This window comes from Salvelinus namaycush, chromosome 7 (assembly GCF_016432855.1).
Source record: "Salvelinus namaycush isolate Seneca chromosome 7, SaNama_1.0, whole genome shotgun sequence".
Classification (NCBI taxonomy): domain Eukaryota; kingdom Metazoa; phylum Chordata; class Actinopteri; order Salmoniformes; family Salmonidae; genus Salvelinus; species Salvelinus namaycush.
Genome location: NC_052313.1, coordinates 904,886 through 976,974, shown reverse-complemented (window position 1 = coordinate 976,974; position 72,089 = coordinate 904,886). Strand labels below are relative to the sequence as shown.

The window sequence follows — 72,089 nt, the reverse complement described above, 5'->3', positions numbered from 1 at the left end:
AGAACTGCAGTACAGAACAGTGACCCTACAGAGTAATGGTTAATCTGGTGTCACAACAGACACACCTAACTTCACATTATTACTGTCGGGTTAATTCCTGCTGGGGGAGAGTTGTGTAGTTAGCCTCTGTAGCTACCACTTCTATGGTGTAGACTCTCTAGTCTCTGTAGCTACCACTTCTATGGTGTAGACGCTCTAGTCTCTGTAGCTACCACTCCTATGGTGTAGACTCTCTAGTCTCTGTAGCTACCACTTCTATGGTGTAGACTCTCTAGGCTCTGTAGCTACCACTCCTATGGTGTAGACTCTCTAGGCTCTGTAGCTACCACTTCTATGGTGTAGACTCTCTAGTCTCTGTAGCTACCACTCCTATGGTGTAGACTCTCTAGTCTCTGTAGCTACCACTTCTATGGTGTAGACTCTCTAGGCTCTGTAGCTACCACTCCTATGGTGTAGACTCTCTAGGCTCTGTAGCTACCACTCCTATGGTGTAGACTCTCTAGGCTCTGTAGCTACCACTTCTATGGTGTAGACTCTCTAGGCTCTGTAGCTACCACTCCTATGGTGTAGACTCTCTAGGCTCTGTAGCTACCACTCCTATGGTGTAGACTCTCTAGGTTCTGTAGCTACCACTTCTATGGTGTAGACTCTCTAGGCTCTGTAGCTACCACTTCTATGGTGTAGACTCTCTAGGCTCTGTAGCTACCACTCCTATGGTGTAGACTCTCTAGGCTCTGTAGCTACCACTCCTATGGTGTAGACTTTCTAGGCTCTGTAGCTACCACTTCTATGGTGTAGACTCTCTAGCCTCTGTAGCTACCACTCCTATGGTGTAGACTCTCTAGCCTCTGTAGCTACCACTCCTATGGTGTAGACTCTCTAGCCTCTGTAGCTACCACTCCTATGGTGTAGACTCTCTAGTCTCTGTAGCTACCACTCCTATGGTGTAGACTCTCTAGTCTCTGTAGCTACCACTCCTATGGTGTAGACTCTCTAGTCTCTGTAGCTACCACTCCTATGGTGTAGACTCTCTAGCCTCTGTAGCTACCACTCCTATGGTGTAGACTCTCTAGTCTCTGTAGCTACCACTCCTATGGTGTAGACTCTCTAGTCTCTGTAGCTACCACTCCTATGGTGTAGACTCTCTAGTCTCTGTAGCTACCACTCCTATGGTGTAGACACTCTAGTCTCTGTAGCTACCACTCCTATGGTGTAGACTCTCTAGTCTCTGTAGCTACCACTCCTATGGTGTAGACTCTCTAGCCTCTGTAGCTACCACTCCTATGGTGTAGACTCTCTAGGCTCTGTAGCTACCACTCCTATGGTGTAGACTCTCTAGCCTCTGTAGCTACCACTCCTATGGTGTAGACTCTCTAGGCTCTGTAGCTACCACTCCTATGGTGTAGACTCTCTAGTCTCTGTAGCTACCACTCCTATGGTGTAGACTCTCTAGGCTCTGTAGCTACCACTCCTATGGTGTAGACTCTCTAGTCTCTGTAGCTACCACTCCTATGGTGTAGACTCTCTAGGCTCTGTAGCTACCACTCCTATGGTGTAGACTCTCTAGGCTCTGTAGCTACCACTCCTATGGTGTAGACTCTCTAGCCTCTGTAGCTACCACTCCTATGGTGTAGACTCTCTAGTCTCTGTAGCTACCACTCCTATGGTGTAGACTCTCTAGCCTCTGTAGCTACCACTCCTATGGTGTAGACTCTCTAGTCTCTGTAGCTACCACTCCTATGGTGTAGACTCTCTAGGCTCTGTAGCTACCACTCCTATGGTGTAGACTCTCTAGTCTCTGTAGCTACCACTCCTATGGTGTAGACTCTCTAGGCTCTGTAGCTACCACTCCTATGGTGAGACTCTCTAGTCTCTGTAGCTACCACTCCTATGGTGTAGACTCTCTAGCCTCTGTAGCTACCACTCCTATGGTGTAGACTCTCTAGCCTCTGTAGCTACCACTCCTATGGTGTAGACTCTCTAGTCTCTGTAGCCCCCACTCCTATGGTGTAGACTCTCTAGTCTCTGTAGCTACCACTCCTATGGTGTAGACTCTCTAGTCTCTGTAGCTACCACTCCTATGGTGTAGACTCTCTAGTCTCTGTAGCTACCACTCCTATGGTGTAGACTCTCTAGCCTCTGTAGCTACCACTCCTATGGTGTAGACTCTCTAGCCTCTGTAGCTACCACTCCTATGGTGTAGACTCTCTAGTCTCTGTAGCCCCCACTCCTATGGTGAGACTCTCTAGTCTCTGTAGCTACCACTCCTATGGTGTAGACTCTCTAGTCTCTGTAGCTACCACTCCTATGGTGTAGACTCTCTAGCCTCTGTAGCTACCACTCCTATGGTGTAGACTCTCTAGCCTCTGTAGCTACCACTCCTATGGTGTAGACTCTCTAGTCTCTGTAGCTACCACTCCTATGGTGTAGACTCTCTAGTCTCTGTAGCTACCACTCCTATGGTGTAGACTCTCTAGCCTCTGTAGCTACCACTCCTATGGTGTAGAGTCTCTAGCCTCTGTAGCCCCCACTCCTATGGTGTAGACTCTCTAGCCTCTGTAGCTACCACTCCTATGGTGTAGACTCTCTAGCCTCTGTAGCCCCCACTCCTATGGTGTAGACTCTCTAGTCTCTGTAGCTACCACTCCTATGGTGTAGACTCTCTAGCCTCTGTAGCTACCACTCCTATGGTGTAGACTCTCTAGCCTCTGTAGCTACCACTCCTATGGTGTAGACTCTAGCCTCTGTAGCTACCACTCCTATGGTGTAGACTCTCTAGTCTCTGTAGCTACCACTCCTATGGTGTAGACTCTCTAGTCTCTGTAGCTACCACTCCTATGGTGTAGACTCTCTAGCCTATGTAGCTACCACTTCTATGGTGTAGAGTCTCTAGCCTCTGTAGCTACCACTCCTATGGTGTAGACTCTCTAGCCTCTGTAGCTACCACTCTTATGGTGTAGACTCTCTAGCCTCTGTAGCTACCACTCCTATAGTGTAGACTCTCTAGTCTCTGTAGCTACCACTCCTATGGTGTAGACTCTCTAGTCTCTGTAGCTACCACTCCTATGGTGTAGACTCTCTAGTCTCTGTAGCTACCACTCCTATGGTGTAGACTCTCTAGCCTCTAATATAATTATATATTAATAATCATAATCTGTGGTTATTAATGTTGGTTTTGAATGCTTCCCACAACCACGGACATGAAACATGCATCTTCCGATGTCCACATTCTCCTCAGTCTGCTCTCACCCTAGATGTCCACATTCTCCTCAGTCTGCTCTCACCCTAGATGTCCACATTCTCCTCGGTCTGCTCTCACCCTAGATGTCCACATTCTCCTCAGTCTGCTCTCACCCTAGATGTCCACATTCTCCTCAGTCTGCTCTCACCCTAGATGTCCACATTCTCCCCAGTCTGCTCTCACCCTAGATGTCCACATTCTCCTCGGTCTGCTCTCACCCTAGATGTCCACATTCTCCTGTCTGCTCTCACCCTAGATGTCCACATTCTCCTCGGTCTGCTCTCACCCTAGATGTCCACATTCTCCTCAGTCTGCTCTCACCCTAGATGTCCACATTCTCCTCAGTCTGCTCTCACCCTAGATGTCCACATTCTCCTCGGTCTGCTCTCACCCTAGATGTCCACATTCTCCTCAGTCTGCTCTCACCCTAGATGTCCACATTCTCCTCGGTCTGCTCTCACCCTAGATGTCCACATTCTCCTCAGTCTGCTCTCACCCTAGATGTCCACATTCTCCTCAGTCTGCTCTCACCCTAGATGTCCACATTCTCCTCAGTCTGCTCTCACCCTAGATGTCCACATTCTCCTCAGTCTGCTCTCACCCTAGATGTCCACATTCTCCCCAGTCTGCTCTCACCCTAGATGTCCACATTCTCCTGTCTGCTCTCACCCTAGATGTCCACATTCTCCTCGGTCTGCTCTCACCCTAGATGTCCACATTCTCCTCAGTCTGCTCTCACCCTAGATGTCCACATTCTCCTCAGTCTGCTCTCACCCTAGATGTCCACATTCTCCTCAGTCTGCTCTCACCCGATGTCCACATTCTCCCCAGTCTGCTCTCACCCTAGATGTCCACATTCTCCTCAGTCTGCTCTCACCCTAGATGTCCACATTCTCCTCAGTCTGCTCTCACCCTAGATGTCCACATTCTCCTCAGTCTGCTCTCACCCTAGATGTCCACATTCTCCTCAGTCTGCTCTCACCCTAGATGTCCACATTCTCCTCAGTCTGCTCTTACCCTAGATGTCCACATTCTCCTCAGTCTGCTCTCACCCTAGATGTCCACATTCTCCTCAGTCTGCTCTCACCCTAGATGTCCACATTCTCCTCAGTCTGCTCTCACCCTAGATGTCCACATTCTCCTCAGTCTGCTCTCACCCTAGATGTCCACATTCTCCTCGGTCTGCTCTCACCCTAGATGTCCACATTCTCCCCAGTCTGCTCTCACCCTAGATGTCCACATTCTCCTCGGTCTGCTCTCACCCTAGATGTCCACATTCTCCCCAGTCTGCTCTCACCCTAGATGTCCACATTCTCCTCGGTCTGCTCTCACCCTAGATGTCCACATTCTCCTCAGTCTGCTCTCACCATAGATGTCCACATTCTCCCCAGTCTGCTCACACCCTAGATGTCCACATTCTCCTCAGTCTGCTCTCACCCTAGATGTCCACATTCTCCTCAGTCTGCTCTCACCCTAGATGTCCACATTCTCCCCAGTCTGCTCTCACCCTAGATGTCCACATTCTCCTCGGTCTGCTCTCACCCTAGATGTCCACATTCGCCTGTCTGCTCTCACCCTAGATGTCCACATTCTCCTCTGTCTGCTCTCACCCTATATGTCCACATTCTCCTCGGTCTGCTCTCACCCTAGATGTCCACATTCTCCTCAGTCTGCTCTCACCCTAGATGTCCACATTCTCCTCGGTCTGCTCTCACCCTAGATGTCCACATTCTCCTGTCTGCTCTCACCCTAGATGTCCACATTCTCCTCGGTCTGCTCTCACCCTAGATGTCCACATTCTCCTCAGTCTGCTCTCACCCTAGATGTCCACATTCTCCTCAGTCTGCTCTCACCCTAGATGTCCACATTCTCCCCAGTCTGCTCTCACCCTAGATGTCCACATTCTCCTCGGTCTGCTCTCACCCTAGATGTCCACATTCTCCTGTCTGCTCTCACCCTAGATGTCCACATTCTCCTCGGTCTGCTCTCACCCTAGATGTCCACATTCTCCTCGGTCTGCTCTCACCCTAGATGTCCACATTCTCCTCAGTCTGCTCTCACCCTAGATGTCCACATTCTCCTCAGTCTGCTCTCACCCGATGTCCACATTCTCCCCAGTCTGCTCTCACCCTAGATGTCCACATTCTCCTCAGTCTGCTCTCACCCTAGATGTCCACATTCTCCTCAGTCTGCTCTCACCCGATGTCCACATTCTCCCCAGTCTGCTCTCACCCTAGATGTCCACATTCTCCTCAGTCTGCTCTCACCCTAGATGTTGACATACAGACACGTGGATTATAATCAAGACAACTGTTCATCATGTTTCAAGGTGTAATTCCATCACTCTCCTCTATGTGGTGTATGAACCTCGGGCAACCTAAATATACAGTTGAAGTCGGAAGTTTACATACAAGTTTACCTTAGCCAAATACATTTAAACTCAGTTTTTCACAATTCCTGACATTTAATCCTAGTAAAAATCCCTGTCTTAGGTCAGTTAGGATCACCACTTTATTTTAAGAATGTGAAATGTCAGAATAATAGTCGAGAGAATGATTTATTTCAGCTTTTATTTCTTTCATCACATTCCCAGTGGGTCAGAAGTTTACATACACTCAATTAATTTTTGGTAGCATTGCCTTTAAATTGTTTAACTTGGGTCAAATGTTTCGGGTAGCCTTCCACAAGCTTCCCACAATAAGTTGGGTGAATTCTGGCTCATTCCTCCTGACAGAGCTGGTTTAACTGAGTCAGGTTTGTAGGCCTCCTTGCTCGCACACGGTTTTTCCGTTCAACCCACAAATTTTCTATAGGGTTGAGGTCAGGGCTTTGTGATGGCCACTCCAATACCTTGACTTTGTTGTCCTTAAGCCATTTTGACACAACTTTGGAAGTATGCTTGGGGTCATTGTCCATTTGGAAGACCCATTTGCGACCAAGCTTTAACTTCCTGACTGATGTCTTGAGATGTTGCTTCAATATATCCACATAATTTTCCAGCCTCATGATGCCATCTATTTTGTAAAGTGCACCAGTCCCTCCTGCAGCAAAGCACCCCCACAACATGATGCTGCCTGGCTTGGCTAATTTTCTTAATCAAATGGAACCCTGTTTACAACTCTGTATAGAAAAGAAACGGACAGAAATACTCTATTGCAGGGGGACAGCTTCCACCCTGAGCCATTAAAAAGAGGACTTCCAAGAAGCCCATTTTTCAAACTGCGCCGTATCTGCCACTCCACAGAGGATTATCTCGAAAAAGCAGCAGAGATGCGCATTAGGTTTCTAGGAGGCTATTCGTCACAACGTGTGGATGAATCTCATAATTTGGCATTGGGAAAAACACGAGATGAACTGCTACAAAGAAGACCCGCTAAAGCTACAGAACACTCCGTAATGTTCACAACTACACAGTGGTGGGCCTTCTCTGCTGGCCGAAACATCATCAGAATATAATTTTTTTTTTTAAATATATTTTCCCACAAATATGTATTAAATTATTCCCCAGAGTAAGAGTTATACTCTTCATTTCATAGCTTTCCTCTTGGTTGCACTGCTTCCAGCCCCAGGTTGAGATTTGGAGGGCTGGTCTTTATGTTAGATCTTTTATCCAGTCATATTCAGCCATCATGTGTTGCCAGGGGTCTAAAATCTGCCCTCAGGCCTTCAGAATCAACAGTGCGGGCGCTTGTAGCTTATAGTGAATGGAAATGAAAATTTTGTGTCAACCAATCAGCTTTAGAGTTGGCTATTGTACGCCTGCTGGCTGGCTCCAGTGTTACACAGGATCCAGCTAGCAGGCGTAGTGCGTGCACGTCTTTTGATTGGATTACCAATATTGAGAGGCAGGTCCTATGGAGATCTAGGAAACTGAATTTGATAAACGAATTAATTCGCGTACTACTAAGCTGTTTTTTCAACCCACAATGGCGGAAGGAGGAGAAGATATCGATTTGGTCGAGGATATAATTATAACGCCATTCTCAAGACGAACTTTTCAAGAAAAGTTAGACATTGTGAGGAGAGGTCGCCCGACGCCACAAAGCCTGTCACAGGCGGGAAAGGGCTTCGTTCGCTCGCCACTTTCAAAGTTTCAACTACGAGCGCTGTCAATGGCTCCTTGGCTCCGAGAAGCACTGCAAACTGTACTGCTGGGAATGCCTATTATTTGCAAGTGATCGATTTGGTGTTTGGAGCCACACTGGCTTTGCAAACTTGAGTTGTCTAACCAAGGCAGCAACGAGACACCAAAGTACGGCTGGGCACTAACAAGCAATGGTGCTTTTGAAAACTTTTGGGGACACCGGAGTGGATCTACAGCTCAAAGAACAAGCGCGCAGGGCAACGGAGCTGCACAATGAAAAGGTGAAGGGAAATATTGAAAAGACTCATTGATTGTGTCATGTTTTTGGGTAAACACTGTTTACCCAAAAATGTCAATTTGTCAATTTCAAGGTGACGCAACGCCTGGTTATACTGCGTTTCTGTCTAAATGTATAGTTTCTAGAGCCATGGCATCATAATGATGGTAATAAGAGGTGGATTAATTCGGGTGGGACTGTGTAGGACCTCACTGAAGGCCCAGGCCCCAGGCCCAGCGTTTCTGTCTAAATGTATAGTGTCTAGAGCCATGGCATCATAATGATGGTAATAAGAGGTGGATTAATTCGGGTGGGACTGTGTAGGACCTCACTGAAGGCCCAGGCCCCAGGCCCCAGGCCCACGGCACGCCACTGCAACTACATATACTTTGAATTCGCGAAAAGTGGGAGGTGTGGTCAAGAAACACTGGCATATTTTATCATCGGACCCAACTTTGTCGGCTGAATTTAAATATCCACCACGTATTGTGTATAGGAGAGGTCGGAATTTACGCGATAAATTGGTTCATGCCAACTGCCAGCCACTTAAGAAAATTAGCCAAGCTCTTTTACGCCCTCTACCAAATGGTAGCTATAAATGCAGAGGATGCGCACAGTGCAACAATATGATGAAGTGTGAATATTTCTAGGAAAATATAATATAAATATAGAAAATATTTTTAGGAAAACGGTTCCAAATAAATTACATTATTACGTGTTCCACCACCCATGTTATTTACATTATTAAATGTCCATGTGGGCTCTGTTATGTCGGTAAAACCATCCGCTCTCTCAAACAGAGAATCAGGGAACATAAAAATCAGAAGAAACGACAGGGATTATCCAGTCGCTGTACATTTCAATGACCTGAAGACATTTCCACCTTTAGATTTTGTTTTTGTTTTTCCTTTGCCTCCAACCCCCTTCGATGTGTAGAACGGATGTGGGTGGGGCCAGGTCTACATAAGGGTGCACATTTTAAAAAATCCCAAAAGCTCTGACGAAGGCCGTGTGGCAGATACGTAAACTTATTAAATATCGGTGATACTATCAAGAGCAGTGTGCGGTTTCCTTTTTCCTTCATCTGGTTAAATAAAGGTGAAATAAATCAAATAAAAAATAATGTTTACATTCTCAACTTTATTTTTCATGTTCACAATGTATTTTATTTTGATTCAATGAATATGTTGTGAAATTGACACCATAATATAGCTATGATTTTCTGATTTCACAGACAGACCACTTAGAAGTTAAATCATGGGGAAACATTTGATTTAAATCATGGGGAAACATTTGATTTAAATCATGGGGAAACATTTGATTTAAATCATGGGGAAACATTTGATTTAAATCATGGGGAAACATTTGATTTAAATGATGGGGAAACATTTGATTTAAAACATGGGGAAACATTTGATTTAAATGATGGGGAAACATTTGATTTAAAACATGGGGAAACATTTGATTTAAATGATGGGGAAACATTTGATTTAAAACATGGGGAAACATTTGATTTGAACCACTGATAGAACATAGGCTTTCACCAAATTGACAGGAGTTTCATGTTTATTTCTGGTTTATTCTGGGGGTGAACTAGAAGTGCTCCTGAGTAGAACAGACCCCACCCCCCCCCCCCCCCCCCCTCTTTAAATTTATTTTAGTTTTGTTACTGTGACACAACGTACAGACAATTATGTACGTCGCAATAACTTATAGGAGTACACACATTTAGACCATTTAGGCTTGAAAAAGTAAAGCATATTATATCTTATAGAAATACTTGAATAATTTTTTGTATGATAACTAGTATATAATATATGGATAATTCTGCACATTTCCCATCACTTTTGCCCTAATTATTCATTTACAAAGCTTAGGGGATGGGACTCTTATTCTGAAAAGACTCCAAAAATCCATGACCCATAAGTACTGAGTTATGCTTGCATGCTTCACAGCGGTCCCCTACTCCTCCTCTCACCATAATACCCCTCCCCTTTCTTCTCCTCCCGTCTCTAGGCAGTGGTAGAGAACAGATGAATGCGTTTGACTGGGAACCCTCTGAAGTCTCCTCTGCATGCCTTGATGTCACGTTTGCCTTTAATAAAATGTAATGGCTCATTATAACCAGCAGAGGGCAATAAAGTCCATGTAAAGCTACTGGTTCGGTTTCTCTCAGTCCTTACTGAGGTTAGCTGAGAACAAGGAAACAATAGCATGAACAAAGGGATTTATTCTCCTGCAGTGATAATATGTTCTGCATCAAACAAATAGTGTTGATTCTCAAAACGACAAGCGTCTCCATTGAAAACAAAATGATAAATAACCTTTATTTAACTAGGCAAGTCAGTTAAGAACAAATTCTGATTTAATATGACAGCCTTCCTCGGCCAAACCCCAACCTGGACGACACTGGACCAATTGTGCACCGCCCTATGGGACTCCCAATCACAGCCGGTTGTGATACAGCCTGGAATCGAACCAGGGTCTGTAGTGATGCCTCTAGCACTGAGTACCTTAGACCGCTGCGCCACTCTGGAGCACAATAACATCGTCTACAGTAGACACATACTCTATCTTGGTCCCTGGTAGTGCCAGCTAGGGGGACCCTCAGACAATCCCAGCCTTACACACACACCCACACACACACACACTTCTCCTGTGGGAGGCTGGGAAGCTTCTTTGTATTGTTTTCACAATTGGAGACAGAGTGTAACAGTGCAAGGAAGACTGAAGAGGAGAAAGAAGAAGAGAGGAAAGAGAGAAGAGATTAATTGATTAGACGAGGATAAAGAAGAAGAGAGGAGAGAGAAGAGATTAGGAGATTAGAAGAGAGAAGAGGGGAGATTAGAAGAGAGGAGAAGAGATTAGAAGAGAGGAGAAGAGATTAGAAGAGAGGAGAAGAGATTAGAAGAGAGGAGTTTAGAAGAGAGGAGATTAGAAGAGAGGAGATTAGAAGGGAGGAGATTAGAAGAGAGGAGAAGGGAGGAGATTAGAAGAGAGGAGAAGAGAGGAGATTAGAAGAGAGGAGATTAGAAGGGAGGAGATTAGAAGAGAGGAGAAGGGAGGCGTTTAGAAGAGAGGAGAAGGGAGGAGATTAGAAGAGAGGAGAAGAGATTAGAAGAGAGAAGATTAGAAGAGATTAGAAGAGAGGAGAAGGGAGGAGATTAGAAGAGAGGAGAAGAGAGGAGAGGAGATAGGGAAGAGAAGGGAGGAGATTAGAAGAGAGGAGAAGGGAGGAGATTAGAAGAGAGGAGATTAGAAGAGAGGATATTAGAAAGGATATTAGAAGGGAGGAGATTAGAAGAGAGGAGAAGGGAGGAGATTAGAAGAGAGGAGATTAGAAGAGATTAGAAGGGAATATATTAGAAGAGAGAAGAAGAGAGGAGATTAGAAGAGATTAGATGAGAGGAGGAGAGGAGATTAGAAGAGAGATTAGAAAAGAGGAGAAGAGAGGAGATTAGAAGAGAGGACAGTAGAGGAGATTAGAAGAGAGGCGATCGACGATAGGAGGAGAAGGGAGGATTTTAGAAGGGAGGATATTAGAAGAGAGTAGAATAGAAGAGAGGAGATTAGAAGGGAGAAGGGAGGATATTAGACGAGAGGAGGAGAGGAGATTAGAAGGGAGAATATTAGAAGGGAGGAGAAGGGAGGATATTAGACGAGAGGAGATTAGACGAGAGGAAAGAGTGTGATGTGTGAGAGCAGAGTATACAGCCCTGGGTGATGTGAAGAAGTTCATAAAGAAACTACTGATATGGTTCTCAATCAGGGACAGGTGTTTTACGTTTCCTCTGATTGAGAACCATATTAAGGTAGGTTGTTCACACTGTTTGTTTGTGGGTGATTGTCTTCCGTGTCTGTGTATGTCGCACCACACGGGACTGTTTCGTCTTCGTTCGTGTATGTAGTCTGTACCTGTTCATGCGTTCTTCGTGTATTTGTAAGTTATCATGTTTTAGGTCAGTCTACGTCGTTTATTTGTTTTGTAGTTTGTTAAGGAGTTTTCGTGTTTCGTCTTTTACTTAATAAATATTCATCATGTCTGCATATAACGCTGCATTTTGGTCCGACCCTTACTCCTTCTCCTCCTCCGAGGAGGAGGAATTAGACGATCGTTACAGAATCACCCACCTCACAAGGATCAAGCAGCGTGAGAGGAACCAGCAACAGCGGCCAAAAAACCAGGACTCGTGGACTTGGGAGGAAATATTGAATGGAGAAGGACCCTGGGCTAAGGTGGGAGAGAATCGCCGCTCTCGGGAGGCGATGGAGTCAGCGAAAGCCCAGGATCGGTGGTATGAGGAGGCAGGTAGGAGACGTGGCTGGAAACCCGAAAGTAAACCCCAAAAATGTATTGGGGGGGGGGCTAAAAGGGAGAGTGGCGAAGTCAGGTAGGAGACCTGCGCCTACTCCCTGTACTTACCGTGGAGAGCGAGAGTACGGGCAGACACCGTGTTACGCAGTAGAGCGCATGGTGTCTCCTGTACGTGTGCATAGCCCGGTGCGGTACATACCAGCTCCTCGTATCGGCCGGGCCAGATTGAGCATTGAGCCAAGTGCCATGAAGCCGGCTCTACATATCTGGCCACCAGTGCGTCTCCTCGGGCCGGCTTACATGGCACCAGCCTTACGCATGGTGTCCCCGGTTCGCCTACATAGCCCGGTGCGGGTTATTCCACCTCCCCGCACTGGTCGGGCAACGGGGAGTATACAACCAGGTAAGGTTGGGCAGGCTCAGTGCTCAAGGGAGCCAGTACGCCTGCATGGTCCGGTATTTCCGGCGCCACCTCCCCGCTCCAGGCCAGTACCACCAGTGCCTACACCACGCACCAGGTTTCCAGTGCGTCTCCAGAGCCCTGTTCCTCCTCCACGCACTCTCCCTGTGGTGCGTGTCTCCAGCCCAGTGCCTCCAGTTCCGGCACCACACATCAAGCCCCCTGTGCGTCTCCAGAGCCCTGTACGCACTGTTCCTTCTCCCCGTACTCGCCCTGATGTGCGTGCCCTCAGCCCGGTACCACCAGTGCCGGTACCACGCACCAGGCCTATAGTACGCCTTGAGAGTCCAGTGTACCCTGTTGCTGCTCCCCGCACTAGCCTGAAGGTGCGTGTCTTTAGCCCGGTACCTCCAGTTCCGGTACCACGCACCAGGCCTACAGTGCGTCTCAGCCGGCCAGAGTCTGCCGTCTGCCCAGCGGCGCCTGAACTGCCCGTCTGCCCAACGGCGCCTGAACTGCCCGTCTGCCCAACGGCGCCTGAACTGCCCGTTTGCCCAACGCCGTCTGAACTGTCCGTCTGCCAAGCGCCGCATGAACTGCCCGTCTGTATTGAGCCTTCAAAGCCGCCCGTCTGTACTGAGCCTTCAAAGCCGCCCGTCTGTACTGAGCCTGCAAAGCCGCCCGTCTGCCATGAGCCTTCAGAGCCGTCCGCCAGACAGGAGCCGCTAGAGCCGTCCGCCAGACAGGAGCCGCTAGAGCCTTTCGCCAGACAGGAGCAGCTAGAGCCTTCCGCCAGACAGGAGCCGTTAGAGCCTTCCGCCAGACAGGAGCAGCCAGAGCCTTCCGCCAGACAGGATCAGCCAGAGCCTTCCGCCAGACAGGATCAGCCAGAGCCTTCCGCCAGACAGGATCAGCCAGAGCCGTCCGTCAGCCAGGATCAGTCAGAGCCGTCCGCCAGCCAGGATCAGCCAGAGCCGTCCGCCAGCCATGACCAGCCAGAGCCGTCCGCCAGCCATGACCAGCCAGAGCCGCCAACCAGCCAGGATCTTCCAGAGCCGCCAACCAGCCAGGATCTTCCAGAGCCGCCAACCAGCCATGACCAGCCAGAGCCGTCAGCCAGCCATGACCAGCCAGAGCCGTCAGCCAGCCATGACCAGCCAGAGCCGTCAGCCAGCCATGACCAGCCAGAGCCGTCAGCCAGCCATGACCAGCCAGAGCCGTCAGCCAGCCATGACCAGCCAGAGCCGTCAGCCAGCCAGGTGTTGCCCCTCAGTCCGGTGTTGCCCCTCAGTCCGGTGTTGCCCCTCAGTCCGGTGCTGCCCCCTCAGTCCGGTGCTGCCCCTTAGTCCAGTGGGGTTAATTTGGAGGGTGGTCATTGGGAGGAGGCTACAAAAGCGGGGATTGACTATGGTGGGATGGGGACCACGCCCAGAGCCTGAGCCGCCACCGTGGACAGTTGCCCACCCAGACCGTCCCCTAGACTTTTGGTGGTGCGTCCGGAGTTCGCACCTTGAGGGGGGGGTTATGTCACGTTCCTGACCTGTTTTCTCTTGTTTTTGTATGTGTTTAGTTGGTCAGGGCGTGAGTTGGGGTGGGCATTCTATGTTATGTGTTTCTATGTTTAGGTTCATTGTAATTAGCCTTATATGGTTCTCAATCAGGGACAGGTGTTTGACGTTTCCTCTGATTGAGAACCATATTAAGGTAGGTTGTTCACACTGTTTGTTTGTGGGTGATTGTCTTCCGTGTCTGTGTATGTCGCACCACACGGGACTGTTTCGTTTTCGTTCGTGTATGTAGTCTGTACCTGTTCATGCGTTCTTCGTGTATTTGTAAGTTATCATGTTTTAGGTCAGTCTACGTCGTTTATTTGTTTTGTAGTTTGTTAAGGAGTTTTCGTGTTTCGTCTTTTCCTTAATAAATATTCATCATGTCTGCATATAACGCTGCATTTTGGTCCGACCCTTACTCCTTCTCCTCCTCCGAGGAGGAGGAATTAGACGATCGTTACAGTGAAAGATGTCTTCAATGATCACACATGGTATAGAAATGATGGACATTTGATGTTCAGTCCATTTTAATGGGTAGTGCAAGTGTTTGGCCGTTGTAGGCCATCATTGTAAATAAGAATTTGTCCTGACTTGTCTAGTTAAAAAAATGTTTAATAAAAATACATTTTTAAAAGTGTATGGAATGTGAAAACAGTGTATTGTACTGGGATGTACAGTACTGCAGCTTAACCACATTCAAAAGGCCCTTTTGAAACAGTATCTTACATGTTTAGTTATTCATCTAGTTGTTAAAATAATTGAGAAGATATTATGTTGTATTTTGGGGATTAATGTAGTCATTATATTTCATTTACTGTGTATTTTGTATCAATGGTTGTGTGGTGAATGAAATGTTTTGAATGTAAGGCTGACTGCGTTACAAGTCTTACCAGTTTGGAGTTTTGTACTTACGAGTTTTGAAAAATTCCCCAATATAGTTGTGAAAATAATCAGTGAAACAAACTAATGCTTCTACTCACCTTCCTAGTCTGTCTGGTGTATTATCTAGCTTGATGTTAATACACACACGTGACAGATTGGCTGCTACCTTCTCGTTGCCCCCTCAAGTCTGTTTCACCAGAAGGCAGACGGGAGGGAAAATGAGTGATTCCACTGGCCGGAGCGGTGTGTTTGTGTGGGTGTGTCCGTGTCACACAGGCAGAAGGTCAGGCAGTCATGAGTGTGTCTGTGAGGGGTGTGTGTGACAGAACTGGCACTGTGTGAGTCAGCTGGCAGTGATGTATTCAGTGTGCGTGTCTGCCTGTGTATGTGAGTGTTAGGGCTGGGCAATATGGACAAAATATCATATGATATTTTTCACATTTTATGTTTTTGAATAATCAAAGTAGTAAATGTGCTTTCTGATTGGTTCATGACCTTAGGGTGGAAACACATACATTATAAGTGATTTCAATGAGACTTTCTCCATGTCTACTGTTCAATCCAACTTCAAAACCAAAATGATTTTCAGCATTTCCTCCACTTGTATGATTAATTCCACACTGTGCCACGCAGCATAATATATTTATTATATTTAACTATATGGGCAAACACATCTGGTCCTAGTTAACTGAACTGTTGGAATCAAGGAAATCTGATGACTATTCTCCTTCTACAGTGGGAATGTAGTGGGCAGCACTATATTACAAACTCTGCCTTCCCGGCGGGACCGGACAGCAAAGCAAGTTCCCTATAGGCCCTACCGCTGACTAATCTCATTCTATAGTGGGAATGTAGTGGGCAGCACCTTGAATACATTGCTGGTTGACATGACAACAAATGTATAAACCATTGGTGTGGTTAGAGACATGTCTCAACGGGAGAGAGATGAGACAAGGAGTTAGCTAGTTACTAATACTGCCTGCTAACCAGTAGGGTAACTGCTCTCTCCTTGGGTGACGGGGCAGGGATTGGTGTGGTTAAAGACATGTCTCAACGGGAGAGAGATGAGACAAGGAGTTAGCTAGTTACTAATACTGCCTGCTAACCAGTAGGGTAACTGCTCTCTCCTTGGGTGACGGGGCAGGGACTGGTGTGGTTAAAGACACGTCTCAACGGGAGAGAGATGAGACAAGGAGTTAGCTAGTTACTAATACTGCCTGCTAACCAGTAGGGTAACTGCTCTCTCCTTGGGTGACGGGGCAGGGACTGGTGTGGTTAAAGACATGTCTCAACGGGAGAGAGATGAGACAAGGAGTTAGCTAGTTACTATTACTGCCTGCTAACCAGTAGGGTAACTGCTCTCTCCTTGGGTGACGGGGCAGGGACTGGTGTGGTTAAAGACACGTCTCAACGGGAGAGAGATGAGACAAGAAGCAAACTATAAAAACGGACATTATACGCCAGAGTTGCATTTAACAAACCAAACATTGAAATACCTTTATAGAAGGTAAAGTAAAAACTCAAACCGGTCGTTGCATCAATACCGGTATAAGCTAAATATCGTATACTGCCCAGCCCAAATAGCTACATCCCAATGCAGTAACTACCAATGGAAGGTCATTCATACAATTCATATAAGAGACTACCAAACAAATATACCTCCGTTAGCTAGCTACAGTAACTGGTTTCTGAGCTAGACTCATCTTCACTATCAGGACCTGGTTTTCCCACTCTGTTGTCCTGTACAAACATTGTCTGTAACAATAAAAAATGAAAGATTAGAGACACAATTTTGTCCTTTTTAATTCACAAATCTCATGACAATTGTGGCTATGAGATATACTTTAGTACATTAGGGGGATTTATATATAGCAGAGCCTGCTAGCTACATTTCGTAATGACTTCACAGAAATCGCTAAACTCTATGAAAATAACTATTGAGGTAAGTCTGTCTTAGATTTTTCCCAGACCTCAAAAGTGGTCTTCTGATGTGGTTTAAGCATTACTGTGGTTTAGGCATTACTGTGGTTTAGGCATTACTGTGGTTTAAGCATTACTGTGGTTTAAGCATTACTGTGGTTTAGGCATTACTGTGGTTTAAGCATTACTGTGGTTTAAGCATTACTGTGGTTTAGGCATTACTGTGGTTTAAGCATTACTGTGGTTTAGGCATTACTGTGGTTTAAGCATTACTGTGGTTTAAGCATTACTGTGGTTTAAGCATTACTGTGGTTTAAGCATTACTGTGGTTTAGGCATTACTGTGGTTTAAGCATTACTGTGGTTTAAGCATTACTGTGGTTTAGGCATTACTGTGGTTTAAGCATTACTGTGGTTTAAGCATTACTGTGGTTTAGGCATTACTGTGGTTTAAGCATTACTGTGGTTTAAGCATTACTGTGGTTTAGGCATTACTGTGGTTTAAGCATTACTGTGGTTTAAGCATTACTGTGGTTTAAGCATTACTGTGGTTTAGGCATTACTGTGGTTTAAGCATTACTGTGGTTTAAGCATTACTGTGGTTTAAGCATTACTGTGGTTTAAGCATTACTGTGGTTTAAGCATTACTGTGGTTTAGGCATTACTGTGGTTTAAGCATTACTGTGGTTTAAGCATTACTGTGGTTTAGGCATTACTGTGGTTTAGCATTACTGTGGTTTAAGCATTACTGTGGTTTAAGCATTACTGTGGTTTAAGCATTACTGTGGTTTAAGCATTACTGTGGTTTAGGCATTACTGTGGTTTAAGCATTACTGTGGTTTAAGCATTACTGTGGTTTAAGCATTACTGTGGTTTAAGCATTACTGTGGTTTAGGCATTACTGTGGTTTAGGCATTACTGTGGTTTAGGCATTACTGTGGTTTAAGCATTACTGTGGTTAAAGCATTACTATGGTTTAGGCATTACTGTGGTTTAAGCATTACTGTGGTTTAAGCATTACTGTGGTTTAGGCATTACTGTGGTTTAGACATTACTGTGGTTTAAGCATTACTGTGGTTTAGGCATTACTGTGGTTTAAGCATTACTGTGGTTTAAGCATTACTGTGGTTTAGGCATTACTGTGGTTTAGGCATTACTGTGGTTTAGGCATTACTGTGGTTTAAGCATTACTGTGGTTTAGGCATTACTGTGGTTTAAGCATTACTGTGGTTTAAGCATTACTGTGGTTTAAGCATTACTGTGGTTTAGGCATTACTGTGGTTTAAGCATTACTGTGGTTTAAGCATTACTGTGGTTTAAGCATTACTGTGGTTTAGGCATTGATGTGGTTTAAGCATTACTGTGGTTTAAGCATTACTGTGGTTTAGGCATTACTGTGGTTTAAGCATTACTGTGGTTTGGGCATTACTGTGGTTTAGGCATTACTGTGGTTTAGGCATTACTGTGGTTTAAGCATTACTGTGGTTTAGGCATTACTGTGGTTTAGGCATTACTGTGGTTTAGGCATTACTGTGGTTTAGGCATTACTGTGGTTTAGGCATTACTGTGGTTTAAGCATTACTGTGGTTTAAGCATTACTGTGGTTTAAGCATTACTGTGGTTTAAGCATTACTGTGGTTTAAGCATTACTGTGGTTTAAGCCCTGCTATGTTTTCCTGATCAACTCAATCATTTCAGATTTGTTTAAAATGTTTTCCCCTCTCGACCCATTTGGCTATGTGGCCGTAAAGCTGGTGCCTGCCATCCTGCCTCCATCATCAATACCCCAGAATGACAAAGCAAAAACTGATTTTTAAAAATGTTTGCAAATGTATTACAAATAAAAACCGAAAATATAACATTTACATAAGTATTCAGACCCTTTACTCAGTACTTTGTTGAAGAACCTTTGGCAGCGATTACAGCCTCGAGTCTTCTTGGGTATGACACTACAAGCTTGGCACACCTGTATTTGGGGAGTTTCTCCCATTCTTCTCTGCAGATCCTCTCAAGCTCTGTCAGGTTGGATGGGGAGTGTCGCTGCACAGCTATTTTCAGGTCTCTCCAGAGATGTTCGATCGAATTCAAGTCTGGGATTGGCCGGCAGGGATGTTCTTGTCCCACTGCGCACTAGCGACTCCTGTGGCGGGCTGGGCGCAATGCACCCTGACACCATCGCCAGGTGTACGGTATTTCCTCTGACACATTGGTGCGGCTGGCATCCGGGTTAATCGAAGCATTGTGTCAAGAAGCAGTGCGGCTTGGCTGGGTTGTGTTTCGGAGGACGCACGGCTCTCGACCTTCACCTCTCCCGAGTCCGTACGGGAGTTGCAGCGATGGGACAAGACTATAACTAACAATTGGATACCACGAAAAAGGGGAAAAAATAAAATACTTTGATTGATGCCAAGTCTATGTTCTTTTTGACTCCTGGGAGTTGATGCTCCTTCAGAGTTTGGGCTTCTCAGAAAAGGAAAACTCTGTTGTTGTCGCTGCCATAGCAACAACATACGGTATTTAATTAGCTATAGATTGTTATTAAAGGTGTGAAAGTGTCATGTTAAACCTGGTCGTAGGATTGCCATGGACAGTGATGCATGGAAATTCTCATAGCAGGGGAGCGGTTGCCTAGCGACCTGATGTCACAGGAAGTCACAAGGCAGATGGGCAAAAGGATCAGAGTCTCGTGACAACATAGTGAACACTGTGTCTGGTGTTGGTGTGACAGGGTGGGAGGGGATACGTAGGAAAACATGAATACATTCATTTTTTAAATATTTAGAACAGTTAGTTATTTCAAATCTAATCTTATTGGTCACATGGTTAGCAGATGTTATTGGTCACATGGTTAACAGATGTTATTGGTCACATACACATGGTTAGCAGATGTTATTGGTCACATGGTTAGCAGATGTTATTGGTCACATACACATGGTTAGCAGATGTTATTGGTCACATACACACGGTTAGTAGATGTTATTGGTCACATACACATGGTTAGCAGATGTTATTGGTCACATGGTTAGCAGATGTTATTGGTCACATACACATGGTTAGCAGATGTTAATGGTCACATACACATGGTTAGCAGATGTTAATGGTCACATACACATGGTTAGCAGATGTTAATGGTCACATACACATGGTTAGCAGATGTTAATGGTCACATACACATGGTTAGCAGATGTTAATGGTCACATACACATGGTTAGCAGATGTTAATGCGAGTGTAGCGAAATGCTTGTGCTTCTAGTTCCAACCATGCAGTAATAACCAACGAGTAACCTAACAATTTCACAACAACTACCTTATACACACAAGTGTAAAGGGATGAATAAGAATATGTACATATAAATATATGGATGAGCGATGGCCGTGCGGCATAGGCAAGATGCAGTAGATGGTATAGAGTACAGTATATACATATGAGATGAGTAATGTAGGGTATGTAAACATTATATAAAGTGGCATTGTTTAAAGTGACTAGTGATACATTTATTACATCCAATTATTAATTATTAAAGTGGCTAGAGATTTGAGTCAGTATGTTGGCAGCAGCCACTCAATGTTAGTGGTGGCTGTTTAACAGTCTGATGGCCTTGAGATAGAAGCTGTTTTTCAGTCTCTCGGTCCCTGCTTTGATGCACCTGTACTGACCTCGCCTTCTGAATGATAGCGAGGTGAACAGGCAGTGGCTCGGGTGGTTGATGTCCTTGATGATCTTTTACAAAACTGCACATTTTAGAGTGGCCTTTTATTGTCCCCAGGACAAGGTGCACCTTTGTAATGATCATGCTGTTTAATCAGCTTCTTGATATACCACACCTGTCAGATGGATGGATTATCTTGGCAAAGGATAAATGCTCAATAACAGGGATGTAAACAAATTTGTGCACAACATTTGAGAGAAATACGTTTTCTTGTGCGTATGGAACATTTCTGGGATTTTTTATTTCAGCTCATGAAACATGGGACCAACACTTTACATGTTGCGTTTATATTTTTGTTAAGTATGTATTCCCTATGGACACTGTGAACACTTGGAATGAAGTCACTCTTACAGTGGTGTGCTGTTGGGGTACTGCTCTCTCTCTCTCTCTCTCTCTCTCTCTATTTGTCGTTCTCTCATTCTCTCTGTCTCTCCTAGATTAGATGAGTCAATGTGTAGGCTGGTGTGTGTGGCAGGGAAGGGGGGCTGTGTGTTGTTATGAATGGATCCTGTCAGGTCTCTTCACCCTTATCAGTCCAATTAGCCTGGGACTAATTGATGACGACAGAGCAGCACAGAACCGAGCAGAACCGAGCAGAACAAAGCAAAACAGAACCAGAACAAAGCAGAACAGGACCAGAACAGAGCAGAACAGAACCAAGCAGAACAGAACCAAGCAGAACAGAACCAAGCAGAACCGAACCAAGCAGAACAGAACCAAGCAGAACCAAACCAAGCAGAACAGAACCAAGCAGAACAGAACCAAGCAGAACAGAACCAAGCAGAACCGAACCAAGCAGAACAGAACCAAGCAGAACCGAACCAGAACAGAGCAGAACAGGACCAGTACAGAGCAGAACAGCAGAGCAGAACCAGAACAGAGCAGAGCAGAACCAGAACAGAGCAGAACAGAACCAAGCAGAACAGAACCAAGCAGAACCGAACCAAAACAGAGCAGAACAGGACCAGTACAGAGCAGAACAGCAGAGCAGAACCAAGCAGAACCGAACAGAACCGAACAGAGCAGAACCAAGCAGAACCAAACAGAGCAGAACCTGAGCAGAACCAAACAGAGCAGAACAGCGCCACCCCGGATGCTGGATGATGCATGTGTTAGGGGGTCTACACAGTCTATGCAAACAGAGCTGAACCTGAGCAGAACCAAACAGAGCAGAACCAAACAGAGCAGAACCAAACAGAGCAGAACCAAACAGAGCAGAACCAAACAGAGCAGAACCAAACAGAGCAGAACCAAACGGAGCAGAACAGCGCCACCCCGGATGCAAACAGAGCTGAAGGAGGTTTGTTTGCGTTGCGTTCCAACAACAGTACGTAGAACTACATAGAGAGGGCCGCAAACAGAACTACTTCTGCTCTGTTTACCTCAAATCAAATGTATATAGCCCTTCTTACATCAGCTGATATCTCAAAGTGCTGTACAGAAACCCAGCCTAAAACCCCAAAACAGCAAGCAATGCAGGTGTAGAAGCACGGTGGCTACGAAAAACTCCCTAGAAAGGCCAAAACCTAGGAAGAAACCTAGAGAGGAACCAGGCTATGAGGGGTGGCAAGTCCTCTTCTGGCTGTGCCGGGTGGAGATTATAACAGTACATGGCCATTAAGGCCAGATTGTTCTTCAAGATGTTCAAACGTTCATAGATGACCAGCAGGGTCAGATAATAATAATCACAGTGGTTGTAGAGGGTGCAGCAGGTCAGCACCTCAGGAGTAAATGTCAGTTGGCTTTTCATAGTTCGAGACAGTATGTGCAGTAGAGAGAGAGAGAGAGACAGAGAGAGAGAGAGAGACAGAGAGAGAGAGAGAGAGAGAGAGAGAGAGAGAGAGAGAGAGAGAGAGAGAGAGAGAGAGAGAGAGAGAGAGAGAGTCAAAAACAGCAGGTCTGCCAAAAGGTAGCACGTCTGGTGAACAGGTCAGGATTCCACAGCCACAGGCAGAACAAGAGAAACTGGACCAACAGCACAACAGACAAGACAGGAGAGATGCATCAGATAGGAAAGACCACAGGAGGTCAGGGCACCTTAATATGGGAGGGTGGATTCGTGGTAATGGACTGAATATGGGAGGGCGGGTTCATGGTAATGGACTGAATATGGGAGGGCGGGTTCATGGTAATGGACTGAATATGGGAGGGTGGGTTCATGGTAATGGACTCAATATGGGAGGGCGGGTTCATGGTAATGGACTGAATATGGGAGGGCGGGTTCATGGTAATGGACTGAATATGAGAGGGCGGGTTCATGGTAATGGACTGAATATGGGAGGGCGGGTTCATGGTAATGGACTGAATATGGGAGGGCGGGTTCATGGAAATGGACTGAATATGGGAGGGTGGGTTCATGGTAATGGACTCAATATGGGAGGGCGGGTTCATGGTAATGGACTGAATATGAGAGGGCGGGTTCATGGTAATGGACTGAATATGGGATGGCGGGTTCATGGTAATGGACTGAATATGGGAGGGCGGGTTCATGGTAATGGACTGAATATGGGAGGGTGGGTTCATGGTAATGGACTGAATATGGGAGGGCGGGTTCATGGTAATGGACTGAATATGGGAGGGGGGGTTCATGGTAATGGCCTGAATATGGGAGGGCGGGTTCATGGTAATGGACTGAATATGAGAGGGCGGGTTCATGGTAATGGACTGAATATGGGAGGGCGGGTTCATGGAAATGGACTGAATATGGGAGGGTGGGTTCATGGTAATGGACTCAATATGGGAGGGTGGGTTCATGGTAATGGACTGAATATGGGAGGGGGGGCCCACAGAGCCCCAGGACAGCAACACAAACAGACCCCACAGAGCCCCAGGACAGCAACACAAACAGACCCCACAGAGCCCCAGGACAGCAACACAAACAGACCCCACAGAGCCCCAGGACAGCAACACAAACAGACCCCACAGAGCCCCAGGACAGCAACACAAACAGACCCCACAGAGCCCCAGGACAGCAACACAAACAGACCCCACAGAGCCCCAGGACAGCAACACAAACAGACCCCACAGAGCCCCAGGACAGCAACACAAACAGACCCCACAGAGCCCCAGGACAGCAACACAAACAGACCCCACAGAGCCCCAGGACAGCAACACAAACAGACCCCACAGAGCCCCAGGACAGCAACACAAACAGACCCCACAGAGCCCCAGAACAGCAACACAAACAGACCCCACAGAGCCCCAGGACAGCAACACAAACAGACCCCACAAAGCCCCAGGACAGAAACACAAACAGACCCCACAGAGCCCCAGGACAGCAACACAAACAGACCCCACAGAGCCCCAGGACAGCAACACAAACAGACCCCACAGAGCCCCAGGACAGCAACACAAACAGACCCCACAGAGCCCCAGGACAGCAGCACAAACAGACCCCACAGAGCCCCAGGACAGAAACACAAACAGGCCCCACAGAGCCCCAGGACAGCAACACAAACAGACCCCAGAGAGCCCCAGGACAGCAGCACAAACAGACCCCACAGACCCCACAGAGCCCCAGGACAGCAGCACAAACAGACCCCACAGAGCCCCAGGACAGAAACACAAACACAAACATCTGGAGATGGGGGTGTGAGCAGGTGGGTCTGGACAGGGTGATGTAGTCGATGGAGATGGGGGTCTCTCCGTAGGGTCATCTCTCCGTAGGGTCATCTCTCTGCAGAATTGAACATCTCTTTTTAATGGGTTCTATAATTTATTTGTATTTTTAGCCAGATCCTAATTGGGATGTCGAGTTTTATGTTCCTTTTGATGGCATAGAAGGCCCTTCTTGCCTTGTCTCTTGGATCGTTCACAGCTTTGTGTTGATGTTTAAGTCGAGGTAGGTGTCGTTTTTGTGTGCTCTAGGGTAACGGTGTCTAGATTAAATTTGTATTTGTTGTCCAGGCAACTGGACCTTTTTTGGAACACCATTATTTTTGTCTTACTGAGATTCACTGTCAGGGCCCAAGTCTGACAGAATCTGTGCAGAAGATCTAGGTGCTGCTGTAGGCCCTCCTTGGTTGGGGACAGATCTAGGTGTTGCTGTAGACCCTCCTTGGTTGGGGACAGATCTAGGTGTTGCTGTAGGCCCTCCTTGGTTGGGGACAGATCTAGGTGCTGCTGTAGGCCCTCCTTGGTTGGGGACAGATCTAGGTGTTGCTGTAGACCCTCCTTGGTTGGGGACAGATCTAGGTGTTGCTGTAGGCCCTCCTTGGTTGGGGACAGATCTAGGTGTTGCTGTAGACCCTCCTTGGTTGGGGACAGATCTAGGTGTTGCTGTAGGCCCTCCTTGGTTGGGGACAGATCTAGGTGCTGCTGTAGGCCCTCCTTGGTTGTGACAGATCTAGGTGCTGCTGTAGGCCCTCCTCGGTTGGAGACAGATCTAGGTGCTGCTGTAGGCCCTCCTTGGTTGGGGACAGATCTAGGTGCTGCTGTAGGCCCTCCTTGGTTGGGGACAGATCTAGGTGCTGCTGTAGGCCCTCCTTGGTTGGGGACAGATCTAGGTGTTGCTTTAGGCCCTCCTTGGTTGGGGACAGATCTAGGTGCTGCTGTAGGCCCTCCTTGGTTGGGGACAGATCTAGGTGCTGCTGTAGGCCCTCCTTGGTTGGGGACAGATCTAGGTGCTGCTGTAGGCCCTCCTTGGTTGGGGACAGATCTAGGTGCTGCTGTAGGCCCTAGTCGGTTGGGGACAGATCTAGGTGCTGCTGTAGGCCCTCCTTGGTTGGGGACAGATCTAGGTGCTGCTGTAGGCCCTCCTCGGTTGGGGACAGATCTAGGTGCTGCTGTAGGCCCTAGTCGGTTGGGGACAGATCTAGGTGCTGCTGTAGGCCCTCCTTGGTTGGGGACAGATCTAGGTGCTGCTGTAGGCCCTCCTTGGTTGGGGACAGATCTAGGTGCTGCTGTAGGCCCTCCTTGGTTGGAGACAGATCTAGGTGCTGCTGTAGGCCCTCCTTGGTTGGGGACAGATCTAGGTGCTGCTGTAGGCCCTCCTCGGTTGGGGACAGATCTAGGTGCTGCTGTAGGCCCTCCTTGGTTGGGGACAGAAACACCAGATAATCTGCAAAGATTAGACAGTAGGATGACTCTCTCTCTTTCACCATTTCTCTGTCTGTCTGTCTGTCTGTCTGTCTGTCTGTCTGTCTGTCTGTCTGTCTGTCTGTCTGTCTGTCTGTCTGTCTGTCTGTCTGTCTGTCTGTCTGTCTGTCTGTCTGTCTGTCTCTCTCTCTCTCTCTCTGTCTGTCTGTCTGTCTGTCTGTCTGTCTGTCTGTCTGTCTGTCTGTCTGTCTGTCTGTCTGTCTGTCTGTCTGTCTGTCTGTCTCTCTCTCTCTCTCTCTCTCTCTCTCTCTCTCTCTCTCTCTCTCTCTCTCTCTCTCTCTCTGTCTGTCTGTCTCTCTTTCTCTTTCTTTCTCTCTCTCTCTCTCTCTCTCTCTCTCTCTCTCTCTCTCTCTCTCTCTCTCTCTCTCTCTCTCTCTCTCTCTCTCTCTCCCTCTCTTTCTCTCATCTCTCTTTCTCTGCACTATAATTAACTACAATTACAGCAATATTCCATGACTACATAGTCCACTCTCCTCTGCTAGTGTCTATTTCAAGGAAGAGCTGCCCTTTGGAAATTTGATTTCTGTGAAAATAGAAATGAGGAAGTGTTTGGTTTGAAGATAAACTTGGCTGTGTGTCAGAACCAGGCAGCGATAGTGTGACGCTGCTCCCCCGGGGTTTCCACCATAGTCTTTCTTTCCTGCTGCTCTGAACAGCCAGTTATTATGTCGCTCTTTATTATGGTTTACACCAACTAGATAAGGAACATATGAGGCATTGGCTTGAAGAGAGCCACTGTTCCAGGGACATAAAACGTGACAGGATCGTTTTGATCCAACAAATCATTGACTGTTCATTATCTAATGAACACTGAACTAATGTCTACACTTGATATGAATAGAATATACAGTACATATTATTATCATGACTATACAGGACCCTACTGTAACCTGAGAGAACATCATCATGACTATACAGGACCCTACTGTAACCTGAGAGAACATCATGACTATAAAGGACCCTACTGTAACCTGAGAGAACATCATCATGACTATACAGGACCCTACTGTAACCTGAGAGAACATCATGACTATACAGGACCCTACTGTAACCTGAGAGAACATCATCATGACTATAAAGGACCCTACTGTAACCTGAGAGAACATCATCATGACTATACAGGACCCTACTGTAACCTGAGAGAACATCATCATGACTATAAAGGACCCTACTGTAACCTGAGAGAACATCATCATGACTATACAGGACCCTACTGTAACCTGAGAGAACATCATCATGACTATACAGGACCCTACTGTAACCTGAGAGAACATCATCATGACTATACAGGACCCTACTGTAACCTGAGAGAACATCATCATGACTATAAAGGACCCTACTGTAACCTGAGAGAACATCATCATGACTATACAGGACCCTACTGTAACCTGAGAGAACATCATCATGACTATACAGGACCCTACTGTAACCTGAGAGAACACCATTTAGACAGCACCATGCAGACAGCACCATGCAGACAGCACCATGCAGACAGCACCATGCAGGCAGCGCCATGCAGGCAGCACATTTAGACAGCACCATGCAGACAGCACCATTTAGACAGCACCATGCAGACAGCACCATTTAGACAGCACCATGCAGACAGCACCATGCAGACAGCACCATGCAGACAGCACCATTTAGACAGCACCATGCAAACAGCACCGTTTAGACAGCACCATGCAGACAGCACCATGCACACAGCACCATGCAGACAGCACCATGCACACAGCACCATGCAGACAGCACCATGCAGACAGCACCATGCAGACAGCACCATTTAGACAGCACCATGCAGACAGCACCATGCAGACAGCACCATTTAGACAGCAACATGCAGACAGCACCATGCAGACAGCACCATGCAGACAGCACCATGCAGACAGCACCATGCAGACAGCACCATGCAGACAGCACCATGCAGACAGCACCATGCAGACAGCACCATGCAGACAGCACCATGCAGACAGCACCATGCAGACAGCACCGTTTAGACAGCACCATTCAGACAGCACCATGCAGACAGCACCATGCAGACAGCACCATGCAGACAGCACCATGCAGACAGCACCATTCAGACAGCACCGTTTAGACAGCACCATGCAGATAGCACCATGCACACAGCACCATGCAGACAGCACCATGCAGACAGCACCATGCAGACAGCACCATGCAGACAGCACCATGCAGACAGCACCGTTTAGACAGCACCATTCAGACAGCACCATTTAGACAGCACCATTTAGACAGCACCATGTAGCCTGTATTGATATGAGGGCATAGTGTATTGTAGCCTGTATTGATATGAGGGCATAGTGTATTGTAGTCTGTATTGATATGAGGGGCATAGTGTATTGTAGCCTGTATTGATATGAGGGCATAGTGTATTGTAGCCTGTATTGATATGAGGGGCATGGTGTATTGTAGCCTGTATTGATATTAGGGCATAGTGTATTGTAGCCTGTATTGATATGAGGGCATAGTGTATTGTAGCCTGTATTGATATGAGGGCATAGTGTATTGTAGCCTGTATTGATATGAGGGCATAGTGTATTGTAGCCTGTATTGATATGAGGGCATAGTGTATTGTAGCCTGTATTGATATGAGGGGCATGGTGTATTGTAGCCTGTATTGATATGAGGGCATGGTGTATTGTAGCCTGTATTGATATGAGGGGCATAGTGTATTGTAGCCTGTATTGATATGAGGGCATGGTGTATTGTAGCCTGTATTGATATGAGGGCATAGTGTATTGTAGCCTGTATTGATATGAGGGCATAGTGTATTGTAGCCTGTATTGATATGAGGGCATAGTGTATTGTAGCCTGTATTGATATGAGGGCATAGTGTATTGTAGCCTGTATTGATATGAGGGCATAGTGTATTGTAGTCTGTATTGATATGAGGGCATAGTGTATTGTAGCCTGTATTGATATGAGGGCATAGTGTATTGTAGCCTGTATTGATATGAGGGGCATAGTGTATTGTAGCCTGTATTGATATGAGGGCATGGTGTATTGTAGCCTGTATTGATATGAGGGCATAGTGTATTGTAGCCTGTATTGATATGAGGGCATAGTGTATTGTAGCCTGTATTGATATGAGGGCATAGTGTATTGTAGCCTGTATTGATATGAGGGCATAGTGTATTGTAGTCTGTATTGATATGAGGGCATAGTGTATTGTAGCCTGTATTGATATGAGGGCATAGTGTATTGTAGCCTGTATTGATATGAGGGCATAGTGTATTGTAGCCTGTATTGATATGAGGGCATAGTGTATTGTAGCCTGTATTGATATGAGGGCATAGTGTATTGTAGCCTGTATTGATATGAGGGCATAGTGTATTGTAGCCTGTATTGATATGAGGGCATAGTGTATTGTAGCCTGTATTGATATGAGGGCATAGTGTATTGTAGCCTGTATTGATATGAGGGCATAGTGTATTGTAGCCTGTATTGATATGAGGGGCATAGTGTATTGTAGCCTGTATTGATATGAGGGCATAGTGTATTGTAGCCTGTATTGATATGAGGGCATAGTGTATTGTAGCCTGTATTGATATGAGGGGCATGGTGTATTGTAGCCTGTATTGATATTAGGGCATAGTGTATTGTAGCCTGTATTGATATGAGGGCATAGTGTATTGTAGCCTGTATTGATATGAGGGGCATAGTGTATTGTAGCCTGTATTGATATGAGGGCATAGTGTATTGTAGCCTGTATTGATATGAGGGCATAGTGTATTGTAGCCTGTATTGATATGAGGGCATGGTGTATTGTAGCCTGTATTGATATGAGGGCATAGTGTATTGTAGCTTGTATTGATATGAGGGCATAGTGTATTGTAGCCTGTATTGATATGAGGGGGATGGTGTATTGTAGCCTGTATTGATATGAGGGGCATAGTGTATTGTAGCCTGTATTGATATGAGGGCATAGTGTATTGTAGCCTGTATTGATATTAGGGCATAGTGTATTGTAGCCTGTATTGATATGAGGGCATGGTGTATTGTAGCCTGTATTGATATGAGGGGCATGGTGTATTGTAGCCTGTATTGATATGAGGGCATAGTGTATTGTAGCCTGTATTGATATGAGGGCATGGTGTATTGTAGCCTGTATTGATATGAGGGGCATGGTGTATTGTAGCCTGTATTGATATGAGGGGCATGGTGTATTGTAGCCTGTATTGATATGAGGGCATTGTGTATTGTAGCCTGTATTGATATGAGGGCATAGTGTATTGTAGCCTGTATTGATATGAGGGCATAGTGTATTGTAGCCTGTATTGATATGAGGGCATTGTGTATTGTAGCCTGTATTGATATGAGGGCATAGTGTATTGTAGCCTGTATTGATATGAGGGCATAGTGTATTGTAGCCTGTATTGATATGAGGGCATTGTGTATTGTAGCCTGTATTGATATGAGGGCATAGTGTATTGTAGCCTGTATTGATATGAGGGCATAGTGTATTGTAGCCTGTATTGATATGAGGGGCATAGTGTATTGTAGCCTGTATTGATATGAGGGCATTGTGTATTGTAGCCTGTATTGATATGAGGGCATAGTGTATTGTAGCCTGTATTGATATGAGGGGCATAGTGTATTGTAGCCTGTATTGATATGAGGGCATAGTGTATTGTAGCCTGTATTGATATGAGGGTATAGTGTATTGTAGCCTGTATTGATATGAGGGCATAGTGTATTGTAGCCTGTATTGATATGAGGGCATAGTGTATTGTAGCCTGTATTGATATTAGGGCATAGTGTATTGTAGCCTGTATTGTAATGAGGGGCATGGTGTATTGTAGCCTGTATTGATATGAGGGGCATGGTGTATTGTAGCCTGTATTGATATTAGGGCATAGTGTATTGTAGCCTGTATTGATATGAGGGCATAGTGTATTGTAGCCTGTATTGATATGAGGGGCATAGTGTATTGTAGCCTGTATTGATATGAGGGCATAGTGTATTGTAGCCTGTATTGATATGAGGGCATAGTGTATTGTAGCCTGTATTGATATGAGGGGCATAGTGTATTGTAGCCTGTATTGATATGAGGGCATAGTGTATTGTAGCCTGTATTGATATGAGGGCATAGTGTATTGTAGTCTGTATTGATATGAGGGCATAGTGTATTGTAGCCTGTATTGATATGAGGGGCATGGTGTATTGTAGCCTGTATTGATATGAGGGGCATGGTGTATTCTAGCCTGTATTGATATGAGGGCATAGTGTATTGTAGCCTGTATTGATATGAGGGCATAGTGTATTGTAGCCTGTATTGATATGAGGGCATAGTGTATTGTAGCCTGTATTGATATGAGGGCATAGTGTATTGTAGTCTGTATTGATATGAGGGCATAGTGTATTGTAGCCTGTATTGATATGAGGGCATAGTGTATTGTAGCCTGTATTGATATGTGGGCATAGTGTATTGTAGCCTGTATTGATATGTGGGCATAGTGTATTGTAGCCTGTATTGATATGAGGGCATAGTGTATTGTAGCCTGTATTGATATGAGGGCATAGTGTATTGTAGCCTGTATTGATATGAGGGCATAGTGTATTGTAGCCTGTATTGATATGAGGGCATAGTGTATTCTAGCCTGTATTGATATGAGGGCATAGTGTATTGTAGCCTGTATTGATTTGAGGGGCATGGTGTATTGTAGCCTGTATTGATATGAGGGCATAGTGTATTGTAGCCTGTATTGATATGAGGGCATAGTGTATTGTAGCCTGTATTGATATGAGGGGCATAGTGTATTGTAGCCTGTATTGATATGAGGGCATAGTGTATTGTAGCCTGTATTGATATGAGGGCATAGTGTATTGTAGCCTGTATTGATATGAGGGCATAGTGTATTGTAGCCTGTATTGATATGAGGGCATAGTGTATTGTAGCCTGTATTGATATGAGGGGCATGGTGTATTGTAGCCTGTATTGATATGAGGGCATAGTGTATTGTAGCCTGTATTGATATGAGGGCATAGTGTATTGTAGCCTGTATTGATATGAGGGCATAGTGTATTGTAGCCTGTATTGATATGAGGGCATGGTGTATTGTAGCCTGTATTGATATGAGGGCATAGTGTATTGTAGCCTGTATTGATATGAGGGCATAGTGTATTGTAGCCTGTATTGATATGAGGGCATAGTGTATTGTAGCCTGTATTGATATGAGGGCATAGTGTATTGTAGCCTGTATTGATATGAGGGCATAGTGTATTGTAGCCTGTATTGATATGAGGGCATGGTGTATTGTAGCCTGTATTGATATGAGGGCATAGTGTATTGTAGCCTGTATTGATATGAGGGCATAGTGTATTGTAGCCTGTATTGATATGAGGGCATGGTGTATTGTAGCCTGTATTGATATGAGGGCATAGTGTATTGTAGCCTGTATTGATATGAGGGCATAGTGTATTGTAGCCTGTATTGATATGAGGGGCATAGTGTATTGTAGCCTGTATTGATATGAGGGGCATAGTGTATTGTAGCCTGTATTGATATGAGTGCATAGTGTATTGTAGCCTGTATTGATATGAGGGCATAGTGTATTGTAGCCTGTATTGATATGAGGGCATAGTGTATTGTAGCCTGTATTGATATGAGGGGCATGGTGTATTGTAGCCTGTATTGATATGAGGGCATAGTGTATTGTAGCCTGTATTGATATGAGGGCATAGTGTATTGTAGCCTGTATTGATATGAGGGCATAGTGTATTGTAGCCTGTATTGATATGAGGGGCATGGTGTATTGTAGCCTGTATTGATATGAGGGCATAGTGTATTGTAGCCTGTATTGATATGAGGGCATAGTGTATTGTAGCCTGTATTGATATGAGGGGCATAGTGTATTGTAGCCTGTATTGATATGAGGGGCATAGTGTATTGTAGCCTGTATTGATATGAGGGCATAGTGTATTGTAGCCTGTATTGATATGAGGGCATAGTGTATTGTAGCCTGTATTGATATGAGGGCATAGTGTATTGTAGCCTGTATTGATATGAGGGGCATGGTGTATTGTAGCCTGTATTGATATGAGGGCATAGTGTATTGTAGCCTGTATTGATATGAGGGCATAGTGTATTGTAGCCTGTATTGATATTAGGGCATAGTGTATTGTAGCCTGTATTGATATGAGGGCATGGTGTATTGTAGCCTGTATTGATATGAGGGCATAGTGTATTGTAGCCTGTATTGATATGAGGGCATAGTGTATTGTAGCCTGTATTGATATGAGGGCATAGTGTATTGTAGCCTGTATTGATATGAGGGCATAGTGTATTGTAGCCTGTATTGATATGAGGGCATAGTGTATTGTAGCCTGTATTGATATGAGGGCATGGTGTATTGTAGCCTGTATTGATATGAGGGCATAGTGTATTGTAGCCTGTATTGATATGAGGGCATAGTGTATTGTAGCCTGTATTGATATGAGGGCATGGTGTATTGTAGCCTGTATTGATATGAGGGCATAGTGTATTGTAGCCTGTATTGATATGAGGGCATAGTGTATTGTAGCCTGTATTGATATGAGGGGCATGGTGTATTGTAGCTTGTATTGATATGAGGGCATAGTGTATTGTAGCCTGTATTGATATGAGGGGCATGGTGTATTGTAGCTTGTATTGATATGAGGGCATAGTGTATTGTAGCCTGTATTGATATGAGGGCATAGTGTATTGTAGCCTGTATTGATATGAGGGCATAGTGTATTGTAGCCTGTATTGATATGAGGGCATAGTGTATTGTAGCCTGTATTGATATGAGGGCATAGTGTATTGTAGTCTGTATTGATATGAGGGCATGGTGTATTGTAGCCTGTATTGATATTTGGGCATAGTGTATTGTAGCCTGTATTGATATGAGGGCATAGTGTATTGTAGCCTGTATTGATATGAGGGCATGGTGTATTGTAGCCTGTATTGATATGAGGGCATAGTGTATTGTAGCCTGTATTGATATGAGGGCATGGTGTATTGTAGCCTGTATTGATATGAGGGCATAGTGTATTGTAGCCTGTATTGATATGAGGGCATGGTGTATTGTAGCCTGTATTGATATGAGGGGCATGGTGTATTGTAGCCTGTATTGATATGAGGGCATAGTGTATTGTAGCCTGTATTGATATGAGGGCATAGTGTATTGTAGCCTGTATTGATATGAGGGCATAGTGTATTGTAGCCTGTATTGATATGTGGGCATAGTGTATTGTAGCCTGTATTGATATGAGGGCATAGTGTATTGTAGCTTGTATTGATATGAGGGCATGGTGTATTGTAGCCTGTATTGATATGAGGGCATAGTGTATTGTAGCCTGTATTGATATGAGGGCATAGTGTATTGTAGCCTGTATTGATATGAGGGCATAGTGTATTGTAGCCTGTATTGATATGAGGGCATAGTGTATTGTAGCCTGTATTGATATGAGGGCATAGTGTATTGTAGCATGTATTGATATGAGGGCATAGTGTATTGTAGCCTGTATTGATATGAGGGCATAGTGTATTGTAGCCTGTATTGATATGAGGGCATAATGTATTGTAGCCTGTATTGATATGAGGGCATAGTGTATTGTAGCCTGTATTGATATGAGGGCATAGTGTATTGTAGCCTGTATTGATATGAGGGCATAGTGTATTGTAGCCTGTATTGATATGAGGGCATAGTGTATTGTAGCCTGTATTGATATGAGGGCATAGTGTATTGTAGCCTGTATTGATATGAGGGCATAATGTATTGTAGCCTGTATTTATATAAGGGCATAGTGTATTGTAGCCTGTATTGATATGAGGGCATAGTGTATTGTAGCCTGTATTGATATGAGGGCATGGTGTATTGTAGCCTGTATTGATATGAGGGCATAGTGTATTGTAGCTTGTATTGATATGAGGGCATGGTGTATTGTAGCCTGTATTGATATGAGAGCATAGTGTATTGTAGCCTGTATTGATATGAGGGGCATGGTGTATTGTAGCCTGTATTGATATGAGGGCATGGTGTATTGTAGTCTGTATTGATATGAGGGCATAGTGTATTGTAGCCTGTATTGATATGAGGGCATAGTGTATTGTAGCCTGTATTGATATGAGGGCATTGTGTATTGTAGCCTGTATTGATATGAGGGCATGGTGTATTGTAGCCTGTATTGATATGAGGGCATAGTGTATTGTAGCCTGTATTGATATGGGGGCATGGTGTATTGTAGCCTGTATTGATATGAGGGCATAGTGTATTGCAGCCTGTATTGATATGAGGGCATAGTGTATTGTAGCCTGTATTGATATGAGGGCATAGTGTATTGTAGCCTGTATTGATATGAGGGGCATAGTGTATTGTAGCCTGTATTGATATGAGGGGCATAGTGTATTGTAGCCTGTATTGATATGAGGGCATAGTGTATTGTAGCCTGTATTGATATGAGGGCATAGTGTATTGTAGCCTGTATTGATATGAGGGCATAGTGTATTGTAGCCTGTATTGATATGAGGGGCATGGTGTATTGTAGCCTGTATTGATATGAGGGCATAGTGTATTGTAGCCTGTATTGATATGAGGGCATGGTGTATTGTAGCCTGTATTGATATGAGGGCATAGTGTATTGTAGCCTGTATTGATATGAGGGCATAGTGTATTGTAGCCTGTATTGATATGAGGGCATAGTGTATTGTAGCCTGTATTGATATGAGGGCATAGTGTATTGTAGCCTGTATTGATATGAGGGCATGGTGTATTGTAGCATGTATTGATATGAGGGGCATGGTGTATTGTAGCCTGTATTGATATGAGGGCATAGTGTATTGTAGCCTGTATTGATATGAGGGGCATGGTGTATTGTAGCCTGTATTGATATGAGGGCATGGTGTATTGTAGCCTGTATTGATATGAGGGCATAGTGTATTGTAGCCTGTATTGATATGAGGGCATAGTGTATTGTAGCCTGTATTGATATGAGGGCATGGTGTATTGTAGCCTGTATTGATATGAGGGCATAGTGTATTGTAGCCTGTATTGATATGAGGGCATAGTGTATTGTAGCCTGTATTGATATGAGGGCATAGTGTATTGTAGCCTGTATTGATATGAGGGCATAGTGTATTGTAGCCTGTATTGATATGAGGGCATAGTGTATTGTAGCCTGTATTGATATGAGGGGCATGGTGTATTGTAGCCTGTATTGATATGAGGGCATGGTGTATTGTAGCCTGTATTGATATGAGGGCATGGTGTATTGTAGCCTGTATTGATATGAGGGCATGGTGTATTGTAGCCTGTATTGATATGAGGGCATAGTGTATTGTAGTCTGTATTGATATGAGGGCATAGTGTATTGTAGCCTGTATTGATATGAGGGCATAGTGTATTGTAGCCTGTATTGATATGAGGGCATGGTGTATTGTAGCCTGTATTGATATGAGGGCATGGTGTATTGTAGCCTGTATTGATATAAGGGCATAGTGTATTGTAGCCTGTATTGATATGAGGGGCATGGTGTATTGTAGCCTGTATTGATATGAGGGCATGGTGTATTGTAGCCTGTATTGATATGAGGGCATGGTGTATTGTAGCCTGTATTGATATGAGGGCATGGTGTATTGTAGCCTGTATTGATATTAGGGCATAGTGTATTGTAGCCTGTATTGATATGAGGGCATAGTGTATTGTAGCCTGTATTGATATGAGGGCATAGTGTATTGTAGCCTGTATTGATATGAGGGGCATAGTGTATTATAGCCTGTATTGATATGAGGGCATAGTGTATTGTAGCCTGTATTGATATGAGGGCATTGTGCTGAACAGAACTATTGATATTATTAGTGACTAAATCGTCCTATTATTATTATATATTATATATACAAAAGTATGTGGACACCCCTTCAAATTAGTGGATTTGGATATTTCAGTCAAACCCATTGCTGACAGGTGTATAAAATCGAGCACACCGCCATGCAATCTCCATAGACAAACATTGGCAGTAGAATGGCCTTACTGAAGAGCTCAGTGACTTTCAACATGGCACCGTCATAGGATGCCACCTTTCCAACAAGTCAGCTTCATGAAATAGGTTTCCATGGCCGAGTAGCTGCACACAAGCCTAAGATCACCATGCGCAATACCAAGCGTGGCTGGATTGGTGTAAAGCTCGTCGCCATTGGACTCTGGAGCAGCGGAAATGCTTTCTCTGGAGTGATGAATCACACTTCACCATCTGGCAGTCCGACAGATGAATCTGGGTTTGGCGGATGCCAGAAGAACGCTACCTGCCCCAATGCATAGTGCCAACTGTAAAGTTTGGTGGAGGAGGAATTATGGTCTGGGGCTGTTTTTCATGGTTCAGGCCTCTTAGTTCCCGTGAAGGGTAATCTTAACGATACAGCATACAATGACATTCTAGATTATTCTGTTCTTCCAACAGTGTGGCAACAGTTTGGGGAACGCCATTTCCTGTTTCAGCATGACAATGCCCCCGTGCACAAAGAGAGGTCCATACAGAAATGGTTTGTCCAGATCGGTGTGGAAAAACTTGAATGGCCTGCACAGAATCCTGACCTCAACCCCGTCGAATACCTTTGGGATGAATTGGAATGCCGAAAGGCCAGCCAGGCCTAATCTCCCAACATCAGTGCCCGACCTCACTAATGCTCTTGTGGCTGAATGGAAGCAAGTCCCTGCAGCAATGTTCCAACATCTAGTGGAAAGCCTTCCCAGAAGAGTGGAGGCTGTTATAGCAGCAATGTTCCAACATCTAGTGGAAAGCCTTCTCAGACGAGTGGAGGCTGTTACAGCAGCAAAGTTCCATCATCTAGTGGAAAGCCTTCCCAGAGGAGTGGAGGCTGTTACAGCAGCAATGTTCCATCATCTAGTGGAAAGCCTTCCCAGAAGAGTGGAGGCTGTTATAGCAGCAATGTTCCAACATCTAGTGGAAAGCCTTGCCAGAAGAGTGGAGGCTGTTATAGCAGCAATGTTCCAACATCTAGTGGAAAGCCTTCCCAGAAGAGTGGAGGCTGTTATAACAGCAATGTTCCAACATCTAGTGGAAAGCCTTCCCAGAAGAGTGGAGGCTGTTACAGCAGCAATGTTCCATCATCTAGTGGAAAGCCTTCCCAGAAGAGTGGAGGCTGTTATAGCAGCAATGTTCCAACATCTAGTGGAAAGCCTTCCCAGAAGAGTGGAGGCTGTTATAGCAGCAATGTTCCAACATCTAGTGGAAAGCCTTCCCAGAAGAGTGGAGGCTGTTATAGCAGCAATGTTCCAACATCTGGTGGAAAGCCTTCCCAGAAGAGTAGAGGCTGTTATAGCAGCAATGTTCCAACATCTAGTGGAAAGCCTTCCCAGAAGAGTGGAGGCTGTTATAGCAGCAATGTTCCAACATCTAGTGGAAAGCCTTCCCAGAAGAGTGGAGGCTGTTATAGCAGAAATGTTCCAACATCTAGGGGAAAGCCTTCCCAGAAGAGTGGAGGCTGTTACAGCAGCAATGATCCAACATCTAGTGGAAAGCCTTCCCAGAAGAGTGGAGGCTGTTATAGCAGCAATGTTCCAACATCTAGTGGAAAGCCTTCCCAGAAGAGTGGAGGCTGTTATAGCAGCAATGATCCAACATCTAGTGGAAAGCCTTCCCAGAAGAGTGGAGGCTGTTATAGCAGCAATGTTCCAACATCTAGTGGAAAGCCTTCCCAGAAGAGTGGAGGCTGTTATAACAGCAATGTTCCAACATCTAGTGGAAAGCCTTCCCAGAAGAGTGGAGGCTGTTATAACAGCAATGTTCCAACATCTAGCGGAAAGCCTTCCCAGAAGAGTGGAGGCTGTTATAGCAGTAAAGGGGGCGACCAACTCCATATTAATGCCCATGATTTTGGAATGAGATGTTCGATGAGCAGGTGTCCACATACTTTTGGTAATGTAGTGTATTTCTCTCCATCTCAGCCAAACACTCTCTCTTCTCTCTCAATTTCAATTACATTTTAGGGCTTTATTGGCATGGGAAACATATGTTAACATTGCCAAATCAACTGAAATAGATAATAAACAAAAGTTAAATAAGCAATACAAATATTACAGTAAACATTACACTCACAAAAATTCCAAAATATAAAGACATTTCAAATGTCATATTATGTGCAAATTGTTCAAATACAAAAGGGAAAATAAATTAACATAAATATAGGTTGTAATTACCATGGTGTTTGTTCTTCACTGGTTGACCTTTTCTTGTGGCAACAGGTCACAAATATTGCTGCTGTGATGACACACTGTGGTGTGGTAGATACCCAGTAGATATGGGAGTTTAATAAAATTGCATTTGTTTCCAATTCTTTGTGGATCTGTGTAAACTGAGGGAAATATGTGTCTCTAATATGGTCATACATTTGGCAGGAGGTTAGGAGGTGCAGCTCAGTTTCCACCTCATTTTGTGGGCAGTGAGCACATAGCCTGTCTTCTCTTGAGAGCCAGGTCTGCCTACAGCGGCCTTTCTCAATAGCAAGGCTATGCTCACTGAGTCTGTACATAGTCAAAGCTTTCCTTCATTTTGGGTCAGTCACAGTGGTCAGGCATTCTGCCACTGTGTACTCTCTGTTTAGGGACAAGTAGCATTCTAGTTTGCTCTGTTTTTTGTTCATTCTTTCCACTGTGTTTCTCAATGATTTTCTTGGGTCTAATTGTGTTGCTGTCCTGGGGTCTCTCTCTCTCTCTCTCCCTCTTTCGCTCTCTCTCGCTCCCCCTTCTCTCCTTCTCTCTCCCCATTCACTCTCTCCCCCCTTCTCTCTCTCTCCCCCTTCTCCCTCTCTATCTCTCTCTCTCGCTCCCCCTTCTCCCTCTCTATCTCTATCTCTCTCGCCCCCCTTCTCTCTCTCCCTCTACCTTCTCTCCCACTTCTCCCTCTCGATCTCTATCGCTCCTGCTCTCTCTCCCCCTTCTCTCTCTCTCTCTGTCTTCTCTCTCCCCGGTTCTCTCTCTCTCCCCCCAGTCTCCCTCTCTCTCTCCCCCATTCTCTCGCTCCCTCTCCCCCCTTCTCTCTCTCCCCCCTTCTCTCTCTCTCTCTCCCCCTATCTCTCTCTCTCACTCCCCATTCTCTCTATCTCTCTCCCCTTTCTGTCTCTCTCTCTCCCCTTCTCTCTATCTCTATCACTCCCCCTTCTCTCTCTCCCCCTTATCTCCCTCTATCACTCCCCCTTCTTTCTCCCTCCCTTCTCTCTCTCCCCATTCTCTCTCTCCCCCTTCTTTCCCTCTCTCTCTATCTCTCTCTCCCCCTTTTTTCTCTCTCTCCCTCTTTCTCTCTCCCCATTCAATCAAACGTATTTATAAAGCCCTTTTTTACATCAGCCGATGTCACAAAGTGCTGTACAGAAACTGTTATATTACTTATACAACCGGTATAAGGACAGGACATGAGACGGGAGTAGAAATTAACGTGGACATTGTTTAATGCGTTTCACAGGAAGAACATTAAAAGCATTTCAACGTAGGTAAGCAAGGGGGGGGTTACAGGTGCCCTAAAGGGACAAAACTAGAAAATCAATACACAACAGAAACCCAGCCTAAAACCCCAAGATGTTGAAATGTTCATAGATGACCAGCAGGGTCGGATAATAATAATCACAGTGGTTGTCGAGGGTGCAACAGGTCAGCACCTCAGGAGTAAATGTCAGTTGGCTTTTCATAGCCGATCATTCATAGTTAGAGACAGCAGGTGCGGTAGAGAGAGAGTCCAAAACAGCAGGTCTGGGACAGGGAACACGTCCAGTGAACAGGTCAGGGTTCCATAGCCGCTGGCAGAACAGTTGAAATTGGAGCAGCAGCACGACCAGGTGGACTGGGGACAGCAAGGAGTCATCAGGCCAGGTAGTCCTGAGGCATGGTCCTAGGGCTCAGATCCTCCGAGAGAAAGAGAGAGAGAGAATTAGAGAGAGCATACTTAAATTCACACAGGACACCAGATAAGACAGGAGAAATACTCCAGATATAACAGACTGACCCTAGCCCCCCGACATATAAACTACTGCAGCATAAATACTGGAGGCTGAGACAGGAGGGGTCAGGAGACACTGTGACCCCGTCCGATGATACCCCCGGACAGGGCCAAACAGGAAGGATATAACCCTACCCACTTTGCCAAAGCACAGCCCCCACACCACTAGAGGGATATCTTCAACCTCCAACTTACTATCCTGAGACAAGGCCGAGTATAGCCCACAAAGATCTCCGCCACGGCACAACCCAAGGGGGGGGACAAACCAGACAGGAAGATCACGTCAGTGACTCAACCCACTCAAGTGACGCACCCCTCCTAGGGACGGCATGAAAGAGCACCAGTAAGCCAGTGACTCAGCCCCTGTAATAGGGTTAGAGGCAGAGAATCCCGGTGGAGAGAGGGAAACCGGCCAGGCAGAGACAGCAAGGGCGGTTCGTTGCTCCAGTGCCTTTCCGTTCACCTTCACACCCCTGGGCTAATTCTCTCTCTCTCCCCTCCTTCTCTCTCTCTCTCTCTCCCCCTTCTCTATCTCTCCTCTTCTCTCTCTTTATCTCTCTCCCTTCTCTCTCTCTCCCTTCTCTCTCCCTCTCCCCCGTCTCTCTCTCTCCCCCTCTCTCTCCTCTCTCTTTCTCTCTCCCCCCTTCTCTCTCTCTCCCCTCTCTCTCTCTCTCTCCCCTTCTCTCTCTCTCTCCCCTTCTCTCTCTCTCTCTCGCCCCCCCCTCTCTCTCCCTTCTCTCTCTCTCTCCCTGTCATTCTCTGTAGGATAAGTTTATGATGACCATACATTGATACACTGTTGAGTCTCTCCACTCAACACGTGCAGTCACAGCCCTTTCTCCCTGCACAGATGGAAAGCATTGAGGGACATTATTGTGCTCTTGGCCAACTATTTAGCACACTTTTAAAGAAAATGGCTGTAATGTATTTAGGCTTGATTCAGTGGCCGTGGCCTCCCCTCCACCATCGCCCCTCCTCCCCATCTACTTCTCCTCTTCCTCCCCCTCCCCATCTACTCCTCCTGTTCCTCCCCATCTACTCCTCCTGTACCTCCCCATCTACTCCTCCTGTTCCTCCCCCCTCCCCATCTACACCTCCTGTTCCTCCCCCCTCCCCATCTACTCCTCCTGTTCCTCCCCATCTACTCCTCCTGTACCTCCCCATCTACTCCTCCTGTTCCTCCCCCCTCCCCATCTACACCTCCTCTTCCTCCCCCTCCCCATTTACTCCTCCTGTTCCTCCCCATCTACTCCTCCTGTACCTCCCCATCTACTCCTCCTGTTCCTCCACCCTCCCCATCTACTCCTCCTCTTCCTCCCCCTCCCCATCTACTCTTCCTCCCCCTCCCCATCTACTCCTCTTGTTCCTCCCCATCTACTCCTCCTGTTCCTCCCCATCTACTCCTCCTGTACCTCCCCATCTACTCCTCCTGTTCCTCCCCCCTCCCCATCTACTCCTCCTGTTCCTCCCCCCTCCCCATCTACTCCTCCTGTTCCTCCCCCCTCCCCATCTACTCCTCCTGTTCCTCCCCATCTACTCCTCCTGTTCCTCCCCCCTCCCCATCTACTCCTCCTGTTCTTCCCCATCTACTCCTCCTCTTCCTCCCCCTCCCCATCTACTCCTCCTGTTCCTCCCCATCTACTCCTCCTGTTCTTCCCCATCTACTCCTCCTCTTCCTCCCCCTCCCCATCTACTCCTCCTGTTCCTCCCCCCTCCCCATCTACTCCTCCTGTTCCTCCCCATCTACTCCTCCTGTTCCTCCCCATCTACTCCTCCTGTTCCTCCCCCCTCCCCATCTACTCCTCCTGTTCCTCCCCCCTCCCCATCTACTCCTCCTGTTCCTCTCCCCTCCCCATCTACTCCTCCTGTTCCTCCCCCCTCCCCATCTACCCCTCCTGTTCCTCTCCCCTCCCCATCTACTCCTCCTGTTCCTCCCCCCTCCCCATCTACTCCTCCTGTTCCTCTCCCCTCCCCATCTACCCCTCCTGTTCCTCTCCCCTCCCCATCTACTCCTCCTGTTCCTCCCCCCTCCCCATCTACTCCTCCTGTTCCTCTCCCCTCCCCATCTACCCCTCCTGTTCCTCTCCCCTCCCCATCTACTCCTCCTGTTCCTCCCCCCTCCCCATCTACTCCTCCTGTTCCTCTCCCCTCCCCATCTACTCCTCCTGTTCCTCTCCCCTCCCCATCTACTCCTCCTGTTCCTCTCCCCTCCACATCTACTCCTCCTGTTCCTCCCCATCTACTCCTCCTGTTCCTCCCCCTCCTGCCCCTCTGCAACACAGCTCCTTTTCTTTGAAGGAAAACATTAGTGAGCCCCGCTGTTCCCTGGTTCTTTTTCTTGTTTATCAAAAGGAGGGATTCTGTGGGACTGGAGACTTCAGAGTAGAGACCAGTCAGAGCCTCAGCTCTCTGCCCTGCCTGCGTCCTCTTCATTAGAACAACCAGTCAGAGACTCAGCTCTCTGCCCTGCCTGCGTCCTCTTCATTAGAACAACCAGTCAGAGCCTCAGCTCTCTGCCCTGCCTGCGTCCTCTTCATTAGAACAACCAGTCAGAGCCTCAGCTCTCTGCCCTGCCTGCGTCCTCTTCATTAGAACAACCAGTCAGAGACTCAGCTCTCTGCCCGGCCTGCGTCCTCTTCATTAGAACAACCAGTCAGAGCCTCAGCTCTCTGCCCTGCCTGCGTCCTCTTCATTAGAACAACCAGTCAGAGCCTCAGCTCTCTGCCCGGCCTGCGTCCTCTTCATTAGAACAACCAGTCAGAGACTCAGCTCTCTGCCCTGCCTGCGTCCTCTTCATTAGAACAACCAGTCAGAGCCTCAGCTCTCTGCCCTGCCTGCGTCCTCTTCATTAGAACAACCAGTCAGAGACTCAGCTCTCTGCCCTGCCTGCGTCCTCTTCATTAGAACAACCAGTCAGAGCCTCAGCTCTCTGCCCTGCCTGCGTCCTCTTCATTAGAACAACCAGTCAGAGCCTCAGCTCTCTGCCCTGCCTGCGTCCTCTTCATTAGAACAACCAGTCAGAGACTCAGCTCTCTGCCCGGCCTGCGTCCTCTTCATTAGAACAACCAGTCAGAGCCTCAGCTCTCTGCCCTGCCTGCGTCCTCTTCATTAGAACAACCAGTCAGAGCCTCAGCTCTCTGCCCGGCCTGCGTCCTCTTCATTAGAACAACCAGTCAGAGACTCAGCTCTCTGCCCTGCCTGCGTCCTCTTCATTAGAACAACCAGTCAGAGCCTCAGCTCTCTGCCCTGCCTGCGTCCTCTTCATTAGAACAACCAGTCAGAGACTCAGCTCTCTGCCCTGCCTGCGTCCTCTTCATTAGAACAACCAGTCAGAGCCTCAGCTCTCTGCCCTGCCTGCGTCCTCTTCATTAGAACAACCAGTCAGAGCCTCAGCTCTCTGCCCTGCCTGCGTCCTCTTCATTAGAACAACCAGTCAGAGACTCAGCTCTCTGCCCTGCCTGCGTCCTCTTCATTACAACAACCAGTCAGAGACTCAGCTCTCTGCCATGCCTGAGGCCTCTTCATTAGAACAACCAGTCAGAGCCTCAGCTCTCTGCCCGGCCTGCGTCCTCTTCATTAGAACAACCAGTCAGAGACTCAGCTCTCTGCCCTGCCTGCGTCCTCTTCATTAGAACAACCAGTCAGAGCCTCAGCTCTCTGCCCGGCCTGCGTCCTCTTCATTAGAACAACCAGTCAGAGACTCAGCTCTCTGCCCGGCCTGCGTCCTCTTCATTAGAACAACCAGTCAGAGACTCAGCTCTCTGCCCTGCCTGCGTCCTCTTCATTAGAACAACCAGTCAGAGACTCAGCTCTCTGCCCGGCCTGCGTCCTCTTCATTAGAACAACCAGTCAGAGCCTCAGCTCTCTGCCCGGCCTGCGTCCTCTTCATTAGAACAACCAGTCAGAGCTTCAGCTCTCTGCCCTGCCTGCGTCCTCTTCATTAGAACAACCAGTCAGAGACTCAGCTCTCTGCCCGGCCTGCGTCCTCTTCATTAGAACAACCAGTCAGAGCCTCAGCTCTCTGCCCGGCCTGCGACCTCTTCATTACAACAACCAGTCAGAGACTCAGCTCTCTGCCCTGCCTGCGTCCTCTTCATTAGAACAACCAGTCAGAGCCTCAGCTCTCTGCCCGGCCTGCGTCCTCTTCATTAGAACAACCAGTCAGAGCCTCAGCTCTCTGCCCGGCCTGCGTCCTCTTCATTAGAACAACCAGTCAGAGCCTCAGCTCTCTGCCCGGCCTGCGACCTCTTCATTACAACAACCAGTCAGAGACTCAGCTCTCTGCCCGGCCTGCGTCCTCTTCATTAGAACAACCAGTCAGAGACTCAGCTCTCTGCCCGGCCTGCGTCCTCTTCATTAGAACAACCAGTCAGAGACTCAGCTCTCTGCCCTGCCTGCGTCCTCTTCATTAGAACAACCAGTCAGAGCCTCAGCTCTCTGCCCTGCCTGCGTCCTCTTCATTAGAACAACCAGTCAGAGCCTCAGCTCTCTGCCCGGCCTGCGTCCTCTTCATTAGAACAACCAGTCAGAGCCTCAGCTCTCTGCCCTGCCTGCGTCCTCTTCATTAGAACAACCAGTCAGAGCCTCAGCTCTCTGCCCTGCCTGCGTCCTCTTCATTAGAACAACCAGTCAGAGACTCAGCTCTCTGCCCGGCCTGCGTCCTCTTCATTAGAACAACCAGTCAGAGCCTCAGCTCTCTGCCCGGCCTGCGACCTCTTCATTACAACAACCAGTCAGAGACTCAGCTCTCTGCCATGCCTGAGGCCTCTTCATTAGAACAACCAGTCAGAGCCTCAGCTCTCTGCCCGGCCTGCGTCCTCTTCATTAGAACAACCAGTCAGAGACTCAGCTCTCTGCCCTGCCTGCGTCCTCTTCATTAGAACAACCAGTCAGAGCCTCAGCTCTCTGCCCGGCCTGCGTCCTCTTCATTAGAACAACCAGTCAGAGACTCAGCTCTCTGCCGGCCTGCGTCCTCTTCATTAGAACAACCAGTCAGAGACTCAGCTCTCTGCCCTGCCTGCGTCCTCTTCATTAGAACAACCAGTCAGAGACTCAGCTCTCTGCCCGGCCTGCGTCCTCTTCATTAGAACAACCAGTCAGAGCCTCAGCTCTCTGCCCGGCCTGCGTCCTCTTCATTAGAACAACCAGTCAGAGCTTCAGCTCTCTGCCCTGCCTGCGTCCTCTTCATTAGAACAACCAGTCAGAGACTCAGCTCTCTGCCCGGCCTGCGTCCTCTTCATTAGAACAACCAGTCAGAGCCTCAGCTCTCTGCCCGGCCTGCGACCTCTTCATTACAACAACCAGTCAGAGACTCAGCTCTCTGCCCTGCCTGCGTCCTCTTCATTAGAACAACCAGTCAGAGCCTCAGCTCTCTGCCCGGCCTGCGTCCTCTTCATTAGAACAACCAGTCAGAGCCTCAGCTCTCTGCCCTGCCTGCGTCCTCTTCATTAGAACAACCAGTCAGAGACTCAGCTCTCTGCCCTGCCTGCGTCCTCTTCATTAGAACAACCAGTCAGAGCCTCAGCTCTCTACCCTGCCTGCGTCCTCTTCATTAGAACAACCAGTCAGAGCCTCAGCTCTCTGCCCGGCCTGCGTCCTCTTCATTAGAACAACCAGTCAGAGACTCAGCTCTCTGCCCGGCCTGCGTCCTCTTCATTAGAACAACCAGTCAGAAACTCAGCCCTCTGCCCGGCCTGCGTCCTCTTCATTAGAACAACCAGTCAGAGCCTCAGCTCTCTGCCCGGCCTGCGTCCTCTTCATTAGAACAACCAGTCAGAGCCTCAGCTCTCAGCTCTCTGCCCTGCCTGCGACCTCTTCAATAGAACAACCAGTCAGAGCATCAGCTCTCTGCCCTGCCTGCGTCCTCTTCATTAGAACAACCAGTCAGAGCCTCAGCTCTCTGCCCAGCCTGCGTCCTCTTCATTAGAACAACCAGTCAGAGCCTCAGCTCTCTGCCCTGCCTGCGTCCTCTTCATTAGAACAACCAGTCAGAGCCTCAGCTCTCTGCCCGGCCTGCGTCCTCTTCAATAGAACAACCAGTCAGAGCCTCAGCTCTCTGCCCTGCCTGCGTCCTCTTCATTAGAACAACCAGTCAGAGCATCAGCTCTCTGCCCTGCCTGCGTCCTCTTCATTAGAACAACCAGTCAGAGCCTCAGCTCTCTGCCCGGCCTGCGTCCTCTTCATTAGAACAACCAGTCAGAGACTCAGCTCTCTGCCCGGCCTGCGTCCTCTTCATTAGAACAACCAGTCAGAGACTCAGCTCTCTGCCCGGCCTGCGTCCTCTTCATTAGAACAACCAGTCAGAGACTCAGCTCTCTGCCCGGCCTCCGTCCTCTTCATTAGAACAACCAGTCAGAGCCTCAGCTCTCTGCCCGGCCTGCGACCTCTTCATTAGAACAACCAGTCAGAGACTCAGCTCTCTGCCCGGCCTGCGTCCTCTTCATTAGAGCAACCAGTCAGAGACTCAGCTCTCTGCCCTGCCTGCGTCCTCTTCATTAGAACAACCAGTCAGAGACTCAGCTCTCTGCCCGGCCTGCGTCCTCTTCATTAGAACAACCAGTCAGAGCCTCAGCTCTCTGCCCGGCCTGCGTCCTCTTCATTAGAACAACCAGTCAGAGCCTCAGCTCTCTGCCCGGCCTGCGACCTCTTCATTAGAACAACCAGTCAGAGCCTCAGCTCTCTGCCCTGCCTGCGTCCTCTTCATTAGAACAACCAGTCAGAGACTCAGCTCTCTGCCCGGCCTGCGACCTCTTCATTAGAACAACCAGTCAGAGACTCAGCTCTCTGCCCGGCCTGCGTCCTCTTCATTAGAACAACCAGTCAGAGCCTCAGCTCTCTGCCCGGCCTGCGACCTCTTCATTAGAACAACCAGTCAGAGACTCAGCTCTCTGCCCTGCCTGCGTCCTCTTCATTAGAACAACCAGTCAGAGACTCAGCTCTCTGCCCTGCCTGCGTCCTCTTCATTAGAACAACCAGTCAGAGCCTCAGCTCTCTGCCCTGCCTGCGTCCTCTTCATTAGAACAACCAGTCAGAGCCTCAGCTCTCTGCCCTGCCTGCGTCCTCTTCATTAGAACAACCAGTCAAAGCCTCAGCTCTCTGCCCGGCCTGCGTCCTCTTCATTAGAACAACCAGTCAGAGCCTCAGCTCTCTGCCCGGCCTGCGTCCTCTTCATTAGAACAACCAGTCAGAGCCTCAGCTCTCTGCCCGGCCTGCGTCCTCTTCATTAGAACAACCAGTCAGAGCCTCAGCTCTCAGCTCTCTGCCCTGCCTGCGTCCTCTTCAATAGAACAACCAGTCAGAGCCTCAGCTCTCTGCTCGGCCTGCGTCCTCTTCATTAGAACAACCAGTCAGAGCCTCAGCTCTCTGCCCTGCCTGCGTCCTCTTCATTAGAACAACCAGTCAGAGCCTCAGCTCTCTGCCCTGCCTGCGTCCTCTTCATTAGAAGAACCAGTTAGAGCCTCAGCTCTCTGCCCGGCCTGCGTCCTCTTCATTAGAACAACCAGTCAGAGACTCAGCTCTCTGCCCGGCCTGCGTCCTCTTCATTAGAACAACCAGTCAGAGCCTCAGCTCTCTGCCCGGCCTGCGTCCTCTTCATTAGAACAACCAGTCAGAGCCTCAGCTCTCTGCCCGGCCTGCGACCTCTTCATTACAACAACCAGTCAGAGACTCAGCTCTCTGCCCGGCCTGCGTCCTCTTCATTAGAACAACCAGTCAGAGACTCAGCTCTCTGCCCTGCCTGTGTCCTCTTCATTAGAACAACCAGTCAGAGCCTCAGCTCTCTGCCCGGCCTGCGTCCTCTTCATTAGAACAACCAGTCAGAGACTCAGCTCTCTGTCCGGCCTGCGTCCTCTTCATTAGAACAACCAGTCAGAGCCTCAGCTCTCTGCCCGGCCTGCGACCTCTTCATTAGAACAACCAGTCAGAGCCTCAGCTCTCTGCCCGGCCTGCGTCCTCTTCATTAGAACAACCAGTCAGAGCCTCAGCTCTCTGCCCGGCCCAGCTGTATCCTGTTGACCTGAGTCGCGGGCGCTTCATTAAAACAACCAGTGCTTTTTTAATAAACAACTAATTAGCTGTAGGCACAACGCAGTTCTACAGAGATGACAGTCAATGAACGTATTGTCTCCTATGGTTTAATTACTGTGTATTTCCGGTCATTATCAGATTAAACAGTCAGAACACTGAACCTCTGTTAGAGATTAAACAGTCAGAACACTGAACCTCTGTTAGAGATTAAACAGTCAGATCACTGAACCTCTGTTAGAGATTAAACAGTCAGAACACTGAACCTCTGTTAGAGATTAAACAGTCAGAACAACACTGAACCTCTGTTAGAGATTAAACAGTCAGATCACTGAACCTCTGTTAGAGATTAAACAGTCAGAACACTGAACCTCTGTTAGAGATTAAACAGTCATACAACACTGAACCTCTGTTAGAGATTAAACAGTCAGATCACTGAACCTCTGTTAGAGATTAAACAGTCAGAACACTGAACCTCTGTTAGAGATTAAACAGCCAGATCACTGAACCTCTGTTAGAGATTAAACAGTCAGAACACTGAACCTCTGTTAGAGATTAAACAGTCAGAACACTGAACCTCTGTTAGAGATTAAACAGCCAGATCACTGAACCTCTGTTAGAGATTAAACAGTCAGATCACTGAACCTCTGTTAGAGATTAAACAGTCAGAACACTGAACCTCTGTTAGAGATTAAACAGTCAGATCACTGAACCTCTGTTAGAGATTAAACAGTCATAACAACACTGAACCTCTGTTAGAGATTAAACAGTCAGATCACTGAACCTCTCTCCGTCCCTCTGTGTGTGTGTGTGTGTGTGTGTGTGTGTGTGTGTGTGTGTGTGTGTGTGTGTGTGTGTGTGTGTGTGTGTGTGTGTGTGTGAGACAGGCTTCTCCCTTAACTGGAAACCAGCAACACCAGGTTGATATTGAGCTGAGTCACACAGACTCCTCCTTTAGCTGGAAACAGTAACACCCAGAGACATGACTCTGATGACATGACAAGACAAATCCCTGCCCAGGAGAAATCATTCTGAATGGGACACAGTGAAGTACATGTTCTGTAGCTTACACTTTCCATTGTAGCATACCATTTCTTTCCCTCAACACATCTCCATTCATTTACGTTATGTACTTTAAATATTCATCCTCCACTATTTGTTTTGTTTTCTACTGGCAGAATAGATAGTGGAATGAAATAGCCCAGTTAAACCAGGAAGTTGTCTCTCTCTCTCGGAAGGCAGGAAGCAGCGTGGGCTGGCCAGTCTCTCTGTGTCACCGCCTGCGTCACATGCCAGAGGGGGTTCTCCAGTGACGATAAGGCTGCGTAGTGGAGCAGTCTGCCACAGACAAGGGGAAGAAAGACCGTGGCTGGTACGGACGGTGCTGTCTGGCTACAATAGAAACAAAAGCGAGCGGTCTGTTCGAGCATAAAGCGCAACGGTGTCTCTTGGATTATACATCGTTACTCTAATGGTGATCTGATACCTGGGTTATTGGTGAGTAGCGACGCTGTTGGTTATTTAATACCGTTCTGGGTCATTTACGTTTTAAAAGCTCCGGGGTGGAGACATATAAATAGTTTGTATATTCTATGTTCTATGTCACCATAGTAGAAACGGCAGTGGCGCTAATAATTTTCCGATATGTTGGTTACATTGTTGCAGACCCAGACATTATAGACAAAACTGTTTAAATGCCGACGGTAGGGTATATAATGAACTGGTTCATTTAGTTGACGGTCGCTATTTGTATAAATCTAACGTTTCTTCTCAGCAGAGTTGGTCTATTACTACTTTTGTTATGTTGTAAACAAGTTGTTGTCGGTGTTTTGGCTTTTAATAAACCAAGTGGTTGTAACGTGTTGCGTGCAGCACCGGTGAGGACAATACATTGGATATTGTTTTCTGCTGAATATGACTAGATTTCATCAACTAGGCTGAGGATTTTATAATGACATGCCAATGTCCATGCACATGCTAGGCTATTATATGGCTATTATAGGCTAGTTGATTTAGGTGATGTTGTAGTTTTAATTCTGGGTTTCCTACAGTGTGTTGAATACATGTATTCAGTAGTTCGCCTCCAGTGGTGCCGAGCGTCTCTGTAAAGCCCAAATCAAAGGTGTTCACGGCTGGAATTAAAAATACAAGGTAGTGAAACGTACTTCTCCCCGCGTCAACGCCATCAAAAGCGTCAATTTATCCGCTCACTTTACTAAGCCAATCAATGCTGGTAAAGTGAGCAAATAAATAGCCTGAAAATAGTCTGTCTGGCATTATGACGGGTAGTTAAGTGTGTATTTAGTGTACCGTTTAGCTGCCAGTGTCAATAATACATGTCATATTTCAAATCTTATTTCAAAACATGAACTTGATGAATGCCTTTGTTGAATTGGAGACCTGGCCTGTAGTCTGGGCAGGATACAGCCGAGGAACTCCCTAGAAAGAATGAGACGAATTCTTTCTAAACTCTTATTAGCTCCAACTCCTCACATTCTTCAGCCAACAGAGCAGGAGGCAGGTACAGTGGCTCCTGTCGGTCAACATAACAGATACAACGGTATTGTAGAATCTCATGAGGATTACATTGGAGGACGCTGTGTATGTGAATTGAACTCTCTACTGTCGCTCGGCAAGTTTTGACCCCCGTTGACGGCGTCTTTCCGCTGTGATTTCGGGTTAACCGGAGCGACTCCTGAAGGCAGCCACTACGGCGTGAGCTTCCCTCTCACAGTTGATGGAAGTGTTGTCATAGAAATGATGATTCATCACACGGAGGAATGATCGGGTCCACATGGGGAAGCTGACCACGGATAATCAGACGTGACATAATGATTGACTGCCATATCAGAAATGAGTCTGCGCCATTCAAATGAAATGGCCCATGTGTGTTGATTGCATTGTTATTGAAATAGGCATTGATTCTGTATTGGGCTATTTGATCATACATGATTGATTGATTGATTGACGTATCAGACCATTAATCAGGGGCATTCATATGCCACTTGGCGCAAAGGAATCCCTTTCATTGTCCAATCTCTGTCTGATTAGCTGAAAATCACTTACATTTAGCTCAGCAGTTGTTGTGGTGTGTGTAGTCGGCTATAGCCTAGTCGTCTCCAGTCGTCTCGTCATGGAGCGGTTCTCTAGCAGCTCAATGATCCTTTGTTTACAGCCAGACCGCGGCACGGAGTCTGCGCTTCTATTCCACCGGGGAAACTTTCTTTTGAATGATATTTTGTTTGTCATGTCCTCATGATTATTATTTGTATTAATCTTGTCAGTTGGCCTTTTCATTGTGACTAAGGCAGTTCCTCTTTTGGTATTTTACTGAGCATCTAAAACGGAATTATTGATTTAATCATAATGGTTAACCTCTACAGGATCATAATGGTTAAACTCTACGGGATTGGTGTCCCCTGGCGGCTAATGTGATTAGCATGAGGTTGTAACAAAAAAATGTCCCAGGACATAGAAATATCTGATGTGGGAAGAAAGATGAACAAGAATTTAAGCTAACTGCCCTGTCCAATTACAGTGAAAGAATACCATGCTATTGTTTGAGGAGATTGCACAGTTATGGACTTGAACATGTATTAATAAACCAATTAGGCACATTTGGGCAGTCTTGATACAACATTTCGAACAGATATGCAATGGTTCTTTGGATCAGTCTAAAACTTTGCACATACACTGCTGCCACCTAGTGGCCAAAATCTAAATTGCGCCTGGGCTGGAATAATACATTATGGCCTTTCTCTTGCATTTCAAAGATGACTGTACAAAAAACAAATGTTTTTTTTCCTCTGTATTTTCTTCTACCAGATCTAATGTGTTATATTATCTTACATTCATTTCACATCTACACAAACTTCAAAGTGTTTCCTTTCAAATGGTATCAAGAATATGCATATTCTTGCTTCAGGTCCTGAGCTACAGGCAGTTAGATTTGGGTCATTTTAGGCAGAAATGTGTGAAAAAAGGGTCTGATCCTTCAGATTAATAACCATGCAGCATAATTACAGTTCAGGGATAAATATATTTTACATTTTATTTTATTTTATTTTAATTGTGATAATCAACAAGTATCATATTTTCTCAGACAGCTTGCTATAAAATGAAACGTGTTCAGTATGTTGAAACGTATACTCTAATTCACACGTTGCATTAGAGGACATATGATATTTTGGCAGCTCTTCCACAGTGGGAGTCATCCTCGTTTCCTGCCTTACCTAGGTTGTGTCCCAACTGGTGCCCTTTGTAGTACCCTACCCCATAGTGGCCCTTACATGTCCAGATCCTCCTAATGAACTAACCTACAGCGGTCGGTGGTGCTGCAGGAACCAGGAAATCCAAGACAGACACGGAGACAGTATATAGATTATCTTAAATAGCCACTTCCTGTGCACTGCGGCACATGTTTCACAACCACAGGAAACTGTTTAACTGACACACACAGACACAGCTCCTCAGCTGGGAGAGAGACAGCCTGTCTGTCTCCTGTGAATGTTGTTGGTCACAGAGAATGGCCCCGGCTTTGTCTCCGGACAGGCAGACAGGGGGGAGTGGGGCGGGATTGTGGGGTGGGGCGTGCTGTCCCTCTGTGTGAGAGGAGGGTGGTGTCTGACCATCTGACCACACACAGAGCAGACTCCTGTCTCCAGGGAGTTAATAAGAGTTGATGAACAGAAGCTGGTGTCTGGTTTATTATCCCTACCACAGCAGATAGCAGAACTAAGGTGTGAGAACTAACAGTCTTTCTCTTCTTCTTCGTTTCCTCGTCCCTGGGCTGAGTTTGGCTTCTGGAAATGTTTCAGACACTCAATTAAAAATCAAATCCTACCGATTTGATATGCATCTGCAGTTGTTATCTCAGTGTATAAATATTATCATTGACTTTAAATAGACGTGTGGTGAAACAGCTTAGAGCAGCGGCAGGAGTCATCAGACATCAGTGAAGCGGTGACATATAAAGTGTTTGACTGGAAACCTCTTGCGGGCATTCTTGGCTCCATTGTGCTACACAGGTCTAGGGCTTGTCTAATGGACAGAGCACTACACTACCTGGTCTTGTAGACTGGTAGACTGCACCACACTACCTGGTCCTGTAGACTGGTAGACTACCTGGTCCTGTAGACTGGTAGACTGCACCACACTACCTGGTCCTGTAGACTGGTAGACTGCACCACACTACCTGGTCCTGTAGACTGGTAGACTGCACCACACTACCTGGTCCTGTAGACTGGTAGACTGCACCACACTACCTGGTCCTGTAGACTGGTAGACTGCACCACACTACCATGTCCTGTAGACTGGTAGACTGCACCACACTACCTGGTCCTGTAGACTGGTAGACTGCACCACACTACCTGGTCCTGTAGACTGGTAGACTGCACCACACTACCTGGTCCTGTAGACTGGTAGACTGCACCACACTACCTGGTCCTGTAGACTGGTAGACTGCACCACACTACCATGTCCTGTAGACTGGTAGACTGCACCACACTACCATGTCCTGTAGACTGGTAGACTGCACCACACTACCTGGTCCTGTAGACTGGTAGACTGCACCACACTACCTGGTCCTGTAGACTGGTAGACTGCACCACACTACCTGGTCCTGTAGACTGGTAGACTGCACCACACTACCTGGTCCTGTAGACTGGTAGACTGCACCACACTACCATGTCCTGTAGACTGGTAGACTGCACCACACTACCATGTCCTGTAGACTGGTAGACTGCACCACACTACCTGGTCCTGTAGACTGGTAGACTGCACCACACTACCTGGTCCTGTAGACTGGTAGACTGCACCACACTACCTGGTCCTGTAGACTGGTAGACTGCACCACACTACCTGGTCCTGTAGACTGGTAGACTGCACCACACTACCTGGTCCTGTAGACTGGTAGACTGCACCACACTACCTGGTCCTGTAGACTGCACCCTTTACCAAGTAAAACACTTCCTCCTTAGTGGTGTCATCAGGCTGTTCCTCTAATCCAGGGGTATTCAACTTTTCCCTACGAGGTCTGGAGTACAGCAGGTTTTCTGTTCTACCTGATCATTAATATCACCCACCTGGTGTCCCAGGTCTAAATCAGTCCCAGATCATTAATATCACCCACCTGGTGTCCCAGGTCTAAATCAGCCCCTGATCATTAATATCACCCACCTGGTGTCCCAGGTCTAAATCAGCCCCTGATCATTAATATCACCCCACCTGGTGTCCCAGGTCTAAATCAGCCCCTGATCATTAATATCACCCCACCTGGTGTCCCAGGTCTAAATCAGTCCCTGAAAAAAATGCAGTGGAACTGGCTTCAAAGTCCAGAGTTGAGTTTAAGAAACACAACACAGTCCTGCTCCAGGTTAACAGAGACTGGCATTCATTCTATTGATTCTGGAGAGCGCTACTTTATTCAGTCTGGGGCAAATGATAAGCAGACTTTTGTAAATTAGGCGTGAAAGGAGCCTAAGCCAGTAGTCTATACGGTACGGTGACTATACGGTCCGGTACGGTGACTATACGGTCCGGTACGGTGACTATACGGACCGGTACGGTGACTATACGGACCGGTACGGTGACTATACGGACCGGTACGGTGACTATACGGACCGGTACGGTGACTATACGGTCCGGTACGGTGACTATACGGTCCGGTACGGTGACTATACGGTCCGGTACGGTGACTATACGGTCCGGTACGGTGACTATACGGTCCGGTACGGTGACTATACGGACCGGTACGGTGACTATACGGACCGGTACGGTGACTATACGGTCCGGTACGGTGACTATACGGTCCGGTACGGTGACTATACGGACCGGTACGGTGACTATACGGTCCGGTCCGGTGACTATACGGACCGGTCCGGTGACTATACGGACCGGTACGGTGACTATACGGACCGGTACGGTGACTATACGGACCGGTACGGTGACTATACGGTCCGGTCCGGTGACTATACGGTCCGGTCCGGTGACAGTCCGGTCCGGTGGCTATACGGTCCGGTCCGGTGACTATACGGTCCGGTACGGTGACTATACGGTCCGGTACGGTGGCTATACGGTCCGGTACGGTGACTATACGGACCGGTACGGTGACTATACGGACCGGTACGGTGACTATACGGTCCGGTACGGTGACTATACGGTCCGGTACGGTGACTATACGGACCGGTACGGTGACTATACGGTCCGGTCCGGTGACAGTCCGGTCCGGTGGCTATACGGTCCGGTCCGGTGACTATACGGTCCGGTACGGTGACTATACGGTCCGGTACGGTGGCTATACGGTCCGGTACGGTGACAATACGGTCCGGTCCGGTGACAATACGGTCCGGTCCGGTGGCTATACGGTCCGGTGACAATACGGTCCGGTCCGGTGGCTATACGGTCCGGTCCGGTGGCTATACGGTCCGGTCCGGTGACTATACGGTCCGGTACGGTGACTATACGGTCCGGTCCGGTGACTATACGGACCGGTACGGTGACTATACGGTCCGGTACGGTGACTATACGGTCCGGTACGGTGACTATACGGTCCGGTACGGTGACTATACGGACCGGTACGGTGACTATACGGTCCGGTCCGGTGACTATACGGTCCGGTCCGGTGACAGTCCGGTCCGGTGGCTATACGGTCCGGTCCGGTGACTATACGGTCCGGTACGGTGACTATACGGTCCGGTACGGTGGCTATACGGTCCGGTACGGTGACTATACGGTCCGGTACGGTGACTATACGGTCCGGTACGGTGACTATACGGTCCGGTACGGTGACTATACGGTCCGGTACGGTGACTATACGGTCCGGTACGGTGACTATACGGTCCGGTACGGTGACTATACGGTCCGGTCCGGTGACTATACGGTCCGGTCCGGTGACTATACGGTCCGGTCCGGTGACAGTCCGGTCCGGTGGCTATACGGTCCGGTCCGGTGACTATACGGTCCGGTACGGTGACTATACGGTCCGGTACGGTGGCTATACGGTCCGGTACGGTGACAATACGGTCCGGTCCGGTGACAATACGGTCCGGTCCGGTGGCTATACGGTCCGGTGACAATACGGTCCGGTCCGGTGGCTATACGGTCCGGTCCGGTGGCTATACGGTCCGGTGACAATACGGTCCGGTCCGGTGGCTATACGGTCCGGTCCGGTGGCTATACGGTCAGGTATGGTGGCTATACGGTCAGGTATGGTGGCTATACGGTCAGGTATGGTGGCTATACGGTCCGGTGACAATACGGTCCGGTCCGGTGACAATACGGTCCGGTCCGGTGGCTATACGGTCAGGTGACAATACGGTCAGGTACGGTGACTATACGGTCAGGTACGGTGACTATACGGTCAGGTACGGTGGCTATACGGTCAGGTACGGTGACAATACGGTCCGGTCCGGTGGCTATACGGTCCGGTATGGTGACTATACGGTCCGGTCCGGTGGCTATACGGTCCGGTACGGTGACTATACGGTCCGGTCCGGTGGCTATACGGTCCGGTCCGGTGGCTATACGGTCCGGTACGGTGACTATACGGTCCGGTCCGGTGGCTATACGGTCCGGTCCGGTGGCTATACGGTCAGGTACGGTGACAATACGGTCCGGTCCGGTGGCTATACGGTCCGGTCCGGTGGCTATACGGTCAGGTACGGTGACAATACGGTCCGGTCCGGTGACTATACGGTCCGGTACGGTGGCTATACGGTCCGGTACGGTGACTATACGGTCAGGTACGGTGACTATACGGTCCGGTACGGTGACTATACGGTCCGGTACGCTGACTATACGGTCCGGTACGGTGACTATACGGTCCGGTACGGTGGCTATACGGTCAGGTACGGTGACTATACGGTCCGGTACGGTGACTATACGGTCCGGTACGGTGACTATCCGGTCCGGTACGGTGGCTATACGGACCGGTACGGTGACTATACGGTCCGGTACGGTGACTATACGGTCCGGTACGGTGACTATACGGTCCGGTACGGTGTATCAGCAAAATAAATGATTAGGGAATTATTATGGTGGAAGGAACTGCGCAGGTATAGCCTGGATTTTGAAGTGGTTTGTTTGACAATCAGATGAAAACATCATTACACAACACCTATGACATGTGGAACTGAGCCTGAGCTGACCGTGAAAACATACGTAAACAGGAATAGATGTTGACATGCCACAGTATCCCGTCTAAGATCAGCATATCTCAGGCATCTTATCCAGGTTGCTCATAACCAGGATACAAGCTTCTTCGGGTTATTGTAAACGGGATATGATGTTTATATGCGTCAACTCAAAAACAGAATACTTGAGTATCCTGGATAATGAACAGGATATTGGTGTGCATGTTAACGTGGTCATTGACTTCAGGCCGTGCTACAGACTGACCCTGGCCCCTGGCTGCAGGGCGGGCAGTGCTACAGACTGACCCTGGCCCCTGGCTGCAGGGTGGGCCGTGCTACAGACTGACCCTGGCTCCTGGCTGCAGGGCGGGCCGTGCTACAGACTGACCCTGGCCCCTGGCTGCAGGGCGGGCCGTGCTACAGACTGACCCTGGCCCCTGGCTGCAGGGCGGGCCGTGCTACAGACTGACCCTGGCCCCTGGCTGCAGGGCGGGCCGTGCTACAGACTGACCCTGGCTGCAGGGCGGGCCGTGCTACAGACTGACCCTGGCCCCTGGCTGCAGGGCGGGCCGTGCTACAGACTGACCCTGGCCCCTGGCTGGCTGCAGGGCGGGCCGTGCTACACTGTCCCTGGCTCCTGGCTGCAGGGCGGGCCGTGCTACAGACTGACCCTGGCCCCTGGCTGCAGGGCGGGAATAACCTCCAGCCATTGTTTCTGCTTGTTGACATGATAAACTAATCAGTGTCAGGTAAACTCACTGCAGTCACTCAGTCAGGAGACATGACCCACTTCTGAAACCATGGGTCTGTTCTCGCTCTCTCCCTCCTCCCCCCTCTCTCTCTCTCCCTCCTCCCCCCTCTCTCTCTCTCCCTCCTCTCCTCTCTCTCTCTCTCTCCCTCCTCCCCCCTCTCTCTCTCTCCCTCCTCTCCCCTCTCTCTCTCTCTCCCTCCTCTCTCTCTCTCTCCTCCCCTCTCTCTCTCTCCCTCCTCTCCTCTCCTCTCTCTCTCCCTCCTCTCCCTCCTCTCTCTCTCCCTCCTCCCCTCTCTCTCTCCCTCCTCCCCCTCTCTCCCTCCTCTCCCCTCTCTCTCTCTCCCTCCTCCCCTCTCTCTCTCTCCCTCCTCTCCCCTCTCTCTCTCTCTCCCTCCTCTCTCTCTCCCTCCTCCCCTCTCTCTGTCTCCCTCCTCCCCCCTCTCTCTCGCTCTCCCTCCCTCTCTCTCTCCCCCCCTCTCTCGCTCTCTCTCCCCCCCTCTCTCTCTCCCCCCCTCTCTCTCGCTCTCCCCCCTTTCTCTCCCCCCCCTCTCTCTCCCTTCTCCCCCCCTCTCTCTCCTTCCCCCCCTCCCCCCTCTCTCTCTTGCTCTCCCTCCTCCCCCCCTCTCTCCCCCTCCCCCCCTCTCTCTCCCTCCTCCCCCTCAGTCTCCCTCCTGATTATGGTGGTGTTTAGTGGTGTTGGAAACCCAGTGATGTTTAGTGGTGTTGGAAACCCAGTGGTGTTTAGTGGTGTTGGAAACCCAGTGGTGTTTAGTGGTGTTGGAAATCCAGTGGTGTTTAGTGGTGTTGGAAACCCAGTGATGTTTAGTGGTGTTGGAAACCCAGTGATGTTTAGTGGTGTTGGAAACCCAGTGGTGTTTAGTGGTGTTGGAATCCCAGTGGTGTTGGAAATCCAGTGGTGTGGACCTCTTAGTCAGGGGACTACAGACAGTACCTCTAGGACCTCTAGCAGTGTACATGTAGGTAGGGGTAAAGTGACTATGTATAGATAATAAACAGAGAGTAGCAGCAGTGTACATGTAGGTTGGGGTGAAGTGACTATGCATAGATAATAAACAGAGAGTAGCAGCAGTGTACATGTAGGTAGGGGTGAAGTGACTATGCATAGATAATAAACAGAGAGTAGCAGCAGTGTACATGTAGGTAGGGGTGAGGTGACTATGTATAGATAATAAACAGAGAGTAGCAGCAGTGTACATGGAGGTAGGGGTGAAGTGACTGAGTGACTATGTATAGATAATAAACAGAGAGTAGCAGCAGTGTACATGTAGGTAGGGGTGAAGTGACTATGTATAGATAATAAACAGAGAGTAGCAGCAGTGTACATGTAGGTAGGGGTGAAGTGACTATGCATAGATAATAAACAGAGAGTAGCAGCAGTGTACATGTAGGTAGGGGTGAAGTGACTATGTATAGATAATAAACAGAGAGTAGCAGCAGTGTACATGGAGGTAGGGGTGAAGTGACTATGTATAGATAATAAACAGAGAGTAGCAGCAGTGTACATGTAGGTTGGGGTGAAGTGACTATGCATAGATAATAAACAGAGAGTAGCAGCAGTGTACATGTAGGTAGGGGTGAAGTGACTATGCATAGATAATAAACAGAGAGTAGCAGCAGTGTACAGTGGGATGACAATTTTATGAATTGTTCAGCAGTCTCATGGCTTGGGGGTAGAAGCTGTTAAGGAGCCTTTTGGTCCTAGACTTGGCGCTCCGGTACCGCTTGCCGTGAGGTAGCAGAGAAAACAGTCTATAACTGGGGTTGCTGGAGTCTCTGACAATTTTATGGTCTTTCCTCTGACACCGCCTATTATATAGGTCCTGGATGGCAGGAAGCTTGGCCCCAGTTATTTACTGGGCCGTTCGCAGTGCCCTCTGTAGCGCCTCTATAGCACGAGGCGTGTTCTGCTGGGCCACACAGAACACACGAATAGCTTGTACTCAGAGCAGAGACCGTTTCACTCAGACATCTATGGTTGTAGCAAGGCCAGCCTTTTAGGCCTATGCTCTGATTTCAGAGCATAAGCCCATGAGCACCACCAGGGGTTATTCTATTAGCCTAAGGATATTAGTCATAGTAAGATAATCAGATGATATGATAATAGTTTGTGTTTAACGTGAGCACAGTAATAATACTATTGACCCTGAGGCCTTCCTGTGTAGGACGTCGGTAATCATCACCGTGATCACGTCTGCTGAAATCACAACACACTGCAGTTGTGACATGTTGATTTAGCCAATTATGCTAATTGAAAACATTTGAATATGTTAACCCCTCCCCCTCTCCCTGTGTTCCTCAGATCAGCTCCATGCTAGCTAGCACCATGCTAATAACCCTGTCTCCTCTCCCTGTGTTCCTCAGATAAGCTCCATGCTAGCTAGCACCATGCTAATAACCCTGTCTCCTCTACCTGTGTTTCTCAGATCAGGTCCATGCTAGCTAGCACCATGCTAATAACCCTGTCTTCTCTCCTTGTGTTGCTCAGATCAGGTCCATGCTAGCTAGCACCATGCTAATAACCCTGTCTCCTCTCCCTGTGTTCCTCAGATAAGCTCCATGCTAGCTAGCACCATGCTAATAACCCTGTCTCCTCTACCTGTGTTTCTCAGATCAGGTCCATGCTAGCTAGCACCATGCTAATAACCCTGTCTCCTCTACCTGTGTTTCTAAGAGCAGGTCCATGCTAGCTAGCACCATGCTAATAACCCTGTCTCCTCTCCCTGTGTTTCTCAGATCAGGTCTATGCTAGCTAGCACCATGCTAATAACCCTGTCTTCTCTCCTTGTGTTGCTCAGATCAGGTCCATGCTAGCTAGCACCATGCTAATAACCCTGTCTCCTCTCCCTGTGTTTCTCAGATCAGGTCCATGCTAGCTAGCACCATGCTAATAACCCTGTCTCCTCTCCCTGTGTTTCTCAGATCAGGTCCATGCTAGCTAGCACCATGCTAATAACCCTGTCTCCTCTCCCAGTGTTCCTCAGATCAGGTCCATGGTAGCTAGCACCATGCTAATAACCCTGTCTCCTCTCCCTGTGTTTCTCAGATCAGGTCCATGCTAGCTAGCACCATGCTAATAACCCTGTCTCCTCTACCTGTGTTTCTAAGAGCAGGTCCATGCTAGCTAGCACCATGCTAATAACCCTGTCTCCTCTCCCTGTGTTTCTCAGATCAGGTCTATGCTAGCTAGCACCATGCTAATAACCCTGTCTTCTCTCCTTGTGTTGCTCAGATCAGGTCCATGCTAGCTAGCACCATGCTAATAACCCTGTCTCCTCTCCCTGTGTTTCTCAGATCAGGTCCATGCTAGCTAGCACCATGCTAATAACCCTGTCTCCTCTCCCTGTGTTTCTCAGATCAGGTCCATGCTAGCTAGCACCATGCTAATAACCCTGTCTCCTCTCCCAGTGTTCCTCAGATCAGGTCCATGCTAGCTAGCCCCATGCTAATAACCCTGTCTCCTCTCCCTGTGTTCCTCAGATCAGGTCCATGGTAGCTAGCACCATGCTAATAACCCTGTCTCCTCTCCCTGTGTTTCTCAGATCAGGTCCATGCTAGCTAGCACCATGCTAATAACCCCATCTCCTCTACCTGTGTTTCTCAGATCAGGTCCATGCTAGCTAGAGCCATGAGCGGTCTACTGAAGAGGAAGTTTGAGGAGGTCTATGATGAGGACCAGTGCTACTCCTCTTCCTCCTCCCCGTCCTCCTCAGCCTACTCCGGGTGGGACTCGGAGGGCGAGAGCTGCTACTCAGACACCCTTGACTCAACACCCAGCAACCCTGGCTCTCCAGACACACATTGCAACAGTGAGTATCTAATCTACTTCCTCAGGCTTCACTATGTCATGATCATGTCTGATAGTGGATGTTATGCTGGTAGTGCCTGCAGCTCATTAAAACAGACTTACTGCCTCACACAGAGCAGCTCATTAAAACAGACTTACTGCCTCACACCGAGCAGCTCATTAAAACAGGCTTACTGCCTCACACAGAGCAGCTCATTAAAACAGACTTACTGCCTCACACATAGCAGCTCATTAAAACAGACTTACTGCCTCACACCGAGCAGCTCATTAAAACAGGCTTACTGCCTCACACAGAGCAGCTCATTAAAACAGACTTACTGCCTCACACAGAGCAGCTCATTAAAACAGACTTACTGCCTCACACAGAGCAGCTCATTAAAACAGGCTTACTGCCTCACACATAGCAGCTCATTAAAACAGACTTACTGCCTCACACAGAGCAGCTCATTAAAACAGACTTACTGCCTCACACAGAGCAGCTCATTAAAACAGACTTACTGCCTCACACAGAGCAGCTCATTAAAACAGACTTACTGCCTCACACAGAGCAGCTCATTAAAACAGACTTACTGCCTCACACAGAGCAGCTCATTAAAACAGACTTACTGCCTCACACAGAGCAGCTCATTAAAACAGACTTACTGCCTCACACAGAGCAGCTCATTAAAACAGGCTTACTGCCTCACACAGAGCAGCTCATTAAAACAGACTTACTGCCTCACACAGAGCAGCTCATTAAAACAGACTTACTGCCTCACACAGAGCAGCTCATTAAAACAGACTTACTGCCTCACACAGAGCAGCTCATTAAAACAGACTTACTGCCTCACACAGAGCAGCTCATTAAAACAGACTTACTGCCTCACACAGAGCAGCTCATTAAAACAGACTTACTGCCTCACACAGAGCAGCTCATTAAAACAGACTTACTGCCTCACACAGAGCAGCTCATTAAAACATATGTCTGTCTGTCAGTCTGAATACCTTTATATTCCAGGCCCTGGTTTTGGGTCAGTGGAGGGTTGGCCAGAAGGGCAAACGGTTGTTAGGGTTCCCAGGATGGCAGGGCAGGGAGCCAGAGAGTGAGCAGGATGGCAGATGGCCAGGCAGAGAGAACACACAGAGCCTTGTCTGGGCCCTAGGCACACACCCAGCACAGGTGCCGCCTGTCTGGAAGAGACTGGGGAGGGAGGGGAAGGCATGTTGGAGCATGAGATGAAGGGTGATACCTTGTTAATCTAAAGGAGATAGTTGAACACCATTTTGAACTGGTAGTATAACAGACCTTCAGAGTCAGAGTGGAGAGTTTGTCCTCCTGTTGTTATCAGGTGGATGGATGTCACACTGAAACAGGCTCTGTCTGTGCTGCAAATGGCACCCTTTAGACCAGGGCCAATAGGGTGCCTTTAGACCAGGGCCAATAGGGTGCCTTTAGACCAGGGCCAATAGGGTGCCTTTAGACCAGGGCCAATAGGGTGCTTTTAGACCAGGGCCAATAGGGTGCTTTTAGACCAGGGCCAATAGGGTGCTTTTAGACCAGGGCCAATAGGGTGCCTTTAGACCAGGGCCAATAGGGTGCCTTTAGACCAGGGCCAATAGGGTGCCTTTAGACCAGGGCCAATAGGGTGCCTTTAGACCAGGGCCAATAGGGTGCCTTTAGACCAGGGCCAATAGGGTGCTTTTAGACCAGGGCCAATAGGGTGCTTTTAGACCAGGGCCAATAGGGTGCTTTTAGACCAGGGCCAATAGGGTGCCTTTAGACCAGGGCCAATAGGGTGCCTTTAGACCAGGGCCAATAGGGTGCCTTTAGACCAGGGCCAATAGGGTGCTTTTAGACCAGGGCCAATAGGGTGCTTTTAGACCAGGGCCAATAGGGTGCCTTTAGACCAGGGCCAATAGGGTGCCTTTAGACCAGGGCCAATAGGGTGCCTTTAGACCAGGGCCAATAGGGTGCCTTTAGACCAGGGCCAATAGGGTGCTTTTAGACCAGGGCCAATAGGGTGCTTTTAGACCAGGGCCAATAGGGTGCCTTTAGACCAGGGCCAATAGGGTGCCTTTAGACCAGGGCCAATAGGGTGCAATTAGACCAGGGCCAATAGGGTGCAATTAGACCAGGGCCAATAGGGTGCTTTTAGACCAGGGCCAATAGGGTGCTTTTAGACCAGGGCCAATAGGGTGCTTTTAGACCAGGGCCAATGGGGTGCCTTTAGACCAGGGCCAATGGGGTGCCTTTAGACCAGGGCCAATAGGGTGCCTTTAGACCAGGGCCAATAGGGTGCCTTTAGACCAGGGCCAATAGGGTGCCTTTAGACCAGGGCCAATAGGGTGCCTTTAGACCAGGGCCAATAGGGTGCCTTTAGACCAGGGCCAATAGGGTGCCTTTAGACCAGGGCCAATAGGGTGATCTGCTCTGTGGTGGCTACAGACGGCAGCACCATCTCCTATTTCCTGCTGGGTCAGGGGTCAGGGTTAGGTGAGGACAGGTTGAGGCCCAGCCACAGGTCCTCATACTAGGGTTAGACATCTCCCCCTGTCCTGGGTCCTTTCTGGTTCTCTCCTTCTCACTTTTGGTCTTTAATCCAATCACATTTCATTTATCACATTCTTTGTAAACAACAGGTGTAGACTAACAGTGAATGATTACTAACGGGCCCTTGTCTAAGGGCACCCTATACCCTCCCTCCGCCCCTCTTCACCCCCCCCCCCCCCCGCCCCTCTTCACCCCCCCCCCCCCCCCCCCCAGCTCACCCTCCCCCCTCTAACTCTTAACTGGTTAGGACAGCTCATGAGGTCTCCTAAATATCTGTCGACTAAGTGGAAGGCTTATGACTAAAGTGTCTTATCTGATTTATGCTACCATCTAGTGGCAGTAGAAGGCAGTGCAGTTACTTTGACAAACTGCAATTCCCTTAATGTCTCTTGTTCTTGAAAGCTCTTATTAAGTAATGACCAGTGATAACACCAACTCTCTCTCTCTCTCTAGCCAAGTCCATCCCGAAGAAGGCTAAGCGTGAACGGCTAGGGCGGGGCAACGTGACCTTTGACACGGTGACAGTGTTTCTCTTCCCGCGGTGCCAGGGCTTCAGCAGCGTGCCCAGTAGAGGGGGCTGTTCCCTGGGCATGATGCAGCGCCACAGCGCCCTCCGCAGGTACACCATGGAAGAGTACGCTGTGGAGCAACACATCCTTCGTCGGGAGAAACTCCTCAACCGCCTCCGAGAGGAGAAACTAGACGCTCTGAAACAGAAAGTGAGCCCTGGGACACACACACACACACACACACACACACACAGGTCTCATATGTGTTAGCTAGAAATGAAGCTAATATGCAGCAGTGTCTGCTGGTGGAAGGTTTTATTCCTGGTAGTGTAAAGGATATATTCCTGGTAGTGTATTGTAGTGTAAAGGTTTGAGTTCTATAACAAGGGGTATTCTAGCTCTCTTTTCTAGAGAAAACCCACACACATGCATCACAATTATCCTAACCCCCCCGTCTCTCCCCCCCGTCTCTCCCTCCCAGCTGACTAAGGGAGGCACAGTGGAGTCAGAGGAGGCTGACCGCCTCACCATCGAAGACATCCCTGAGGACGAGATGGACATTAGCAGCTGTAACCTAGACGACGACTCCTTCCTCCACCCCTACCCCTCCAAGAGGAGACAAGCCCTGCTGAAGGCTGCGGGGGTGAAGATCGATAAGGAGGAGAAGAGGAAGCTCCAGCAGCTGAGAGTGTCCAGGGAGGACTGTGGCTGTGACTGTCAGGGCTTCTGTGAGCCAGAGACCTGCGCCTGCAGCCTGGCAGGCATCAAGTGTCAGGTAAGACACTCACATATCATTTCTTCAACTTCAATGTTAACTGTAAATACTTTATATTCCTAACAGTATGAGCAGTGGTTAGTTGTCCACTGTACTACAATATTCTGATCCCTCAGGGACAAAGCAGAACCTGATTTTGAACGTCCTCTTCTCTCCCCAGATGGACCACTCGTCATTTCCCTGCGGCTGCACTAAGGATGGCTGCTGTAACCGGGAAGGGCGTATAGAGTTCAACTCCAGCCGGGTTCAGACCCACTACATCCACACCATCATGAAGCTAGAGCTGGAGAAGAGACTGGAGGAGACGTCTGGACCAGAGGAAGAGACCGCCCCAGCCCACAACCCCCTGTCCGACCTCCCCTCCATCCCAGATGGCCCCTCCTTCTACTTCAGCTCAGAGCTGGCGGCGGTCGGGGAGAACAGCTGTAGCAGCGACATGACAGACTCCTCTGTCTCCTCGGGGGGGAGTGAGGACTCAGAGGAAGGGGCGGGTTTAGGCCGGGAGGACGATGTGGATGAAAACGGACAGCGCCGCGTACTCAGCGACAACGACTATAACGTAAATCACTACGTTGTTAATGACAACCGCTGTTGCCCCAAGCAATGGCTACAGCAGCAGAAGCAGGCGTCGTCCATGACGTCAACAGCCTGGATGTTGGCAGGGTTTAGCACGGCAGACTTCCCAGAGGAGAATGACAATCTAGAGGTGCACACAGACAACCGGGCCATGGCCATATCACAACTGTTAGATGATAACGCTAACCAAGGCAACGGTCTGTTCCACCACCACAGCAGCTGCAGTATCTCTAACCCCCCATCCCCCTCCGTAGACTTCCCCAACGCCCAATCCCCCTCCGTAGACTTCCCCAACGCCCAATCCCCCTCCGTAGACTTCCCCAACGCCCAATCCCCCTCCGTAGACTTCCCCAACGCCCAATCCCCCTCCGTAGACTTCCCCAACGCCCAATCCCCCTCCGTAGACTTCCCCAACGCCCAATCCCCCTCCGTAGACTTCCCCAACGCCCAATCCCCCTCCGTAGACTTCCCCAACGCCCAATCCCCCTCCGTAGACTTCCCCAACGCCCCATCCCCCTCCGTAGACTGCCCCAACGCCCCATCCCCCTCCGTAGACTGCCCCAACACCCCATCTCCCTCAGTAGACGGCACCGCTGCCAGCTACATGGACCTTAGCCTGTCCTCAGAGTCTGACCTGGAGTTCTTTGATGGTTTCTGTCTGGGTCCTTCCTCCCTCTACAACTCCCTAACAGAGTACCAACACATGGACACCTTCTTTCACTTCCAGTTGCCTAGTTACCCCAGCAGCCAATCACAGGCCAGCGACCCCGGGACCTGCCCCCTGGAGTCTCTGATTGGTCTGTCAGAATCTGACCCAGAACCCCCTGCAACGTTCACAGACAATCAGCTGTTGGAAGAAGCCGTCAGGGATTAACTATCGGGACCTGAACCGCCAACTGTTTTCTGGACTATGTAGGGAATTAGGGGGGATGGGGGTCAGTGTAAACAGACTTCTGTTGGAAGAAGCTGTGATTTCTCTCTTGCCTTCCAAATGTTAGCAAAGCAGTTGGTAATTATCGCTATATGAAATGGCAGCTAACGTTTCACTTGGTAATTATCGCTATGAAATGGCAGCTAACGTTTCACTTGGTAATTATCGCTATATGAAATGGCAGCTAACGTTTCACTTGGTAATTATCGCTATGAAATGGCAGCTAACGTTTCACTTGGTAATTATCGCTATATGAAATGGCAGCTAACGTTTCACTTGGTAATTATCGCTATATGAAATGGCAGCTAACATTTCACTTGGTAATTATCGCTATATGAAATGGCAGCTAACATTTCATAAAAGTGAGATTTAAAATAAGTCATTTTCTACTTTGTAGAATAATAGTGAAGACATCAAAACTCTGAAATAACACGTGTTGGGTTTTATATATCGCTAAATGTCAACCTCCGAAACTAAGAATAGTACAGCTGGGTATTAATGAATACTCTTGAGAAACCAAAAATGGTATTCAAAACACCTATAACTTTTATCTATATATTATTATTATTATTTTAATGTATTTCTTTTTATGATTTTCTATTTATTTTCAGATGAAAAACCCACTAAAGCTGTGCTGAAGCAGCACTGTGATTTGATATTTATAACCTGGAAGTGCAATATGTGTCCCAAACCCTATCCCCTATATACTGTAGTACCCTATGGGCTCTGGTCTAAAGTAGTGCACTATATAGAGAATAGGGTGCCATTTGGAACTGAATCCGTATTAGACATGGTCAGCAATATGGGATTATATAAAAGACCATTGGGAAAGTATTTAATATCTGTTCTCTTATTGGTTAAACAACATTTTGGTAACATTATTTTAGTAGTTTGATCTAATTTCTTACATGTTGGGCAATAAGAGAGAGGTGGTGTTTACTCAGGAGGGCTATGGCCCAATCCCAAATCAATCCCTAAACCCTACGCCATTGTGGAGATCTGAGGTGATTTGATTGGTATAAGCAATATAATGACACTTCCACCTAGCCTATCAGTGCAAAGGGAGAGCTATTACCATATTGACTGCACCTGTCAAATCCAATTAACTCTCCACACGTGTGTAGGGTTGATGGGTCGATTCGGCCAACGTCTAGCCATCTCTACTAGGCCAACGTCTAGCCATCTCTACTAGGCCAACGTCTAGCCATCTCTACTAGGCCAACGTCTAGCCATCTCTACTAGGCCAACGTCTAGCCATCTCTACTAGGCCAACGTCTAGCCATCTCTACTAGGCCAACGTCTAGCCATCTCTACTAGGCCAACGTCTAGCCATCTCTACTAGGCCAACGTCTAGCCATCTCTACTAGGCCAACGTCTAGCCATCTCTACTAGGCCAACGTCTAGCCATCTCTACTAGGCCAACGTCTAGCCATCTCTACTAGGCCAACGTCTAGCCATCTCTACTAGGCCAACGTCTAGCCATCTCTACTAGGCCAACGTCTAGCCATCTCTACTAGGCCAACGTCTAGCCATCTCTACTAGGCCAACGTCTAGCCATCTCTACTAGGCCAACGTCTAGCCATCTCTACTAGGCCAACGTCTAGCCATCTCTACTAGGCCAACGTCTAGCCATCTCTACTAGGCCAACGTCTAGCCATCTCTACTAGGCCAACGTCTAGCCATCTCTACTAGGCCAACGTCTAGCCATCTCTACTAGGCCAACGTCTAGCCATCTCTACTAGGCCAACGTCTAGCCATCTCTACTAGGCCAACGTCTAGCCATCTCTACTAGGCCAACGTCTAGCCATCTCTACTAGGCCAACGTCTAGCCATCTCTACTAGGCCAACGTCTAGCCATCTCTACTAGGCCAACGTCTAGCCATCTCTACTAGGCCAACGTCTAGCCATCTCTACTAGGCCAACGTCTAGCCATATCTACTAGGCCAGCAGCACAGTGCTTCTGTTTGAGCTGTACTGTGTAACCTTCCTATTTTAAAAATCAAAATGTAGAGTACTGGGTCTGCTGTAGATACTGCTATCTATAATGTTACCATAGAGAATCACTATTTTATAAATCATTTGTGTAGATTGAAAGAAAGAATTCTAAATCTGTGTCACTGAAATTATTTTATTAAGAAAATGCAAATTGCGTATTTTTTTTTTTTTAATATTGAAACCTTTGTAATAGATAAATGTAGACGTATTATGAAAGCTTTTGCTCTCCAGTATTTTCCATTGGACTATGAAATGCCACTAAAACAAAATGAATTAGAAAAATATCCATATGATCGTTGTGACTGAGACGACATGATATTTTTATGGGTAAAAACGTCATATATTTATGCAGAAAGACTCAAAAGTTGTGTGTTTACCTCCATTAAGTCCTCAAGCAGACCTTTTTGAACAAAATAACGGCCTGGATGCTGAGATGAAGATACAGAACTAGTAGAGCTGATCTGTACTCTGTCTCTACAGCCGGCCCCGTTCACACCGTCTGTTTACGATCTGATTTGGGGTATACTTTAAAACGCTGCATAATGTATTCTTCTGCTATCTGCCTTCATTTGCTTACGTTGACATCATCTCATTGAAAGAAAAACAAGGCCACCAACAGAACACAGCTTCTCTGGTGTAAATGCATTAATCTAAGTAAAGACATGGCAACAATGGGGATTCATTACATTCTTGAATGGAGAGCAAACCAGAGCAGTTTGATTTTTCACTTTCATTGTCCCTCTCTAACTGACCGTTTTTAAAAAGCTGTTCATTTCATCCAAGTCCCTTTTTGACAGTTTGTCCCTTTTTAAAAAATAAAACTTTTTCTTAAATGCTTGACTTTGTTTGTTCATCTTGGTCTCTATTCCCATTTTGTTCTTCTTCTTTAGTGTTTGACCCCGTCAGATTTGTATTCCTTCACCGTAGCTTGGCCTTTCTACTTACTAAATAAACTAAAGTAACAATGAAATAACAATGTGGAGGCTATATACAGGGTGTTACGGTACAGAGTCAATGTGGAGGCTATATACAGGGTGTTACGGTACAGAGTCAATGTGGAGTCTATATACAGGGTATTACGGTACAGAGTCAATGTGGAGGCTATACACAGGGTGTTACGGTACAGAGTCAATGTGGAGTCTATATACAGGGTGTTACGGTACAGAGTCAATGTGGAGGCTATATACAGGGTATTACGGTACAGAGTCAATGTGGAGTCTATATACAGGGTGTTACGGTACAGAGTCAATGTGGAGGCTATATACAGGGTGTTACGGTACAGAGTCAATGTGGAGGCTATACACAGGGTGTTACGGTACAGAGTCAATGTGGAGGCTATATACAGGGGGTACCTGTACAGAGTCAGTGTGGAGGCTATATACAGGGTGTTACGGTACAGAGTCAATGTGGAGGCTATATACAGGGTATTACGGTACAGAGTCAATGTGGAGTCTATATACAGGGTGTTACGGTACAGAGTCAATGTGGAGTCTATATACAGGGTGTTACGGTACAGAGTCAATGTGGAGGCTATACACAGGGTGTTACGGTACAGAGTCAATGTGGAGGCTATATACAGGGTGTTACAGTACAGAGTCAATGTGGAGGCTATACACAGGGTGTTACGGTACAGAGTCAATGTGGAGGCTATATACAGGGTGTTACGGTACAGAGTCAATGTGGAGGCTATATACAGGGTGTTACGGTACAGAGTCAATGTGGAGGCTATATACAGGGGGTACCGGTACAGAGTCAATGTGGAGGCTATATACAGGGTATTACGGTACAGAGTCAATGTGGAGGCTATATACAGGGTGTTACGGTACTATATAACTTTTTGAGGATCTGAGGACCCATGCCAAATCTTTTCAGTCTCCTGAGGGGGAAAATGTTTTGTCGTGCCCTCTTCACGACTGTTTTGGTGTGTTTGGACCATGATAGTTTGTTGAGGATGTGGACACCAAGGAACTTGAAACTCTCGAACCCCTACAGTACAGCCCCGTCGATGAGCATGGGGATGTGCTCCGCCCTCCTTTTCCTGTAGTTCACGATCATTTCCTTTGTCTTGCTGATGTTGAGGGAGAGGTTGTTGTCCTGGCACCACACTGCCAGGTCTCTGACCTCCTCCCTATAGGCTGTCTCATTGTTGTCGGTGATCAGTACCAGCGTTGTCAGCAAACTTAATGATGGTGTTGGAGTCGTGCCTGGCCGTGCAGTCATGAGTGAACAGGGAGTACAGGAGGGGACTGAGCACGCACCCCTGACGGGCCCCCTTGTTGAGGATCAGCGTGTTTTGCCTACCCTTACCACCTGGGGACAGCCCGTTAGGAAGTCCAGGATCCAGTTGCACAGGGAGGTGTTTAGTTCTAGGGTCCTTAGCTTAGTGATGAGCTTTGAGGGCACTATGGTGTTGAACGCTGAGCTGTAGTCAATGAATAGCATTCTCACATAGGTGTTCCTTTTGTCCAGGTGGGAAAGGGCAGTGTGGAGTGCAATAGAGATTGCATCATCTGTGGATCTGTTGTTGCGGTATGCAAATTGGAGTGGGCCTAGGGTTTCCGGGATGATGGTGTTGATGTGAGC

At 47.7% G+C, this 72,089-nt stretch overlaps 1 protein-coding gene across 1 annotated transcript; it reads left to right on the top strand.

Moving 5' to 3' along the window:
* Positions 1-49,801: 49,801 nt before the first annotated feature.
* On the top strand, positions 49,802-70,343 carry LOC120050901 (cysteine/serine-rich nuclear protein 1-like). Its single transcript, XM_038997422.1, has 5 exons — positions 49,802-49,979; positions 61,987-62,191; positions 65,174-65,439; positions 65,711-66,004; positions 66,165-70,343. The coding sequence occupies exons 2-5, from the start codon at positions 61,996-61,998 to the stop codon at positions 67,452-67,454; spliced, it is 2,046 nt and encodes a 681-aa protein (XP_038853350.1). The 5' UTR covers positions 49,802-49,979; positions 61,987-61,995; the 3' UTR covers positions 67,455-70,343.
* Positions 70,344-72,089: the final 1,746 nt, after the last annotated feature.

Excerpts from the sequence above, each read along its gene's own strand:
- LOC120050901 (XM_038997422.1), top strand. The coding sequence starts at position 61,996 with ATGCTAGCTAGAGCCATGAGCGGTCTACTGAAGAGGAAGTTTGAGGAG. Across the intron at positions 62,192-65,173 it reads TCCAGACACACATTGCAACA|CCAAGTCCATCCCGAAGAAG; the intron begins GTGAGTATCTAA and ends CTCTCTCTCTAG. Across the intron at positions 65,440-65,710 it reads TAGACGCTCTGAAACAGAAA|CTGACTAAGGGAGGCACAGT; the intron begins GTGAGCCCTGGG and ends TCTCCCTCCCAG.